The sequence below is a fragment of the Leopardus geoffroyi genome, chromosome B2 (assembly GCF_018350155.1).
Source record: "Leopardus geoffroyi isolate Oge1 chromosome B2, O.geoffroyi_Oge1_pat1.0, whole genome shotgun sequence".
NCBI classification, from domain to species: Eukaryota; Metazoa; Chordata; class Mammalia; order Carnivora; family Felidae; genus Leopardus; species Leopardus geoffroyi.
The window spans coordinates 101319519-101391607 of NC_059332.1; the positions used below are offsets into that span (position 1 = coordinate 101319519).

General features: G+C 41.6%; 1 protein-coding gene and 2 long non-coding RNA genes across 3 annotated transcripts; all 3 read left to right on the forward strand.

The window, feature by feature from the left end:
- Positions 1-2338: 2338 nt before the first annotated feature.
- LOC123608877 lies at positions 2339-5793 on the forward strand. The gene is made up of 3 exons (XR_006717487.1): positions 2339-3993; positions 4993-5673; positions 5751-5793. It is a non-coding gene; the product is annotated as an uncharacterized LOC123608877 (long non-coding RNA).
- Positions 5794-5902: 109 nt separating this feature from the next.
- Positions 5903-34594, forward strand: LOC123608879. The gene is made up of 4 exons (XR_006717489.1): positions 5903-5952; positions 11042-11158; positions 16526-16612; positions 33354-34594. It is a non-coding gene; the product is annotated as an uncharacterized LOC123608879 (long non-coding RNA).
- Positions 34595-39091: 4497 nt separating this feature from the next.
- Positions 39092-41066, forward strand: RFPL4B (ret finger protein like 4B). Its single transcript, XM_045500872.1, has 2 exons — positions 39092-39323; positions 39521-41066. Exon 2 carries the CDS (start codon positions 39636-39638, stop codon positions 40446-40448), a length of 813 nt encoding a protein of 270 aa, XP_045356828.1. The 5' UTR covers positions 39092-39323; positions 39521-39635; the 3' UTR covers positions 40449-41066.
- The last annotated feature ends 31023 nt before the right edge of the window (positions 41067-72089 follow it).

A 72089-nucleotide genomic window follows, 5' to 3' on the forward strand; every position in this document is an offset into this window, starting at 1 on the left:
TGGCTGGCTGTCAGCCAGGGGCTTCTTTTAGCTCCCAGAGACTACTCGAGTTTTTTGTTTTATGTCCCTCTCAAAGGACCTTTGACAGCATGGCAGTTTATTATTATTTTTTTTTTTTAGCAGTTTAATGGGTACATTTTAGAGTCTTCCATTTTGTGTGGAATTAGATTCTCCCCTTCAAATGCTGTAGTTGGGGGCTCCTGGGTGGTTCATTTGGTTAAGCATCTGACTTCGGCTCAGGCCATGATCTCGCAGCTCATGGGTTCAAGCCCCGTGTCGGGCTCTGTGCTGACAGTTCAGAGCCTGCAGCCTGCTTCAGATTCTGTGTCTCCCTCTCTCTCTCTGTCCCTCCCCCACTTGTGTTCTTTCTCTCCTTCAAAAATACATAAACATTAAAAAACTAAAAAAAACAAAAAACCCAAGTGCTGTAATTATCATCGCTTCAAGTAAAACTTGAATATTGAAACCTCAAAAAAAAAAAAAACCAACAAAAACATAAGTTAACTCTCTCTATCCAGTTTGCAAAGAGAGTCTTATATGATGTAATGAATGTAATGATGGGGGTGGGACTATCCCATCATCTTTGCTTAATCCAGGGAGTGACGTTCCAACGCTTTGCCACACAAAGTCGCATCATCAGGAGAATTGCCATCTAATCCCCTTTGCCATATTCTGTCAGCGAGAAGCAAATCACAGGTTCTGCCCACATTCAATGGGAGGTGGGTGTATAGATTGTGACTCACTGGAGGTCACTTCGGGTAGTGTCTGCCTTACCGCTATATGTTCTACATCTGAGCTGAGTTCTACAGACTTTTAACCCACTGTCAGAAGGGAGCACAATTTCCTCTCAACCCAGACTCAGCTTTCTCTTTATCTTGCCACCAAAGCAGGCTGCTGGCCTCTCCTTCCCATTTCTCCTGTGTTCCACTGGAGGGAAGATGGGTGTACCCCTCTAATGGTCACTTTGAAGCCCATTGTCTTTGGACTTGAAATATTTTAAAGCCAGACACAGATATCAGAACAATGTCCATTGCTTGGATTACGTACGATTCCATTTTCTCCTAAGTATCAGTTTTCCTGAAGCCGGCAAGCACATATTTGAAAACAAAATGCTTGAGGGAATGATACTACATTAATCTCACCCTGGAGTTTGATGTTTCAGTGGACCAAGGGGGAACATACATTTTGCTGTGTTACTTCATTCTTTTTTTTAATTTCTGAAATAAACTGGGCAGACTGCATGCTGCTTCCAAACTATTGGAAGCTCTTCATCCTGTCTCAGTGGCATTAGCTGAAAACTGATGTCTTATATGGGGCATTAGTGCGAACACAATGCCATCTTTCAAGTAGAGGCAGGTGCTTTATTTCATGGCTCTATACTCCCAGGTTAGCTCTAAAGGAAGAAATTAGTCTCTCTCTCTCTCTCTCTCTCTCTCTCTTCCCCACATTTCCTCCCTCCCCTCCCTTCCTCTCACCTCTATTTCTCCTTTCTTGCTGTCTTCTCACTTCTATTTCCTGCATTGTTATTTTGATCTTTTCTAATAAGATAATGGATTGCTTGGTTCTTTGTATTAAATAAGACCGAGAGACTTGTAAAAGAAACTTAGTTAAATTTCCATTATTCCACGTCATAAGAAAGCTCTTCTAGGTGCAGTAACTTCTACAGTTTCTGCTTCATGTTTTAAATGTTATAAATCTGCAGGTTATCCCTGCCAATAACGTTGTGTCTGGATGGCTCCACCCCTCTGTGGAGTCTTTTCTTGGTGGCCTTGTGTCCTTTCACCAGGTGTCATGGATTATTTAAGTCCTGTGGGCAGGCATTTAAACACTCAGGTTGCCTTCAGACATTTATTTTTTTTCTTTAATTCAACCATGTGCTGATCACCTCTTATCAAGGGGAAGAAGATACACATATAAATGGGGGATGCATCATCGAACGATGGTGACATAATTAATAATGACACTTGAACAGTAATTCTTGAACATGTCCCTAGAACGCCTTCCCCACAAAATTGAATATCGGGAGAATGGCATGTTAATTCCCCTTCAAAAAGCCACGAATGGAGACTACAATCTTAGGGGCTAAAATTAACTTTATCTTGTCTGCCTCCCTTCCTCTCTTGCTCCCTTCTTCTCTTCCTTCTTTTTTTTTTAACGTTTATTTATTTTTGAGACAGAGAGAGACAGAGCATGAATGGGGGAGGGACAGAGAGAGAGGGAGACACAGAATCTGAAGCAGGCTCCAGGCTCTGAGCCATCAGCCCAAAGCCCGACGTGGGGCTTGAACTCACGGACCGCGAGATCGTGACCTGAGCTGAAGTCGGACGCTTAACCGACTGAGCCACCCAGGCGCCCCCTCTCTTCCTTCTTTAAAAAAATCTGGACTGGGATCTCAGCTGACAGCTCAATTAAGTGAAGTGAGCAAAGATTTCCCAGCTGTTGCCAGCTCAAAGGGCGTTACGTCCATAAAGAAAAAGCAGTCTTTCTAACCAGAAAGCACCAAAGATCTTGATCGTAGGCAGCACGGATCAGTGCAATCACGGGCATGGACAAGGAGTCAAGAATTTCTCTACATTGAATCTCTCTGTACAGAATATCTCTACATTGTGCCTTTAGAAAAAAATGGAAAGAAAATATCTGGCTCGCAGAGAACTTGTACTGAGTAATGAACTATAACAGTGCTCAGCACAGAGCAGGTGCTCAGTAAATACTTGTTTGCTGAAGTAACGTTTGATTTGAATGGACTCTAAAATGCCTTCATCTGACTAAGTGCCGTCTTACATCAGCTTTCTCAGAGTAGTGTTTCCATACAGGCAAACCTTCTAATCCCCAGTAAAAGAAAAGATTACATAAATATTCAGTAACTTGAAGTTTTAAGTAAATGCCCAGTGTCCTACCTCTAAACATGTCTGCAGATGATCTTGGTTTGCTCCCTGGAGAAGAACCAAATACTTTAGATAAGGGGGGAATATCCTCTCTCTCTGCTTGTATAGACTTGGCCTAACTTAAAAATAAATGTTTAGTTAAGATGATCTCCGGCTTGACCTTTCTGAAGGCACGGGAAGCTGGCTTGAGCATAGCTGTCCATGGCTATAGATTGGAATGTCTCAGTGTAGGTGGAACAGTGTTCTCAAGGGAAGCCCTTCCTCATTTACTAGCTGGGTATGTTAATACCCTTTGGTATTTACCTCAGTCTTCAACAAGTCAAAATCTGTGGGGTAATATATACAGTCGATAATTCTTAAACCAACATAATACACTGAGATGCTTGTAACTGATGAGTGAGTTAGGCTCAGCCTTCAGCACTATGATTAATCATATAAATTTGTAAAAGGTGCATAATCATAGCTAGTGGGAGAGACTGCTAACTGTGCTTACAGAATGTGCCTATTCCCTCCTATTTTCCTGGAGTCTTCTAGCTCAAAAGCTTTTGGGTTATGGATAGGTAAGTTGCATTTATCAACAACCAGTGGAAGAAGTATGATGTTGGTATTTAAATCTCATCTCTCATTTAATATTGGGCAAACATCTGCCCTTCTCTGAGAATTAATTTCTTTATCTTCTACCAGTGCAACATCAGGGGCTGAGTGAGATTTTTCATGTTGTCTCAGAACCATCAAAGACTCAAAGCTGGGAATATGTACCCCAAATTCTAAGCCCCAGGAACCACAGCTACTGAGACCTGCTATCTCTTTGCAGGGCTTGATAAGGATTATCCAGCAGACCTGGGGTTACTACTCCATTGTCTTTCACCTCCTCCTGATATTTAAAAACAACAACAACAACAACAACAACAACTGAGAAGAGGAGTCTTTTGAAGGAACAAAGTGTTCACTTTCTCTCTTCATCTCCTCCATTGAAGGAAAGAGAGGGAGGTCCAAGAGAATCGTTCATAAACTTGGGAGTGGCTAAGGAAAGGCAGACTGACACTTTATTCCCTGGTTGAATATCTGCTTATATAGCAGAGCTGATGAACTACCTCTGAGCTGTCAGGTGTGTAGGTAGGGCGTTTATAGAGGTGATGTACGTGCACTTGCATGTTGGGGAGGGGAATGTCAGGTGGAGATGTCATAAGATTCCTCATCACTCCCCCAGTTGACACGCGCCCCTTTCCAAGATATACTGAGATGGTTCCACATGTACTTGTTGCAAGCCTGGGAACTGACCAAGAAAATTAGACTGAGTTTGGGGATAACTGTCTCTAGAGGAATCCCACAGTGAAGGACAAAAGCATGTGACATGACAATGCTAGCTGGGGTCAGCCAAAGATGTGGACAAAATTAATTAGGAACTTCCAGTGCCCAGAGTTGTGGGTTGGAGGGGGCATACTGGAGAGCATGAAGCACATTGGAACCACAGGTAAGCAGGGAGGTATGCAGCCTTACTCTGCCCTGCTCCACCTCTAGAGGAGATAGTTCTGGAAAGAGGAGAAAGAGGGAAACTGATAAAGACCGTGCCCCTGGCTGGGGGAAGGGAGAAGAACATGATGAATTAGATGTAACATTAAGACTTAACCAAATAAACCCATGGACTAGGGCTAAGATGTGTGTGTGTGTGTGTGTGTGTGTGTGTGTGTGTGTGTGTGTGTGTGTTGTGTGTGTGTGTGTGTGGCGGGGGTGGAGGGGTCGGTCTAGCACAGATGGGGACAGTTATTGGAAGAAAATAAAATGGTTTCATATTTATAGTCTAATGAGTTTAGACTTTTCAATACCCCCATTTGCCTTCTTGTCCACGGTTCATGCTGCGAATCTCAAAATATAGTCTCTCTCACAGTCCAGTACTGTTTGTAACATATTTAATATGTGATTCCACCTCCCCCTCACATCTCAGTTACATAGATCCTTGAGATTTGTGTCAAATCCTACCTCTTTCCAGAAGTCTTCCTTAATAACCCCAGGTCCATTTTCCACCCTACCTCTTCTCCGTTGCCCTCTGTCATTTTGGCATTTTCTTTTGGATCCACCCTTGCGTTTTTCATTCTTTTCATTCCAGTGGACCACACACTACTTCGGGACCTCATGTAAACTCACCTTCAAAGTATTGCCACATGTTGCCAGGGACAACTGGTTGAGCCATTGCCGCATTTGGCGAGCCATGCGGTCTAAAACTTGACAACAGCAGCCCATGGGAGTATGTGTTTCTAAATTGCACAAGGACTCTGTCAGCTCACCAGGCGTGTGCCTGTGAGGTGATGAATGCTCAATGCTCAGCAGGAGCATCTTTTCCTAAGTTGTATAAAGGTGACCCTGCACTTTTTAACTGTCCCTTGCCCCCACCCTAGTCTCTCTTAATTTCAAATTCTTTTGTACCTGGCTGACAAATCAATTTCTCTTTTTTTACCTGAAGGAAATTTCTTTTTGTACATAAAAAAAGACACCCTTAAGGGCACCAGCAACATCACATATATTGGGTGTTGCTATAGAGGGGCTGAGCAGAGACTCAGCCTGGACATACAGTGAAATAAAATCTTCCTAGCACCGTGATTCTCAAACTTTAATGTGTACACAAATCACTATCAGATCTCATTAAAAGGCAGATTCTGTTTTGGAAGATCTGGGTGGAGTGTGAAATTCGGCATTTCTAACAAGTGCTTACGTGGTGCTAATGATGCTAGTCTGAGGACCACACTTTAGCAAGCAAATTTCATTGAATTCTCACAAAGATCCCTATGAGGTAGGTTTTATTCTTTTTAAAAAAATTTTTTTAAAGTTTGTTTATGTATTTATTTATGTATGCATTTATTTCTTTAGAGAACAAGCAGGGGAGGGGCAGAGAGAGAGAGAGAGAGAGAGAGAGAGAGACAGAGAGACAGAATCTGAAGCAGGCTCCAGGCTCTGAGCTGTCAGCACAGAGCCCAACAACGTAGGGCTGGAGCTCACAGACTGCGACATCATGACCTGCGAGATCATGAAGTTGGACACTCAACCGACTGAGCCACACAGGTGTACTGAGGTAGGTTTTATTCTTAATCCTGCTTTATGAATGACCAAACTAATAGTTGAACTGATTAAACGATTTGTTCAAGCTTGCATATCTTATAAATAAAGGAATAGGGACTCAAATTCAGTCCTGATTCAAGCAATAGCTCTCTCTCCCTTTTTTGTTTATTTATTTCCGAGAGACAGAGAGAGAGAGGGAACGAGAGGGGCAGAGAGAGAATCCCAAGGAGGCTCTGCTGTCAGCACAGAGCCTGACACGGGGCTCAAACCCACAAACCGTGAGATCATGACCCCAGCCGAAGTCGGACGCTCAGCTGGCCGAGCCACCCAGGCACCCCAAGCAACCTCTTTTAAATCACCATGGTGTATTCCCTCTAGAAGGGTCAGGACAGAAGAGAATTAACTTCAGGAAGGAGTTCTGTTCAGAAAGTAAGACAGGCAAACTTGGTAGTGGATTGGCCTTGAACTTCTCGGTTGAGTTGGTCAGGGACTCCTGCGCTGCAAGAAATGGAGTATGGGGCAGCAGGAACAAGAGGTTTGGGAGTTTGAAGGGTTGAGGGCAGCTGCAATGGGCCATGTGCTGGGGAATCAGCAGGAGGGAAGTTGAGTGGATTGAATTTGCCAAAGTACCAAATCAGTTGTTGCTAAACTCCATATTAGAATCACCTACGCATGTTTTTTTTAAAGCTTTCAAAGCTGAGGGCATACCCCAGACCAGTTAAATCAGTCTCTGGGGCTGGGACACAAACATCAATATTTTCTGAAGCTACCCAGGTAATTGCAAAGTACAGAATTTTGGAGAACCACTGCTGTTGACTATTTGCTTCTAATATGAAAGGGCACAGTCTTTAATTATTCATAAAGAGCCCAAGCAACACTGAAGAATGGTTTTGGGTTTTGGCATGGTTCAGGGTTTGGCAAACTTTTTCTGTATGGAGCCAGATAGTAAACAAAATGTTTTAGGCTTTGTAGGCCAAGAGGCAAATTTGAGGATATTATGTAAGCGCTTATGAAACAAGAGAGAAAACAGATTTCCACAAATTTTCTGATGAAATTCAAAATTTTACGGATGCTAAACTTGGAATTTCATATAATTTCTATGTGTGATGAACCATTATAGTTCTTTTGATTTTTCTAACCATTAAAAATTTAAAAAATTATTCTTAGCTTGAGGGCTGTACAGAAACAGGCAGCAGGCTGGATTTGGCCCCTGAGTTGAAGGGTTGAAATTTGCTGCCTCATGGTATAGTTAACGATGTAGCTTGATGAATCCAAGGAAGTCCTCAGACATGTGTATTTAAACAAAAACATCAGTATTCAAATGAGTGCTGTACCTGACTAGCAGTAAAACTAGCTTTTGGAAAATCATTATCCTTTCTGGGGACAGTGTACAAATCAAATGGCAACATTTTGAGACAAAGTCTACTTTATCCACATTTTTCATCATCATAAATTAAAATTAACTGGTTGAAAATATGGCTACACTATAGTCTACTGCATACAATAATATGCTTTGTAAATGATTCCAATACTTTATTTCTAAAATATCTTATGAAAAATGTAAATAGGATTTCAATTTGACTTAAAAACAGCTTGCGTTTAATCTAATGCCCACTCTTTCCAGGCCCTGATTTGCTAAAGAGCCCTGGTTGCAGAGTATAGCCCTCCTGGGTTTCTATTCTGTGTGTTTGGATGTAGGGATTATAGGTCAAAATTGCCATTTTATGGAAATGCTGTCCGTGTCATTAGGTAGATAGTCTGAAATGCATTAGAGGGTTATAAAAATCACTTTTTTTTTTTTTTACCCCTAAGTGAATTTCAAGGATTACTTAACTCCTCCAAAGTCACACATCTGGTAATGATCAGGGAGAAACTTGAACCCACATCATCTGACTCAGACTGCAGATGTTTATGCTTAGTCCATTGCACCACTCACACTTCACAATATTCTGCAAAAGGAAAAGCTGAGCCCTGCAGACACCATGTGTTAGAAGGTGTTGTGCATCTGGTCTGTTTGCTCCAGGCACCAGAATTTTTCACTGGTGTCAGGGGTACTAACTGGCTTAAATAGAGCACGCGTGCTCCCTCTCTCTCTTTAATGGCCCGATGCATCCATTTCTTTATTTTTATTATTTACTTATTTTTTACAATCTGATATCTCTTTTTCATAATGGCTACTGTTTCTATTAATTCTGAATAGTAAAACAAAAAATATGATGAAGTAAAAGAATAATTATATTTATACTTCAGAATGTGCTATGTCCATTTTCCCAGTTAAATGTAAATACGTATAAACAAATTTAAAAGCAATATAAAAACACACAGATATAGATATGACTATAGTGTGCTTACGATGTTCATTAATCAAACCCTACTTGTGTCTCCTTACATGTTTTCTGTGCTATTCGTGGGCTGTTTCCCATGAGTCACTATCAGTTGTCCTTCAAGGGCAGCAATGTGGTTAAAAATGGTCCTTTTGTTGCCACACCAAGGTCTTGTAGTTTAACAGTGTCATTTCCACTTAAGTAGAAGTTATGTGTAAATTGGCTAGGTTACTTATTTCATACTCCCTTGTTTTTCTTAAAGTTTTTTTTTATCTTAAAAACTACTATCCTGAGGAGTTAAGTCACAATACGAAAAAATGATTTTAAGTGAAAAGATATTATACTTACATAAAAAGAACACTGGGAATGTGTTTAAATTTGGTTAAGTACCTATATTGGTTAAGTACCTCTTAGGACATATACTCATATTACTGAGTATTATGTAATTATTAAGAGTTATGTATATAAATGAATTTATAATGGACTATGAAATGTTTTGTTAAAATGTGGATTATTTAAGCAAGATGAAAATGATAAATCCTACACATAATACAGTCATCAATCTGACTGTATATATTAACATGGAAACAAACTTATACACAAAAGAGACTGAAAAAAAAATAAACTAAAATGTTAACTAAGGATATATCTGAGGGCTAAGCTTACTGTTTTTTATCTTCTATTTTTACTTATTTCCCATGTGGAGCATGTATCACTATTCTAGAAATCTTTACATTCATTTTAAAAGAAATCCTATTGACTGATTCATTATCATAATTACCAAATATTTTATTATTCTGGGTTGTAACTGCCGTTACTCTATTATCTCGAGGCATTTTATAACTAGACCGCCCTGAATTATTGCATTAATAACTTCAGATAGTTTCTCATTAGCAAAAAAAATACAGTTAAAAATTTTAAAGAAAGGAATCTTAGGACCTGAAGTTCTAAAAATTATGCTTGTAATACATTTAGTTTAGTTTAGTTTAGTTCATTTATTTAGTTGGGTTTTTCCCCCCATATGTATGAAAATGTTCAATGCTGGTAGAAGTTACCAGAAAATAGAAAAAAACTCCTTCCCTTGAGTTTGTCTGCCTTGAGTATTTGCCAGGCGTTGAAGGGAGCCCTCTGCTGTTAGCTATATTTATTACAGTAAACTTTGATTTATATTGTTTTATGTCCTTCCTTGAACCTACTCAGGTTTTTAATGTTTCTGTTATGACTGTACATTTCACACAACAAAGAAAACATAAATTCCATGATGCCAGCTGGCACAGTTAATAATCCGTCAATTCTGTCCTTTTTGAACTATACCACAGCATCGGAACATCTGGCAGTTTCCAATTTCCATGTTAGAGTGGGGTTTTGACCTCTATTTCACTTTCAAATGGGTCTCTTCGGCAGAATAACTCTGCTTTCTCCATTAACTTCACCGCTCACACCCTTGACAGTGCATGTGAGGCTTTACACCTAGTGCTTTAGAAGGTGCTGTGCACTTGTCAGAGGAAGCTACCGTTCTGCTCTGCTCCCTTAATCGCCTTTGTTCATTGCTCCTATCCATTAACTACCAGCGCTCCTCGAATCTCCCTCTTTGGGCCTTTGGTTTTTAAAAATATCTTCCTCTGTTGCGTCTGAAGGCTCATCCACTTCCACAAGCCTAGTTATCAGTCTGAACTAATTGCTTCAGCTCTGTCCTCTCCAGGGCCCTGGAAGAGAAGCAGGCAACAAGGGGCCTTTGGGTGCCTGGTGCATGAGCACAGTGGTGTGTGTGTGTGTGTGTGTGTGTGTGTGTGTGTGTGTACACATAAAATACGGATAAAAAAGATAGAAAAATATATCTCCTTGCCTGTCTCCCTTCACTGGCATCAGGTATTCTCCACTCTCTGGGACTGAACTCTTGGGAAGACGTTTCTTCAGCACCTATGATTCTGAGTTTGCCCCTCTGCTTTTCTTTTTTTCTAGCCTCTCTCACTGTTTCCTTCCCTCTGCTCTGCATGTTCTTATCGCACGAGTCTTCCTAAGACACGCATCTTTAACCATTTCCCTCTCCTTTGAACATATCTTCCGTGCTTCTCTGTTGCTGAAAAGTTCAGTTTCAAATGTTTCACCCTGATATTCTAGGCCCTTTAAATTTTGACTTTCCTCTCCAGCCGAATATCTTGCTCCTAACAAGGCTATTCCGGCAGGCCGGCTTCCTGCCTCCCGCATTCTCCGTCCAGGTCTTCCGTTCTTACGCTAGTGTGGTCTCTTTTCAGTCCTGTTGAAAATGCTTTCTTTCAATGTACTTGTCCAAATCCAACTCCCATTTGAAAGACTCATATTTCTATCAACTTTTTCTCGAATAATCAGGCAACATGGATATAATCTTTTCTCAGCTACCTGTTCAGCATTTATTATGAGTTCCATGCATTAGAGTATTTTGTGGTTGTGGCATTTAATCTGATGCTAGTGTGTATTCTCTTGGGTGCTCTTAATTGTTCCTTTTATATCTTGTCTTACTCACAAGACTATATCTGTGCATATGAGGATAAGAATATAGTCAGGTATTTCACAGAGCGGTACCATGCTGGGCTTTATCAATGGCTTAAACTCTGGGCAATTCATTTCCTTCTTCTGTAAAATGGAAATAATGATGCTTCTGTACCTATCCCTTTTTGACACTTGAAGCTAAAATGAAATAAAGTGGGCAAAGGCTTCAAAGCTTTCACACTCAAGTATTACCACAATTATCACGATGCATAACCTCTCTTTTTCCCCCTGAAATACCACCTATTATAGGGTCATGGAATTTCCTTCTGAGGATAGAGTTAACCACCAAAAAGGGTCACAGCCATCATGAGGAACAGACACCGTCTCTCTGAAGGCGCATCAGATCTGCCAGAGTAAAAGACCAAGGTCAGTATCTTCAACTCAGGTCTTCATTTTTCTCATCCATAGATGTTGATAGTGTCTATTCACATTCACATCAAGGCTCTTGTAATATTAGTCTGCATTTACTGTTTATACTCCAGCAATCTTGGGTCAAAACTCACAAGTATACAGAAATTTCTTTCTAAAAGTGACCAAGGACGTCCTAATTATTTAATGGAATAGCTGCTCTTCATCCTTACCTCCTAGGCCTTTCTGTCACATTAGATGCCATTAAGTATAGTTGTAAAATAAGGTTTGAAGAAACGGAGATGTTCCAATACAAGAGATCATGAAGGAGAAGACATATTTGACTGCATTAGAGTGGAAGACATGTCTACATCAATAATTTAAAAAAACAAATGAAAAGGCAAACAAAAAACTTGGAAAATATTTGCGTTGTCTTTGACAATCCTATTAATATCCTCAGATTAAAACCTTAAATAACATGGGAAAAGATAAACACTGTAATAGGAAAATGGGCAAATGTTACAAACATACAAATCACAGAAGAGAAAATATAAATATCACATGTATAATGCTCAACTTCACTAATAACGTCAATGGCTAGTTTTAGGTCCCATTTTTTTTCCTCTTTGAAATGTTGCAAAGTATATTAAACTTCTTTTGAACAGGTTCTGTAAAAAATTCTGATTAACCTGCCCAGAGTCCTTCATGTTGGACCCAGAATGGTGGACCTCGTCTGCATTGTACTTGCCTGAGAGAATCAGCTGGGCACAAGTTTTCCTTTTTTCCCAGAATGCAATGGGGCATGTGCATCCTAACACCAATCTTGAAAATAGCATTAGCTTCCAAAGGCATGTCTATATCAACTTATGCCTTTAATAAAGTGTATCTGCCATCTCTCCTCCAATAAAGAATAAAATCTGAGAATGACTGATAAAATCGTGCCCGGTCTTGTTGAGAGAATGAGTGATGGGTTGTTTAAGAAGGCAAAAAACAAAAAAGGAAATTTCATTTCCATCTAAACACTGCTTTGTGTCTACACTGTAGGTTTGTATCCTTGGTTCAAGGTTACAGATCTTCCCAATGATACATTAGCTGTCAAATATAAAGTCTTAGGCCATGTTGCCAAGAGCATTCTTATTGCCTTGAACATTCTTTTTTTCCCCCTACTATATTAAAAAATGCCCTTTGGGACATGGGTCTGGAAAAGTATTCCTTTTTTTAGAGTTACTAATTTCAAATGGAACTGACATTGCAAAGATCCTACAAATATTCTCTTCTGTTCTCATAAATTAGGCACCATTATCGAGTATAATGTGCCAGACATTTTATATACACAATTCATTTAATATTATGATAATGCTAGATAGAATAGGGTGTTTTTGTTTTTGTTTTTTGTTTTTGCCTTTTTAAAAATTATCTATCTATCTATCTATCTATCTATCTATTTATTTACATTTCACAGAAGAAATGTAAATTCAATGTAGAATCCATGTCTCAGATAAAATAAATCACTTAAAAGTTTAAGCTACTGAGACGCCTCCTCTCAGGTAAGCTCAAGTTTGTCTGGCTCCAGAGTCCACATTTTTCTACCTAACCTCATTTTTTGCTGTTTCTTTTCAATTCTGTAACTTTCATACTATGTTTAGCTTAAAATCAACACAAAGCTTATCATGTATCCTCAGCGGTAATTGATAAGGTGCTTTGGAATTCTGTAGATTGTGGGGGTCTTTTCTGATGGTTTCCACTGACCCTATAAAATGATGTACCTACTGCATTTGGAAACATCTGGAAGCTCTTATCAATCATGAAAAAGTTGAAGAACTCCCATTCTGAAAAGAAGAATAAAATTGAGCATCTGCAGCATCTCAGAAAGCAGTGTGATTTTAGGCCGGTTATGGTCACAGCAAGATCACTGTTATGAAATTTATTTTTATCTTCTGAGTTCTCAGGGGTATTTATGGCAGGCTTGGACAGAAGTCTTATTAAGGAAGATTCCTGTCTGGCCATCCATGCAATTTATTTTGAATGCTCTGGCTTGACTCTCCCTTGGGAGTTCTCTTTAGTGTAGAGATTCTAGTATTATTTGATTTAATGATGTTTGGACATGGTGGGCTGCCTAATCAGTACCAGATAGAATACAAGGAAAATTTTCTTCTTTTTACAGAGCTCACAGTTATGGCAGGGGATATGCCTCTGCTGGGTTCAAGTTTTGGCTTTGCTACTTGATAGCTACGTGACCTTGGCAAGTCAGTTGACATCTCTGAGCCTCAGTTCTCTTATCTTGTATAATAATAATAATACCCATAGCATTGTTGTACAAGATGTAAAATAATAAACATAAAAGCATTTTTTTAAACTTTAAAACTACTGTACCCAGGGGTGCCTGGGTGGCTCACTTGGTTAAGCATCTAACTCTTTCGGCTCAGGTCATGATCTCGCGGTTCGTGATTTCAAGACCCGCATTGGTCTCTGTCCTGGCAGTGTGGAGCCTGCTTGGAATCCTCCTCTCTCTCCCTCTCTCTCTGCCCCTCCCCTACACTCTGTCTCTCAATAAATAAATAAGCTTTAAAAAATAAAAGTATCGTACACAAAGATAAATAACTCACTTTAAAAATGGACAAGTGATCTGAATAGATGTTTCATTAAAGAATACCTACAAATGGCCAATAACTACATGAAAAGACGCTCAACATCATTAGTCGTCAAACCCACAAGGAGATACCACTTTACACTTATGAATAAAATAGCTATAATAAAAAAGCCAGATGAGAATAAGTGTTGTTGAGGATGTGGAGAAATAGGGATCCTCACACATTGCTGGTGGGAATGCAAAATGGTACAGATTCTTGGTAGAACGGCCTGGAAGTTTCTTTTAGTTTAACATAGTGGCCACATGATTCAGCAATTTTATTTCTGGTTATATACCCCAAAGAAATAAAAGTACATGTCCACAAAAAAAAAAAAAAAAAAAAAAAACCTGTACATGAATGTTCATGGGCATTATACTTAATATCCAAAGGTGGAAACAGCTCAAATATCTATCAGCAGATGAATAGATAAATAAAATGTGGTATATTCATAGAATAGAATATTACTTGGCAATAAAAACTAATGAAGTATTGCTATGTGCTATTACTTGGACAGACTTTGAAAGCATGCTAAGTGGAAGAAGCCAGTCACAGCGAATCACATATTGTATGATTCAACTTAGATAAAATGCCCAGAGTAGACAAATCTGTAGGTACAGGAAGTAGGTTGGTGTTTGCCTATGGTTGAGGGGTTGGGGGCAAATGAAAAGTGACAACTCATGGATATGGGTTTTCCTCGTTAGGGTGATGAAAATATTCTAAAACTGATTTGTGTAATAGTTGTACAACTTTGTGACTATGCTAACAACGATTGTAAATTTCAAATGGGAGAAATGTGTCCTAGGTATGTGAGCTATAGCTGAATAAAGCTGTTATTATAAAAGTACCACACTGTATAAGTCTATATTACCATTTGTTCTATTTTTATATTTGTCCTTTATCACAGCCATAATAGACTGGCATTCTCAGCTTTTGGCTCTAAGCTAGAGACAAAGTACACTATCCATTTCTTGTGAACTCTCATATCAGAAGGTTTTCTCAGGTACGGTAGTTCAAAAAGGAATGCCACCAGCTTAGCTTTACTGCAAGAAGTCCCAGGAACACCTGTTCCAGGTCAGCTTCTCACCTGGTTAGTCCACATCGATTATCATCCCATGGAATTGGTTCAATCAGGAGAAAATGGCATCAAGGTGAACCCTTCCCGATTTTCCATTTCTCTAAAATAATTTCCCATGGTTCCTGGGGAATCGATCTATTTTATGTTCAGCATTTTGCTCTTAGAAACTATTTTGTTTGTAGGCTTCTAATTGAAACCAAGTCATCCTCCCCAAAATCACAAAAAACAACTCTGGCCCACAGCAATTGGTTCGGTAGATTATAATACACTTTTATTTATCTTTTCTCAGTACATTGCATGGTCTGCAAGGATAAGAAGTTCTGTTTTATTTAATTTTGTATTCCGTGGGCTTGACACATAGTCAGGGCTCAGCAAGTGGTTCACTGAATGATGAATCAATAAATGAATGCAGAAAACAAGGTGAGCAGAAATAGTGACACTTACCTGACACATGGGCCACAAAGACAGCCATGCCAATTTGGGTGAATATTGCTCAGGAAGTGATATTCTCAGGCGGAACATGGAGGGTTTTGTTATTCACGAGTTAGCTTTTCAGACCACGGAAAGTAGAAATTTGTAGTCAATTTGAACTTCACAGGCTTTGACAAAGGTGGGATTGTAGGAGCAATTTCTTAGTGAGTGAGTGAGCCTAACTGGCCCCCATCGAGGGCATTTAAAGTTAGTGTGCAAGCATCTACTTAGCTTCTCATCAGAGAAAGGGAGGGGAAATAATTACTTGTTGTATTCCAGAATCCTGGAGATTCTGGAAGGCCTTCAGGAGCATCCCCTGAGAAATGTCCATGACCTATACGGCCAAAAATAATATTGAAAGAATAGCTAATGGAGGGTAGATACAAAATTGGGATTGTGCTAGAATTGAGTGGATTAGGAGGAAACTATCTGGGCAGGTTGCTATGAGGCAGTGTGCTGGGGCCTCAGGAGAAGCCACCGGCACTTTGGGTCACTGCATTTACTTGGGCTCACCCAGCTGCGTCACACGCCCCGGGGCCATTGTCTGCTGTGTCAACTCCAATCCACCACCACCTGGAAAGTGTGAAACTTGGTCCACAGAAGACCACTGAAAAGGGTTAAATCCTAAAGGCACATGCGTCTGGCAGCAAAAGGGCAATTTGTAAAGGAACTCAGTTCACAGGCGTTGACCCCTGCCTCTCTCCTCATTTTCACACCTCAGACTGCAGGATGATGTGTGAGGATTCCTTTCTCTTTAGTTTCCCTCCTCCAGAAAGAGTAAACCTTTATCTTTCATCCTGTATTACCTGGCCAGCTATTTACAGATAAGGCCAGTGTCTCCTTCCCGGATCTGCAGAGCAGACCCTGATAGGCTGATTGTTTCCTCACTGTACATACTCACGGATGGTAGGGAAATTGTATCATTTTCCGCTAACACATCTGAGTCCGATCGTACCTACTGACGTAGTAACTTATTTACCTTTTGGCATAATGAGGAATTTGAGTTTCCATTATAGTTTATTTTATTCCATTATAAATGCCTAAATTTTCCTGGGATATATGCTAAGCAGCCTAATTCTTTGATCATTCCTTTCTTATTTTATTCCATTTTATTCCATTATAAATGCCTAAATTTTCCTGGGATATATGCTAAGCAGCCTAATTCTTTGATCATTCCTTTCTTATTCAAAGCTGCTTCTCTCTGAGCAGGGAAGCTCCAGGAACAAACTGGAAATCAGGACGTGTTTGGATGGAAGAGAAGCAGAGTGCAACCGTCCGTCTGCCTCATTCTCTGATGTAAGTGAAGATACCTCGGTTCCATTAGCTGAAGTGTCCATTAGCTAATCAAGAATTTAAGCTGAGTGTTCCAAAGAGTGGAAACATGAGGCACGGCTGGGGCAGGACCTGGTCACTCAACAAATATTTGTTATCTGCCTAAGCACTGGGAATACCAATAAGAGTGAGATGAATTTTTTGCCCTCAAGTCATTCATGATGTATTGGGGAAGACAGACAAAAATCAATGAGGGTGCCAGGTGCTATGAAAGAGGCAAGCCATAAGCACTAATGGGGGCAGGGGCGGTCTGGAGGCACCTCACATTCCAAATCCCGGAGACCCGAGACTCAAAGCGGGGACAAAGGCAAATTCAAAAAGCACCCCCCCCGCCCCCCCCCCCCCCCCCCCCCGCCACCATCTGGTGGTTAAGATGCAAATCAAACATCTTTAATTTAAACTTTAGCATTTGGAGATATGTCCTTGAGGCTCAAATGTAAAGAATATGTGCTCACAGATGAAGCTTTCCCTGCTGATTCAAAGGAAGCCAACTTGAGCCCCGTGAAGCCTTTTGATGTGGGGAGTAATCACTGTTTGTTTTCTCTGTGACCACAGAGAATTCAAGCAAAGCCTTTTTTGGAGCAATAACAATAGCTATTCTTTTAAATACTCCCTGCATTTCCTATTCTGTTAGGTACTTGGCATATGATTTCTATAGAAATCCCGTAAAATAGTATTAGTTTACCTACTTGGCAGAAAAGAAAACAGAAAGAGAGAGAGGTTAATTTAGTAATTTAGTTGCTCAGATAGTTTTGGAGCAAGGGTTTTAGTCCATGATGCACTGCCTCTAGAAATCCCTGCTTTTAGTTATATCAAACCTGCAAATTATAATCTTAATCTAATTTGTCAGTGCCTGCAAATACTTCCTGAACAATGTCTCTAAAATGCTTTAAAATGCTTACTTTTAAGTTTTAAAAAAAATTTTTAATGTTTATTTACTTGAGAGAGAGAGGGGGGAGGGGAGGGGCAGAGAGAGAGAGAGGGAGACACAGCATGTGAAGCAGGCTCCAGGCTCTGAGCTGTCAGCACAGAAGTTGGACACTTCTGAGCCGAAGTCGGACACTTAGCCGACTGAGCCACCCAGGCGCCCCATCTTTTTTTTTTTTTTTTCAGGCAAAGGCATGTGACATTTCTGCCACTGACGTGAACCAAGGGAGGGCTTGTTATGTTAGAGCGATTGTCAAAATTGGATACATTCTTAGCGGTGACAGTCAGGGGGAGAAATTCTTCTGGAGACCACACTACAAATATTGTTTTGAATTTAGAGTCATTGCCGTCCATTTTCTCTGCAGGGTGTGTAGGGGTTAGTGCACATTTCTTGGTTTCTGATGTTTTTCTGTAAGGTTCTGATTTAAAAGTTCATTTCCTTACACACCAGGAGCAGTGTTTGTAGGTCAAGCTCCCAAAGTGTGAAATACTTGAACTCTCTAGGAAATATCCTGGGCATATGATTTAACTTTTGGCTGACTAGGTCTTGACTGGGGACATTGGAAAATATGAAACAGGGAGAAAGGACCTCCAACCACTGGTGCAGGGACCTCATTTTGTATCTGGCCTGAATGGCATAATTAAGAATCTTAATAGCTTTTTGGCAGTCATCTTACTTCTTGATTACTGCATCCTCTCACTGCTTCTGCACGAAGCTGAATCCAGAGTGTATCTGCCTTCTCTGTTCCCATGCTCAGGAGAATAAACACTCTGGATGAAAAGCCACACCACCTGCAGATCAGGGACACTGCAGACACTTGGTCTCCAGTCTCGGCTCGGTCCTCAGAAATTCTTGTCAGTGCTTATACTTGTTCAGAGTGTCCAGGTCCCTCAAAGATTCCCCACACTCACCGAAGTCCTTCTGACCCCCTTTAGTGCCCTCTTCTTCTGTCTCAGCAGATGACCTTGCTGCCCAGACACCGTGGACATTTAGGTCTCAGGTAAGCCCATCATCAGCCACCAGTTGAGTACCTAATGCTTCCTTCTGTCGACACCCACGCATGTTCCAAGATCTGTCTTCTGGTCTCAGAGAATGCCTCACTCCTTTCTCAAGTCCAAGTCCACTAGGACACGGACCTACGTCAACTGCCCCCAGGCCCCTCGGAACTCTATGGCATCTCATTCCTAGGTCATTGTCCCACTCTCCTGCCTCTCCAGCCTTGCCCTCCCCAAGGCTCCTAGAAAAATAAACTGGCCATTCCCTTTTCAGCTACCATCAAGGCTCTCTCTTCTTTGAGAATTCAGATGGTCAAGGGAGTGGGCTTAACCCCTAACTTTGCTTTCTTACTTCATACAGGTATCTGGCTTTTGTCCCCACCATTCCTTAACTTCTCTCACTATGGTCACCAAAAGCCCCTCATGGCCAAGATACAACTGACCTTTTTTGGTCCTCCTGGGTCTGTGTGTGGCACTTGGCTCAGTTGACCACTCCCTCTCTTTAAAAACATTCTGTGTATTTCCTTGGTTTCTCCAATACTCTGCCCTTCTGGTTTTCCCCATTCCAGCCTGGTTGTGCTTCCCTCCATCTTTCATCACTTAAAAGTTCACTGAAGGCAGCATTGGGTGGTACAAGAGTGAGAGTTTCTGAATTAGATCGTCTCTTACTATTTGTGCTTCCATAGATTCTTAACCCCTCCGTATCCCAATTTCCTCATCTTTTAGAACGAAATTAACAACGTTTCACATTGTTATGAGGATTGACTCAGATAAATGCCTGTAAAGTACTTTGTATGGATTTTTCATTTCAAAAGGAAAATTTAATTGCTAAGAGCTAACACAATCATATCAAGAAGCATTTCAAATAAAATATTATACTTTCCAATCTGCAATAGCAGCTCATCCAGATTCCACCATGCTTTAGATTTTTCCAACTGTAAATATCCTAAGAACTATTTGGACCACGAATTTGTTGTGACAGCGCCGGTTCAAATTTTTTACTTATAAAGAAACATTTAGCAGGATTTCTGAGCATCTAAGACTGTTATAAAATAACTGGACGTCTAGTTTGCGTGATTATCTGAAGCTTTTTTTTCTTTTAAACAAAGCTGTTATTACTAAACAGAAGATTCAAAACCACAAAAAATCTCAAAAGCCTTGTTTGGAATCACAAACAAATTTTGTTTAACTTGTTTTCATAATAAAAGCAAGCCATTATTAAATCTTTGGAAAAAATAGGTACATTGAACTTTTCTTTCCAATAAATTAATATAATTTCCGGAGATTTACTGGCTCTTAAATACAAATATGGTTGATTTCAAACCTATGTGTGGAGCTCATCATAAAGCACCACCACTAAAATGCTCCTAAAAATTGAGATACATGAGTAACAGAAAAATCTGTTAGTTCTGACCTGGTATTTCTTCTATTTCTTATTTGACTGTTTTAGAAAATTAAAAACCTATATCAACATTTCAGATTTCTGATGCACATTTTTTCCCTAAATCTCAACTTCACTATCTGTGGTCAAAGTTTACAGATTCTCCTGAAGGTGCATTAACCATTTAGAATGTTAAGACATTGTTTAGTGAATTTTTTAAATTCCCTAAATTGCAAGCATTTTGGTTCTCTGGATTCTTTGATCTTGGAACATCACATCAATGGGACGAGGCCAAGCGTTCCATGTTTTAGAGGCTATGCCCATTTTGGCCTTACTAGGATGACCTATTATCTTGATTTGCTCGGGGCAGTCCTGGTTTTGGCAGTGAAAATCCCTTGTGCTGAGAAATTCCCTGGTCCCGGGCAAACCAGGCCAATCGGCCACCCTAGGCTCAGCCAAATCCTCCGTGTGAACAGACCAAAATTTTCTCCTTGTTTCAAACAACAACAACAACAGCAGCAGCAACAGCAACAACAACAACAACAACAACAACAACGAAAACCACCACCACAAGACGAAACAAAAACAACCCCTCGTACTTTCAACTCACTGTCCCTAATTAGAAACTAAAGACATTGATTGCATGTTGCAAACAGCTCAGCCAGGTTTATTTATGTGCTTTATTTCGCGTTTCTTTTTCTTACAACCTGAAGCTGAATGTTACAAGTCAACATTCTCAGATCAAAGTGAATCAAGTTGGGCCTACCGTTTTTGAGCATCAGATGTCTGAACAGGTTCTATGTCTGTATCAACAGCACTTTCGTCTTTAACATCCACTCAGCACTTAGAAATTGGACTTCTGATTAAAACTGTAAGCATCCTTGCATCTGGTGATCTAAGACCACCAGTCATTATGAGTAGGTCCAACTCCTGACTTTTTGTGGGAAGAGTATTCACATTTTTGTTGATTTCACTTACAGTTTACTGACCACTGAAAGGTGCGTCTTTTACTCCCCCTGGAGGAGACCAAAAACTGCCTCAGTTTCTAGGACATCCCACATGGAGGAGACCCAGTGAAAGCTGGCAGAAAGTGGCAGGGCCATGGAGTGACTCCCCCCCGCGCCCCCCCCCCCCCCCCCCAGCCATCTCTGCTTCCCGGTGCAATTTAAGGTAGATGAATGGTTCACTCTGGGCTCCAGGCCAACGAACTGGCCCCGGGGGAAATCATTCTCACACCCACGCTTGATGCACATACACCCTGCAACTCTCCTTCCTGCCCAGCAGCCCCCCAGATGGAATCCTTATACTCGAGGAAGCAGTGGGTCTTTCATTGCCGTCTCTGGGCTACAAGAATCAAAGAGCAAAATGGATGTTTTCCTCTGAGAACTGGCACTGAACAGAAGGAAGGAAACGACTTCTCCAATTCAAGCATGTTTTAATCTCTGGAGAAGTGGGGACTGGGGAGGGGCAGAATTGGCTGAGGAATCAGTGGGAAAGTCATAAATTTTGTCTCTTATCCCGGTAACTAAGATTCTTCCTTTACAGTGCCGCCCACTCCTTCTTCTTTTTTCAAAGAGTTTGGATAATGAACAATCACTTTCTAAATTCTCAAGTTCAAAAATCTCTCAGTGGAGGAAAAACCGGGAGGTTTTGAGTAAATCTCCAAAGGCCGGACGGATCCTTTATAAACATGCTCGGAAATTTCAAGATTCACAAACACCTCATGAATATACTGCCCTAACCTGATCTAAAGACTCTGGCACCAAAACAGGCCAACAATTCTTTACTTGTTATCTTTAGTACTTTAAATATTTTAAAAGGTCAACTCATATTCTTTCGTTCTTTTTAAGACCATTGTTCAAAGATAGAGTGAACGGTAAATATCGTTGAGGTCCGCTTTTAAACACAATGGCTCAGCTTGCCCTGAACCTAATTCTGAGGACACAGTTAGCCAAATCCAGATGGACCAAGTGGCATGGACTTAATGTCAATGTCCTGAAAAAAAAAAAAAAAAAAAAAAGTGGTGCCGGTGGGCTATTCTGGAATAAAGGAGATTTAAGAGATATGACAAGCAAATGGAATATAGATTCCTGCACCTCGGTTTTTTTTCTTGTGATAATGATATTGTGATTATAAAGAATTCCTTCACTCTTAAGAATCACATGGGGCGCCTGGGTGGCTCAGTCGGTTAAGCGTCCAACTTCAGCTCAGGTCACGATCTCACGGTCCGTGAGTTCGAGCCCCGCGTCGGGCTCTGTGCTGACAGCTCAGAGCCTGGAGCCTGTTTCAGATTCTGTGTCTCCCTCTCTCTGCCCCTCCCCCGTTCATGCTCTGTCTCTCTCTGTCTCAAAAATAAATAAACGTTAAAAAAAATTAAAAAAAAAAAAAAGAATCACATGCTCAAGTATTTAGAGGCAAAATGTCTTGATAGCTCCAACTTATTTTTTTTTTTTTTAATCAGTAAAGATAGAGATAAAGAAGAAGGAGAGAGCGAGAGAGAGAGGGAAAAGGAGAGAGAGAGAGAGAATGTTAAACAAGCAAAGAAACTCCAGCACTCAGAAATTGGACTTCTGATTAAAGACTGTAAGCATCTTTGCCTCTGGTGATATAAGACCACCAGTCATATGAGAGTAGGTACAACTCTTGACTTCTTGTGGGAAGATTATTCACATTTTAGTTGATTTCACTTACAGCTTGACTGATTTGGAATTCACGTTGGAAAAACTCCCTATTGCTTATTGTTCAAGGCCAGGCACGTCCATAAGCTCACCATTTGGCTGCCGAGCCTCCACTATTCCTGTGTGTTCTAAAGATCTGCCTTGACTCCGGCTTCAATTCAAGCTCCATTCAAGCTAGCAGGAAGAGCTTTACTCTCTGAAAAGGTGTGTCAGAGCAGAAGAATTTTCTTACAGATGTCCCTTCTAGAAAGATCCCAAATTCGTTTCTCTCAATTGATTTTTCAATTTCTACACCCATCTCATTATATTTTTAATTTAATTTGCAAATAAAATGGCATTTGCATTTTCTTGAGTAACCTTGTCCCTTCAATTACCTCTCATTTCCATTTCTAGAATCTCAATTATGTTATGATATGACGTGCCACAATAATTGCATTGTAAAAAGTCATGAACCATGATAATAGGGAGGCTGTTCATGAAGATATTCCCTCAGTGTCTATTCACACTAAGGGCCTGATTCATAAATTTGAAAGAAAAATTCCATGATGATGTGAGCTCGTGGAGAATCTTTGTTTTAATAGGTCAAATAGCCCAGGGTACGGGGCATGTTCACATGTGGGAGTTTTTCAACATGGCTGTTAAAGCAAGCCTTTGGGGCTTCTTACTTTAAAAGAATATCAAAAGTAGTTCGATAAAAATTCGCTTTCTGGGGCGCCTGGGTGGCGCAGTCGGTTAAGCGTCCGACTTCAGCCAGGTCACGATCTCGCGGTCCGTGAGTTCGGGCCCCGCGTCGGGCTCTGGGCTGATGGCTCAGAGCCTGGAGCCTGTGTCCGATTCTGTGTCTCCCTCTCTCTCTGCCCCTCCCCCATTCATGCTCTGTCTCTCTCTGTCCCAAAAATAAATAAACGTTGAAAAAAAAAAATTAAAAAAAAAATTCGCTTTCTAAAAAACAAAGGACACTCAGTCCCAAATTTGACCATTCTATTCTTTTTCTGACTCATTGTTTTTGAGTACCTGACAGCACATGGGTCTATAAAGAATGATTTTCAGCAGCTCTTTGGCAAGGTGGACAATTTCAAAGTTTTGCTCCAACTCTTTAATATCTTTGAAAGACTCACCTCTTCATTGCTCAGTCTTTCACCGCTTGTGGTTGAAGCGCCAATATTCCTTTCTCAAAATCCATTCCGTAATTCAGTTAACTTCAATTGGAACTTTGGCATTGCTATGCTGGGCATCGTGTTGCACAAGGTAGGGGAAAGATGAAGGAGTACGATGTGCCCTCCTGGCTTCAAAGGAGAACATGACCATCAGGGAACGGAAGATACACGCACACACTATTCTTACCTTAGCTGTAGTAGGATATGTTGCATATGCGAATGATAAATGAAATCTCGTCCTGGTTTCTTTCATTACTCCAGCATAATTAAAGGCTTCTTCCTCATGATTCAAATGCTGTCCACCCTTCACCAAGAGTGGTGTACATTGTATGGTGGTTGGTTGGGTTACCAGCGTAAAATGTGAGTTCCATGACATTTCATTTAATACTTTAGCACCTCTCAAGCTTTGTGGTATACAGTAGGGCCTTGACAATTGTTGCATAAAGTGAATGGATGGATGGATAAGTGACGATCACCAAGAAAACCTGGATGCCTATAAATTCTTCCACGATCAGATCGATACAAGCTTCAGGGTTTGGAGGCTTTCAATTTCAATATGTTGCTGATATTGCTCTGTGAACCCAGGGATAAAATCCCTATGGTAAGGACAAGGAAAAGGAATTCAATAGTTTCCTCTCTCTCTCTCTCTTTTTTACTACTACTTTTCTTCATTTGTAACAAATTGAATACTACAACAAGTCTTCAACTCTACAATCACGATTTTAGAAATTAACTTCTATACCTCTACTCTGCACTTGTTTGGTGTCTGGTCCAGTTTTATAATTTTCTTACCAATTCCCCGTAGGACAAATCCTATCCTAGGTCAACAATTCAATTCCGGGACCACAGAGTTCTTCACTCATCTCTAGTCATTTGTAAGGAGATTGTAGCTCAGTACCCATTAGGAAGTAGAAATAAAGTCTAGATTCAACGGACATACTGTTTCCAGTGCTACAAAAGAAACATTGAAATGGTTTTTTGAATATAAAGACCTTTAGGTCCATCTGATTACTTGGACAGGAGAGGGAAAGATTAACTCACTTTCAAACTACTTGAGTTTAAAGTAATGCTGTTATAGAGAATAATGTGTAATATAGAGACGGCTTCAGTTAAGTATCAAGAAGTCAAAGCTATTAAATGGCTTGTAAATCTTGGTACTCAAAACAATGAATGAGTGGTAAAGAAAGCAAGAAAAATACACTTTTTCTTACTTGAGAAGACATTAAGGAAATGGCAACGAATCTATAAATGCCACTGGTGACTTCTGCCTCTTCTTGGTAGGCATTTAAATAGTTTGAGTGGCAATTAAAGGTGCTTTACACACATTATCTATAATTCTCCGCAGAACTGTGCATGAAGCTCTATTTCCCCTAGCTTACAGATAAACAAACTGAGTCTCAGAAAGGTTCAATAACTGGCTTTAGGGAGACACACCTAGAAATCAAACCCAGATCTATCGCTCTCCATGAATACAATATCTACATGAACTTAAGAAATTCATTAATAAAATGAATGTCTGACGTTGACCTAATTATAGCATTGAGCGGTATACCAAGCTTGAAAGATGGTAGTGTAGCTTCCACGTTAAAACCAGGTCTGACTTCAGCATTTCCAGCTTCAGGATGGTCTTCAGTATGAGAATGGGCCACCATTCTTCCTCAACAAGTCTTTCCATTCTTCCCATTCTTCCCATTCTTTCCACTCTTCCTCAACAAGTCTTGTCTTAATGCAAATCGCAAGATCAGATCTATGTCCCTGAGTGAACTTAAGTTTTGTTTGCTTTTTTGTTTTGTTTTAATCTCAGTAACGCTGGAAGTTTTAGCTTTCCTCTAACTGTTAGTAAAATGTTTTAGGCATGTTACAAGAATTTCCGATAGAAGTTACTAAGAGACGTATATATTTTGGAGATCCTTCCTACTGCACGTGAAATTCTCGAGGCTGTATCTTTTGTTGGATGTAGGGTCATTCGTGTATTAATTATTCGCTGTATAATTATTCATTGCAGATGTATTTATTACCTTCTGTATGTCAAATGTTACACCAGGATCAGGATAGGCCACATAATTTGCAGGTCTTAGTTCAAAATAAAAAAAAGTGTTCAAAAACGAAGAATTTTAAGATAGCAACAGCAGAACATTAAGTCAGGCATAAAGCCCTCCTCAGTCTTCCATACAATTGCATAGATCGGGCATCTCTAAAGCTGACCCTGGCTAGGTGCTCAGGATATAAAGGTGAGTAGAAACTGCTCTTGACCTCATGGAACTCATGGTCTACTAGGAGAGACAGATTAGAAGCAATCACATCAAATATTTTGATTATTTGGCAATAATAAAAACAGTATTAATAATAATTCCATATTAAGTACTCCAAAGGGGTGGGGGGGAAGATTCTACGAGATAGTTTATCCAAGGAATGGGACTTAGGCCTGGGTTCTGGGAAAGCTTTACAGAAGTTATGTTTAAAAGACAAGAGAAATAAACTAGGGATGAAGGGAAGGAGGAGTCCCTCAGGCAGAAAAAATATTTCATCAGTACTTGCTGAGGGGCTAGGGGGAGGGGCTTAGCCCATCCTAGAATTGGATGAAGGACCCTGTATATGGGGGGGAAAGGGAAAGGGTGGTGGGAGTTAAGACTGCAGAGGTAGATAGTTCCCAGACGCTGGCCAGTACCTGGCCTCGTAGGCCTGTGTAAGGATTTTGGTCTTTATCTTAGGGACAATGGGGATCCACTGAAGAGTTGTAACCAAGGGGCAGGCAGTGGTGGGTCTGAGTAACAGAAAGACTGGAAGGGGGATAGGATAGATACAGGGCAAGCAGTTAGGCTGTTGTGGTAGTTGGGGCCAGAGCAAGTGGTAGCTTAGCCTGGGATAAGGGCCGAGGTGGTGGGGAGATGTGGCTGGCCTTTAGCGATGAGGGCTTGGGGCAAGCACGTGCAGAAGGGAGGGTTTCGGCTGAACTTGCACGAGCATGATACCGGCAGATGTTTAAAATTAGGGGCCCAAATGACATTTTGCTTGGCCTTGCTCCTCCTAGAAACTATTCAGAAAAATGGGATAAATACATATTTGGAGCATGAGAAAGGATGAAAAACTTCCCTCTTCTACTAACCCGTCTCTCTGTGGGGGAGAGAAAAATCGGTGACTGTTTAGTCTCTTGAGTAGGGAGAGCAGTGGGTGGTCTAAGTTAGAGGTCCGAAGCCTCCCCTATGTCTCCAGAAGCGGGTTTGTCCCGCACTGTTGGATTAGTCCGGAGGGGGAACGGATGGCCCGAAGAGCTGAAGTGCAGAATTTTTGCTGTATTTTCCTTTATCGCCGCTACAGCAGTGCCTTCGCGACTCTCAGCTCTCCTTGCGAAGGGAGGTCTGGCCATTTCTGGAAGATCTGTAGAGATAGGAAGCCCCGAAAGCAGGTCTTTCTTGCAAAAGTTCTCTAATTACAACTGGCTGCCAAAACCTGGCACAGAGCAAAACAAGCCGTTTCTTTGATATAATGAATTTAAAAAAATCATAGTGGAGACCTCTCAGTCTTTTGGGCTGAGGAACAAGAGGGTGAGCATCATCACAGCAGGAGTCCCCTCTTTCCAATGCCTTTGCTCTCCTCCCGATTTAGCTGCTGTGATTCCTACTTCTTTTCAGATGCTCCTTTCCCGGGGCCGAATTCTCACCTACTCCAAGGATCATCCTAAAACGTTATTCTCCCCAGGGTAATTTTTACAAGCCCATGCTTGTTATAGCAGGAAAAAATGTATTTGGAATGGTGGCATTTCAAGCTCTCTGCCAAAGCACTGTGCCTTCAGCCGTTTGCCAAATCCTTGCAAAGCTGGTCCTACCGAGGGTCACTAGTTATCAGGTCACTAGTCGTGCGTCCATCACGTACTAAGTACAGACTATAATTACTCAGTAAATCCTATTAAAATGAAGCCCACCAGTATGCATGTGTAGTAATATCCGTGGTCTGGCGAACTACATCCATAATGAAATCCTATTTGAATTTCGCAATCTCTTTCCCCACTGACCTATCGGAATTGCTAACAAGCTCCAGTAACAAGCCCGTTAGTGACAGATCGGTGTTACGCATTATTTCCTTTCTTTTGGCCTCACTTGCAGAGAAATGAGCAGAAGTTAGATACCAAGAGGAAAAATAAGAGAGGATGGAGCAAATATAGGCTTGTTGATCTTCGAAACATTGATGCCTGGAAACATCGGAAGAGCAAGAAACTCAGACCTGCGTGAATATTTTCTTTTACGTAGACATCATTCGGTCCTCTTAATAAGAGTTGATGCTTTGGGATTTATTATAAAAAACACCAGAATGCTTGTTGTTAAGTTCTCTGTGATGCGGAGAAAAGTGATTATAAATTTTATAAACTGATTTCCCCTCAGCGAGGCAATGTCTTGGCTAATTTTACTCCACTGCTTCTAAAATCATCATGCTACAAATCTCGATGAATCTAACTGCGTGAGGGTGCAGATCTCATTTGCATTTATTGCTAATATTCATAAAACTTCCCACAAGCGCAAGGAAAGTGATGCCCATTGACTGGGTTCCTGCTGGCCATCATCAAGGCTAGGATCATGAATAATGAAGGCTGGGGCTGCAGTTCCCACAGAGACGCGGTAGATGGCAGTGTGCAACACAGATTCCTGAGCTTGTGACCTCCGTAGCCGGGCAGATGACTGGGAAGAGATTGCATCTCTGGACCTGAATGTTGTTTTTTTTCCAGCCCAGCCAGAGGAAGAGGTTGTCCTCCTAGGAAATGATGTCTCTGCATAAACTTGGTTTTGCTGAATCAGTAAACTGCAGTTCTTTTGAACTGCTCTGACCCCCAAGAATGTTAAGCTTCTTTAATTTAAGTCTGCAAAGAATCTGAACCTCAAAACTCTTCTTCAATGCATGGTGTAATCTTTCGGTTATACGATGTGCTGACCTTCCCATGCTTCATATTTTATTAATCCCTAAAACAAGATCATTCTGGGAAAGCTATAGATAAGCCCTCTGGACATTTCATAAGTACGTGCTGAGTACAGTAGGACTTTGTGGTTTGACTTTTCAGCATCACGAGGAGCCTAATTTGAGCAGTCAGCGTCGACTGTGTTTTCTTTGGTTATTTTTAAAGCATTTATATATTTTTGCATATTCCCCCCAATAGAATGCTCATTTTTCAGTAGTCCCGAAAAGTACTTAAGGCATGTAAAATTTCTGATTACAGAAGAGATAGGCATCGAGTTTTGTTGAAGATTTAGAAACTGCAAAGAAACCCTTTTTAATATGCTGCTCATTATTAAACACTAGCAAAGGAGACCTTAGTTGACATCAGTAAGAGATATTTTTAAAAAGGACATTTCCCTAGAACAGGAGCTCCTAGAGGAAAGGAGAAATGTTATATGTAAATCGTGTGCAGCACTTAATTACACTGAGATTTAATAATTTAAGCAGACATGCACCCATGCTCATGCTTTCCTAACCTTTCCTTCTGTCTGGATTTGTGTCCTGGGACTGGGGGCTTTGCTCCGACCTCTGTCTTGCAGCGTGTGTGGCCTGCCTGGCCTTTCCCACCTGGACAAATATGCTACATCATATTTATTTTTCCAGATCTCTTTGTCCATTTAGATTTCAGACCTCCGCAGTCTCCCGGAACACCTAGCTTTGGCTTTTCCTGGCTTGACTTCCTCTGCCGGCACACAGGGCCCAGTGAGGCTGAAATGCTGGGTATTCTCAGAGTTGCCCCAGTGCACCGAAGGCCTTTGGATTATGGGATTATGTTGCTGATTGCAGGGGTCTCTTTCCTCAGTGGCTCCGAAATGATCTCTTTTGCGGATTGCTCTTCCCCTTCCTCTAGATGCTGGTGTTTCTCAGAGTTCTGCCCCAGGCCCTCCTTCCCCATACCGTACGGCTGTCATGGGCAATGCCCCAGCTACCATTTACACGCACCGGTACACACAAATCCCTTCCACGCCCATGTCTGTAGCCCAGATCCTTCTCCTGAGCTTCAGAACTGTAGATGTCTCACATTTAGAGAGACACTTAAATGTCTTGCTATAGTAGGCGCATGGGGTAGAATAGTTAGTCCGTTATTTGGGGTAGGACAACATGAGTCAATCAATAAATTCACTATGAACTATCAGTCCACAATACTTGTTAGACACTTTTCTGTGGAGAGTCCTAAATAATTGGAAGTCTTTTAGGGTGAGAGGAGGGCTTGGTTAGAAAAGTAAAGCTACACGAATCACTTCCATGTGATTCACATAGGATAGATGAGTTGGCATTGCTTTCAAAGGTCTTTGGTTTTGGGGTGCCTGAGTGGCTCAGTCGGTTAAGTGTCGGACTTCAGCTCAGGTCATGATCTCACGGTTTGTGGGTTCAAGCCTCGCATCGGGCTCCGTGCTGGCAGCTCAGGGCCTGGAGCCTGCTTCGGGTTCTGTGTCTCCCCCTCTCTCTGCCCCTCCCCTGCTCATGTTCTGTCTCTCAAACATAAGTAAACGTAAAAAAATAAAATAAAACTTCAAAGGTCTTCGATTTTAAGAAATAAACATTAAATGGCATGAGGGTTCTGAAAAGAGGATGTCCAAAAACAGACCAAATCTGTTGTCCTCTGTCATCTATATGTAGACGTGGTTAAAAAAGTATATGGGTGACTAACAGCCCATTATACACCACAGAGTGCCTTGTTTACTTCTCGACCTTACTTACCTTTTCATGTATTTGTCTTACCTCCCTTCCTTATATTGTAACATATAAACTGTCAGCTGGGTCATTCCTGTGTTTTGCATCCCCTTAGTATTTAACAGAGTATCTTAAGCTAGTAGATACTCAATGGATGTTTGTGTGCAAGGCTTAAAGTGTTGCTGGCTCTTCTGAAGCAGGACAGTTGTCTTGCTTAGTTTATTTGGACCTACCTCATGACAATGGGCATCATGCTGCTAAGACACCGTGCTGTGTTTAAATGATAACGAATTGAACGATTGGACTGCATAATTCATCCCATGTTGTGTTTGCAGGACTGTGCTGACTTTGTTAATTAGTCATTACCATTTCTTGTCTGGCAATGATACCGTGCTGAAGAATTCACTAATAGAATTGTAGAAAACAAACAAACAAACAGACAGACAAAAACCTAAAAAGTTAATGCCCAGGCATTCAAGTAATAATAAGGACATTTAGAAATATGTGTCACACCTCTCTCTTTAGTTAGGTGATAAACTATCACTAAGATGCAAACAAATGGCAGAAAATATCGACAGGATCCAGAATTTTCAATCCCTAGATCAGATCTGATGAGTTACTATGACGATCAAGGCAGCACAGATTTATAGTTCCAGAAGCTAAAAGAATTAAGTTAGTGGCTATTTTAATCGGACTTCAATTGTATTGGATTGTATGCATAAAATAGAGACATCACAAGATACTGATCTGAGCAGGATAGATGTTGATTTCGGTCTCATGTGAAAGATGACTAGAGGTAGGCCACCAGGGAGGCTTCGTAACACAGTGAGGGCACTTGGCTTGATAAAGTCTTAAAGTCATCGTCTGTGAGCTTGAGATGATGACAGCACGTACCTTCCATAGAGCTACAAGAATTCCACGCTGGAAAACGGGTGAAGTCCTTAGAAAAATGCCTGTCAGAAAGCAAGTGCTCGGAGGGTGTGATTTATTCAGTGTGAGGGAACCGCAGATGAGTCAAGCGACCGCATGAATAAACGGAGAACCAGCACTGGGGTCACGCATAAGGAAGGATGCAGGAGGGTGGTACAGGAAGATATAACAGGGGCTTCCGCACTGGCCTCGACCACACTCCCCTCTAGAACTGACCCCCCGGCTGTGTCTGAATGATGGGTGAATAGGCGTTGTCAGGGTGGCTAGATGGGGCTGGTTCCAGTTAGAGGGAACCGACTGTTCTGAACTGTGGAGGAGCACAGGGAAGGAATGAAAGAAGGATTTATGTCGACATTCGAGAGGATGAGGCTGGAGAGAGGGGCAGAGGCCAGGAAGCCATGGTAGGGGCTTTGGCGTGTCTCTGAAGACGGATGGACAGCCACCAAAGAAGATGAACCGGTGGAGGAGGGCGTTACCAAGCCTGGATCGCTGCCTTGTTTCCTGGGCCGGACTGGTGGTCTCTGACCTCTGTGAGGCTGAGCAGCTGCAGGCAGGACTGCAGGCAGCTCGCCTTGGTGTACCTCTACTCCCAGGACGGGGGTGGGGGTGGGGGGGTGAAACACAACTTGTTGTGAGAGATCTGCAGGCTCTATTTGATAATACATCGAGCGTCAGCTAATTAGGTGGAGAGGAAATTTATTTTGACTCCGACTTCCTCACCTCCACAAAAATATTTTGACAGTCCGAATCCAGAGGAGAAAACATACGGGTAATCTGAAAACACTTCTAGTTGGCTCTGGAAACCCCGAGAGAGCAACAGCTCGAGGGGCAGGGTCACATGTGTGTGTGCGCTCCGGCACACTCACCGCTCACTCACATTCACACTGTCTCCCTCCAGCCTTTGCTCAGCATCTGGAACCTTCGAGCTGGGAGGAGGGTGGGCCCATTTGGGGTCACTAAGCGCTACTCCTTTTTTTTTTTTTTTTTTTTTGAGGGTGGGTGGCCTAAGGTCATTGACACATAGAGACCCAAGTTAGAGCTTGTTCTTTTCACAGGTAATTTGCCGCAGATAAAAACCTCTGTTGCCAGTTCTTATACAGAAAGGAACACACGTCGTGAATGAACCACATGAACATTCCCTTTTTTTCCTCCCAATTTTGGGCAAATAAATAAAAAAATAAATGAAAACCCTTCAAAGGAACAAAAAACAAGAGGCCCATTAATAGGATCAGAGTAGAGGTTACATATCAAATATATAACTATGGAGTCCAACGGTCCGTTTTTGTAGTCTGTTTTTGAAAATTAGGGACATTCTGCCCGCAGGTCTCCCCCTGCTTTAGGAAGGTTCATGTTACACCATTTTGCTTTTATAAAAGACCTACCTTAGTACCTGTCTTCGCTAACTGAAAGCAATGCAAAGAGAATTTGCACTTTGACACACACACACACACAAAAATGTGGAAGCGAAGATAGCATTCAGCGTTTGTTTGACAGGAACCATTATACAGGCAGCGCGCGCTGGGGCAGCGGAGTGGCGCCACCAAGCGCCTCACCCAGGAATTACACTCAGCATCTCAGCGTCCAGCTGCCAGAGCTTTGAAACAGTGTGGTCGCATCTGTGCTTTTTCTTGTTTTATTTTCTGCATCCATTGGCAACATGTATCCTAAGGTATCCGAAATGCCTAAGAGGTTATTAAATGTTGAGTCTGGGGACACTCAAAAAAATGTCCATCTAAATCAATGGGGATTGTTTCTTCGCTTTTACACCGTTTCAGCTTAGGGAAGTTTTCATAGGAACCTTCTACTTTTGGATGGTGGGGGAAACCTGTTCTCTAGAGTGCCACAAATATTTTCTTTATGGGGTTTGCCAGGTTTGTAATATAGGCTCCCTTTAAGAGGAGAGTGTGGGAACTCTATTAGCAAATTCTGGCGACATTACTAATTCAGAGATGTGCCCTCCACCTTCTCCCATTTAGACAGACGGGTCCACTTTAATGTGACCAGGCAGCCAAGAGCCAGGGAGGACGAGGTTTGGCGAAAAGAGGAGGCTGCAAACCAGAGAAAGCCCAGCGCCAGCGGAAGGAAGCTCTCTGTGAAAAGCCGCCCCACTGTAGCTGCTGCCTTTTGAAAAATACAAGCGGTGTTTGGAACGAATACCTCATCTCCTTGCAGGGATCTTAGACTCCTGATCGGGCTGACTGTGCCCGGCTCCCCCATCAATGGCTGTATCTTATCTAACTAGCAAGTGTGAAAGTCGATTTCTTTTTTAATCAGGGAGCTATGGAAACAAGCTTATTTTGTGATTTAGTCTTAACTCACGGAAGCACTAATGATCATTAAAAATGACGCTAAAGCTTAAAAAAATACACACATTTTTGATCTGTTGTCACGAGGATGCTAAGATATTACACACAAGTGACTGCAAGTATTTTCAGCACTTGAACATGAAAAATGACATTTCTTACTAAATTCAGCATTACAGTAGTTATGAGGAATCTGGGAATTAAAGTATTTCTGGGGAAGATATATTTCTCCCAGCAGATAAAGTCTCAGCAACAGCCACAATTAGAGCTGGCTGAAAAATATAAACTCAGTGAGCAGTGATGCTTTTTGTGACAAATGGTCTGCTGAGGGCCTGATAGATGTTAGTGATAGAAAACAAACAAACAAACAAACAAAAAAACCCGGTTTGGCATTGTTATTGCAGTTAAATAGTTTAAGAAGAAAAAAATGAAAAGAACCTTTCTATGATTGGGCAAGAAAGAAGAAAAACGTTTCATATTTAGCTACATCATATGAATTAGTTCTGAGACTACAGAAGCCACACGAAAAAGACCGTTGGGTTCATCGTTGGGGTCTTTGGTTGCCAAGAAACTAAGATTTGGAGCTGCCGCTTGGAGTTATGAAATTGGTTGAGAAGCAGTGGGCTTCCTTTTTCCAATTAAGTAGCTGTGGGAAGCCAAATATTCTTTACAGGGTTCCACCAAAACAACGTATCGCGACAGATCAAGCAGAAGCAGATGTGAGAAAGCAGCCGTATTTGTTGATTAGGAATTATAGAGGTTTTCAAACACGCAAAATAATGACACTCTTCCAACTTAATTGTATTTTTTTGGTTGTTTTGGAAACTACTTATTGTCTATAAAGCCATGTTATTTATGTTGCCATATAATAGTTTTGTTATTTTAAATGTGTTAAATAAATCTTTAGAAATGTTTGCAGTTTTCATGTGTAATACTGTAAACACGGAGAAGTATAATTTGTAACAGGAAGTTTTTGGGGATTTGCAGTTATGTTTAAGAGTGGAAAGGAGCTTATGATGAAACACTTTTAAAAATGTCAGACCCCCGCTATAGATATTTAACTCATGGAAATGGAGACAGAAACTGGGTAAAAAGAGAGAAAAAGCTGTTCAATTGGCTTTGCAGCAAGAGCAGGAACCCCGAGGAACGGGAGGTTATTCAGAACGTGTATATCTCAGGGAGAGGGTTTATTCTTACTTTCCCTCAACTACCGGAATTCATTGACCTTTCATCTCCCTTTTGTTTGATTATTGTGTCATAGTTCTCCTTCATTATGACTTTTACTGCTTCTTCTACTTTATTTTTTCTTTTAGAGAGTGTGAGTAGGAGAGATGGGCAGATGGAGAGAGGGAGAGAGAATATTTTTTTCTTTTTCCACGTTTATTTATTTATTTATTTATTTAATTTTGAAAATGAGAGAGAGAGAGACAGACAGAGCAAGAGAGCAAGGGAGCTTGTGAGTAGGGGAGGGGCAGAGAGAGAAGGAGACACAGAATCCTAAGCAGGCTCCAGGCTCTGAGCTGTCAGCACAGAGCTTGAGGCGGGGGAGGGGGAGGGGGCAGGGCTCGAACCCAGGGACCACCAAATCATGACCTGAGCCAAAGTGGGACGGCTTAACTGACTGAGCCACCCAGGCGCCCCAGAGAAAGAGTCTTAAGCAGACTCCATGCTCAGCGCAGAACACAATGGGGGTTGGGGGGAGGGGATGCATCCTACAGCCCTGGGATCATGACCTGAGCTGAAATCGACAGTCAGACGCTCAACAAACTGAGCCACCCACGCACGCTTCTACTTCTTACATAAACGCTATATAATTCATTGTTTAAACTGGGACAGATTTGAAAGTAAAAGGGGATGTTACTAATAATTATGGTGGGGTAACAGGCTTACCTGGTTGCTATCTCTCTCATCCTGTCCAATAACCATCCCCGAAGAGCAGAATCACCGAGTCCAAGGATATGGAAACTGTTCTAGAGCCTGTTCTCACTCAAAATAGTTTCAGAGATGATAACACCAATTATTACATTAGCCAAGACTTCATTAGATTTCAGCAGTGCGCTTCTGTGTTTGATCTCCAAAATATTTTGTTTTTTAAAGTTGAGCTCTGGGGGCGCCTGGGTGGCGCAGTCGGTTAGGCGTCCGACTTCAGCCAGGTCACGATCTCGCGGTCCGTGAGTTCGAGCCCCGCGTCAGGCTCTGGGCTGATGGCTCAGAGCCTGGAGCCTGTTTCTGATTCTGTGTCTCCCTCTCTCTCTGCCCCTCCCCCGTTCATGCTCTGTCTCTCTCTGTCCCAAAAATAAATAAATGTTGAAAAAAAAATTTAAAGTTGAGCTCTGAAATTAGAGAATCTCATTTGCATGGCAGGAGGTTTGTTAGTTTCACTCGGAGGATAACCGCTGGAAAATCTTGAATGCGACTTCAGGCCAACATCTTGCGCGAGGAGGAGGGTTGCTTGAGTTTACTTGGTCAGGTTGAGATAATCCAATCATTGGGGTGGAGACAATGATCCTGCGTGTGGGTGGAGACAATGTCATAGGAACTATATAAGGCCAGAATCTCTTGAGCTCAAACTCACTTTAAAGAGAAGCTAAGGCTAGGAGATGTGGAGGTGTAGACTTTGGACCTACGAGATGGCTGCAATTGTCTAAATCAGTGTAAGTAGTCTCTTCCCTCTGTGCTATTTCCACTGTCCTATTTCTCTCTCTTTCGCTACAAGTTATCTTTTAAATGCTTTTATCTTTAGATTTCTGGAGTCAGTCTTATCCTGTGTCAGGGAACTTTTTCCACCTTCTACTCTAATATTGTCAGTTAAATTTTTACATATTAACTTCAGGTGGTTTTTTTTTATGCATAGAAGTGTTTTTTATTATTATTATTTGAGTACATATATATATTCTTAAAATTTATTTATTTTGAGAGAGAGAGAGCACAAGCTGGGGAGGGGAAGAGACAGAGGGAGAGAGAGAATCCCAAGCAGGTTCTGCCCTATCGGCACGGAGCCCGATTCAGGGCTTGGACTGCAAACCTTGAGATCATGACCGGAGTTGCAGTCAGATGCTTAACCGACTGAGCCAGCCAGGTGCCCCCTGCATACATGTATTTTTATGTGTTTTCAATGACAAATGTATGTGTTTTAAAAGGGTTCCTTTTTATTTTCTAGCATTATTTCTTAAAGCTGTTTCTGGGTTTTTACTTAAATATATTTATCAATTGTTTTTTCTTTTTCCAAATGTTTATTTAAATTCCAGTTAACACACAGTGTCATTTTAGTTTCAGGTTAGAATTTAGTGATTCGTCCCTTACACACAACACTCAGTACTTATCACGAGTGCCTTCCTTAATCCCTATCACCTATTGAACCCATTCCCCTACCCACCTTCCCTCCAGCAACCCTCAGTTTGTTCTCTGTCACTGAGGGTCTGTTTCCTGGTTTGCCTCTCTCTCGTTTTACCCCTGTGTTCATTTGTTTTGTTGCCATTTGCAATGGCATGATGTGGATGAAGCTAGAGAGTATTACACTAAGGGGAATAAGTCAGAGAAAGACAAATGCCATAGGATTTCCTTCAAATGTGGAATTTAAGAATTGCTACTTTTAATAGCTGTATTATAATTAACAGAATTATTTCATTATCTTTATATGATTAGATTGTTTCTGATTGTTTGGAGTCATAGATAACACGGATAAGGACTTTTTACAAATGCAGTATTTTTTTTTTTTTCTTTTGTTAATTTTTTTCTTGCATATATTCCAAGGTGGGTTGGGCAAGCTCTTTTAGATTGTAAGCACCATATTCAATTTGCCTTAAAAAGTCAGGTTTTGGGGGGTTCCTGGGTGGCTCAGTTGGTCAAGCGTCCCACTTTGGCTCAGGTCATGATCTCACGGCCCGTGAGTTTGAGCCCCACGTCTGGCTCTGTGCTGACAGCTCAGAGCCTGGAGCCTGCTTCAGATTCTGTGCCTCTGTCTCTCTCTGCCCCTCTCCCGCTTGTGCTCTGTCTCTCAAAACTAAACATTAAGGAAAAAAATTCAGGTTTTTGGAAAGTGTGATGGGGATTTAAAGAAGAGGTGTATCTCTTTTTTTTTATTAAAAATTTTTTTAACATTACTTATTTTTGAGAGACAAAGAGAGGCAGAGCATGAGCAGGGCAGGGGGAGAGAGAGAGGGAGACACAGAATCTGAAGCAGGCTCCAGGCTCTGAGCTGTTTGTTAGCACAGAGCCTGACACGAGGCTCGAACTCTCGAACTTCGAGACCATGACCTGAGCTGAAGTCGGATGCTCAACCGGCTGAGCCACCCAGGTGTTCCCCCCGCGCCACCCACTCTTTTTAACATTTATTTATTTATTTTGAGAGAGAGAGAGTGTATGTGTGTCTGTGAGCGTGATAATGCATGAGTGGGTGAGGGGCAAAGAGAGAGAGGGAGAGAGAGAATCCCAAGCAGGGTTCTGTCAGCTCTGTTATTGCAGAGCCCGTCATGGGGCTTGAGATCATGACCTGAGCTGTGAGATCATGACCTGAGCTGAAGTCAAGAGTCAGATGCTTAACCATCTGAGCTACCCAGGTGCCTCAGGAAGGAGCGTATCTCTTGTCACCCAGCCAGGCCCAATCAGACTGGAATGCCATCCAGGAACTGGAAGACTTCCAAAGACTCCAAGTTCCTTGTGGGCAGATGTCCTGTCTATCGTTACACATGTCTGTATCCCCAAAGTCTAGTGAAAAGTGGGAGCATGGAAAGTTCCTAGTAAGTATTTGTTGGATGAAGATGAGAAAATGTGTTCCAGGATGTTCTAGCAACCGAGTTTTTCTGGGCTAGCCTCAGGAGTGCCCATTCCTTCCTACTCTGTCCCTCTGTGGTAACAATGGCGTGGCTCGTGTTTTTGTCTCTGATTCTGTTACTTCAGCCACGACTGAGCGTGTGGTTTGTGAATTCTCAGGAAGAAGTTCTGTTAGTTATTATTCAGTATAGGCCCTTTTTCAAGAAGAGTCCTCCGTTCACACCGTCTCACCGGCACTGACTAGCCTTAGCGGGGCTGTCTTTGGGTCAGGGGCCCAACTTGTTCCAAGCCCTCACTCAAAGTATGCAACCTTTGCAGGAAGGCCCAGGAGGTGTCTCTAGGAGTGAGCTCTGGGAGGAGTGAGCTCTGGGAGGAGCGAGAGGATGCTATAACTGGAGGGCATCTTCCTTGTCAGGAACACCTTTTTGGCTTGTGTTCAGACATTTATTTTAGAGAAGTTCGTGACAATGGTTATGTTTTTATTCATACTCAAGCCTTATGAGTTTTCTAAGAGTGCTTCAAAGCATTTCATCTGAATGATACTTCATCCTTAAAATTGATTCTGTAATGGGTATCTCAACCATTTTGCAGTGGTTTTCTCTAGTTTTTTACTTACATATGGTAGTTTTCTTTGAAATACTGAGGGCTTCTTAGAGCCACTTTTCTGTGACCGCTTAAGTCGGATTGGCTTTATTTTTATAGTTGGATTTGGATATGCAAATTATTTTTCTTGAACTGCAGGTGACCTACAGAGATTAGAGGCAGAAGCTGGGCTCCCAGATCCTGCTAAAGGCCTCATTGCACTCAGCTCCCACAGAGAGAAGCTGTGGTCAGAGCAGAGAAGACTTCGTCTGGGCGTCTCCACACAAGGTCAGCTGCCCCACCTGAAAAGATAATGTCCGCTGTCCTGTCTCTCTTTTGTGATCACCTAGCTTCTCTCAAAGATACATGGTTCCCTGTTTTTCTCACAGATAGTGCTTTTACTATGATTCTCTGGTGATTTAGTGCTGCTTTCCTGTATAAGCTGCAGGAAGATTTATACTATTTAATGTTTGTATTGGATTTAGGTACATCCTGATTATTGAAGAGCAGATTGTGTACTGAAGGCTCCCAATCGCTTTCAGAAGCTAATAAAGGGCAACTTCAGCTCAGTTCACTGCCAAGGAGTGACCTTCAGAGACCATGGCCCAGAGTCTGCAAGAGGAGGTGACCTGTCCGGTTTGTCTGGAAATTTTCTTAAGCCCCATTTTACTCCCCTGCGCACACATTTTCTGCTTTCATTGCGTGCAAAGATGGATGCTAGAACACAGGGATCTGAAATTGACCTGCCCCGTGTGTCGAGGGGTAAGTGACAGCCCCCCTTTGGAGGAATGGCAAATTGGAGCACTATCACTTCTGTTCACGCAGCACAGTGCCCTACTGGAGAAAAGTCTGCACGTAAGCAATGGGTTGTTGAGGTTCCGGGAGGATATGACCCTGGATACAGGCACCGCCCACTCCTTCCTCATCCTCTCTGATGACCTCAAGAATGTTCGGTGTGGGAAGATCTGCCGCAACCCAGCGGAAGATCCCCAGAGGTTCACCCACCTGGCCTGTGTCCTGGGCACCCCATGCTTCTCCTCCGGCTGCCATTACTGGGAGGTCGAAGTGGGACAGGCGGAGGAGTGGACCCTGGGGATCTGCCAGGAATCAGTCGACAGAAAGAGAAAGGCCGGTTTCTCCTCCGAGCATGGCTTCTGGTTTATCAGCATGAAGGCAGGGACCATCTATGCCAGCTCCTTCCCAGAAACCAGAATTCCTGCGAGCCCTGAACTTAGCCACGTGGGAATTTTTTTAGATGTTGAGATGGAAGAAATCAAGTTTTTTGATGTGAGAGGTAATGCCCTCATCTATACACACAGTCATCTCTCATGTGTGGAGCCTTTGCGTCCGTTCTTCTGTCCCGAGCTGCCTAGAGAAAGTGACAGTGGTGCCCCCCTGAAACTCTGCTCATGAGAAACTCAGCACTTCCTAGAAGATTTCTCAGAGGTGAATGAGACCTTTGACTCGAGAAAGGGCAGAATGACCTAGAGAGAGACCATGTGTGTAGTAGGAGGGTTGTGCCGATTTTTGAAATAGATTTTGTAGACTTTGCAGCTGAATAGTTTTTAGGGTGCATTTTGTAGACTTCGTAGCTAAAGAACTATGGGGTCTTAGGGGGCGTTAGTAAGCACTCTAAGCCCCAGTTTTCCTAGTCTTCAAGTGGGGATCATTATATCTCTCAGCCAAATAGCTGTGATGATCAGAGACGATGCTGTGCATTTATTTTGTACTAAATACAAATGGGCCATTTCAGATTGGAAGTTAAATAAAATATTTTGTGGGTAGAGACAATGCCTTTTTCATTATTTTATGCTTTTTCTGCAATTCCTGATAATGATAGCTGTCTGGGAAAGAAGAAGGAAACAGCCAGCATGAGATATTTTGACATGAAGTTTCAGTGAGAGACAAAAGTACTGGGAAAGAACTACGTTTCTCATTTTTGTTTTCTCCCAAACACAGCTGCCAAAGTTTTCCTGAAAGACAAAACTTTGAGGTGTCTCCAGTTAATGGTGATTCACGTTTGTTCTAATGGGAATTGTCCTTTGCCCATTTCAAGGATTGGCCTCCCATGTGGTTGTCAAAGGGGTATGGTCTTACGGCAGGCACAGAGGTGCCAACAGGCTCAGACAATGTCAAGCTGTTAAGATCCCGAACCTTCTGGAGTAATGAAGGAACGGGGAATGAGGGAAATGAGTAATGAGGGAAACGGCCCTTGAGAAGAGTGGACCCCTGGCCTTCCGCCCACCGGGTGCATTTGTGCATGGGAAACCCTTCCTTCTGAGAGGAAAGGACACCTCCCCACACGCCTGAACTTCAGGCCACTGCTGTTGCTGTGGGAATTCTTATCAACTACACTAAACTGCAGACAGATACTCACCAAAAACTGTTCTCCAGGTTGCTTCTGAATTCATTTTCTTAATATTAGAATTTTAGAGGTTTTGCAGTTAACTCTCTGAGACGTTTGATGTTGTCGTGTTTGGTCCTCTCCTGTTCGATCTGAAACTTGTGCCCCTCTCTCCAACACCGCATCCACACTGTCTCAGATGGCGGTTTCTCATACCGGACGCTCAAGTGCTCATGATGTCTCCTTTTCAAACCATTCAGGTCCTTTAGGGTTGTGGTTTTTTGTTTTTTGTTTTTTTTCTAATTTACTTGAGTCAGCCACTTCTGAGGTGACATCTGCTTTGGAAGAGTTGGGTTGGGACATGTTTCAGGAATCTGCTTTTGACCTCATTTCCAAAGAAACTGAGGATAGTCAGCTTCCTTCTCTTACCAACTCCACCAGAGTGGGAGGACAGTCCAGGTTTGGTATTTTCCCCTCTTATTTCCTTTTGATCCCTGTGATTTTATTAAGGGGTCTCCTTGCCCTTCTCTGACTCAGGGCCTGCATCCATCCTGATCCACCTTAACAGGTCCTGGTAATATGGAAACAAAAGTTTCCTGAAACGGTACTTATGAGCGATACACGATAATTTTCTCTTTTATTATATTTGCTTTGAAAAAAAAATTGCTGGGCTCACACACATTTGATTTCACAACTGGTCAACAGGTTGAGAGCTGTAGGTTGAAACCCCGGGATGGGCCCTAGGCTTCTAGTCCCTTCCTGTGTCCCAGAATGCCAAAGAAAGGGCAGCCCCAGTTTCCCTAAGACCTGAGGTGACAGCTTGTATTGTATTTGCCTATTTCAGGTTCTCTCAAAGACTGTTTGTTTTGAGGGACTTTCTGTCTCTTCCTCACAGAGGTTTAAGTTCCAAGTTCCCTTCATCCCAGCTGATGGACCTGAGTGATTTTTTTCTTCATCAATCATTAGGGGAAAATGCCAGTGGCCAATGATTGACCTGGTTCCTTTCTCCTGTCTGACAGAATATTGTGGCCGGGGGAAAACCTTGAGGGGAATGAGTCACAAGCTCATTCTGTTGTCAGTCAGTATTCACCCTTTGCAAAACATTTCACATATCCAACTTTTTTTTTTTAACGTTTATTTATTCTTGAGAGAGGGAGAGAGTGAGCGTGCGTGCGAGAAAACACAAGCAGGGGAGGGGCAGAGAGAGAGGGAGACACAATCTAAAGCAGGCTCCAGGCTCTGAGCTGGCAGCACAGAGCCCGTCACTGGGTTCAAACTCACGGACCTTGAGATCATGACCTGAGGTGAAGTCAGATGCTTAATTGACTGAGTCACCCAGGCACCCTGCATTTTGACTACTCTTAGTAATAAAATGATTGTTTGCTATTACTTAGGGGTCCATACAAGAAAGCATCATGGTGTGCCCATCCCCCTCACCCATCTGTGTAAGGTACTTTCCTCCTCTTCCCACTCCTCAGCCAACCTCCCCCCCCCCCCCCCCCGCCAACTCTTGAGAACTGTAGCATGGATACGAATGCATGTAGACAGTTTTTAAAGGTGCTGGTGTTAGAAGTGGTGTCACTTTGGGGAAAAGAACTCTGGCTGCCTCAAAAAGCAGTAGCAGTATGGGAATACGTTATAATTAGAAATCCTAATTAGCATAACAGGGTAGTATTAATTATGACCACCCTTCCCACCTCTCCTCCACAAATTTCAGGCCTTCTGAAGAGCTCTCCACAAATTTCAGGCCTTCTCAGGCCTCAACCCATCCTGTCCCCATCTCGGATTCCTTCAAATTTTTTTTTTTTAACGTCTATTTATTTTTGAGACAGAGACAGAGCATGAACGGGGGAGGGTCAGAGAGGGAGACACAGAATCTGAAACAGGCTCCGGGCTCTGAGCTGTCAGCACAGAGCCCAACGCGGGGCTTGAACTCACTGACCGCGAGATCATGACCTGAGCCGAAGTCGGCCGCTTAACCGACTGAGCCACCCAGGCGCCCCACAGGGTTCCTTTAAAAAGAGCTTCCCCACAGAAACGTTACTGGCATCATAACCCCTGCTCTTGTTCACGTCTGCCTCTGCCTCTCCCACAATATCCATATACAATGTTCTTTCCGCCACCGAAATCTTGGGTACGACTTGTTTGGGTCTGACTCGTTTGATATAACTGACCCGAACTCCAGGTTAGGTGGGAAAGGAGAACTAGAAAAACTGCGGAGATGCAAGAGGGAAGGTAGATGGGATCTGGGGGAGCTCCTCCCTCGGCTCATGGAGTCTGGGCAGCTCGGTCCTCCTGACCTGGGGTCAAAGGGAGCTTATGACGGGACAGAGGAAAAACGACTACTCTTGAAGTCTTTATTTGGGAAGGACATTTGTCCCCCACAACTCCTAGAATGCAGTTGCTTTGCGTGGCTTTATTTGGCCACAAAGGCCCAGGCGACTGAAGCTGGCCAGAGCCACAGTCCTCAGTCCTGTGTTCTCCTTACAGTCTGGAGAGGGACATTCAAAAATCTCCACGCCCGAGAACACATCCCAAACCAATCAAATCAGAGTCTCTGGGGATGGGGCTCAGCGGGACTTTCCCAAGTTTTCTCGGTGATTGTAACGTGCCGTCAGGGTGGGGGAGCGCTGGGCTAGAGCATCAGTTCCAAACCTTATCGTGAACCAGAGTCTCTCAGATGAATTCAGAAGGTCTGGGTGGAGCCCAAGAATTTGCATTTGTAATACATTCCCAAGTGATGTTGGTGGGGACCATCTTTGAAACCAGTGGTCGAGAGGACACAGTGCATTTTGATTTTAATCTCTGTGTTAAATGAATCATCCGACGAATTACCTTTCAATTAATGAATTCGTTTAAAATTCATTCCATTTAAATTTAAGTTTAATTTTAACTCCTGCCTTTAAACAAACAAACAACTGTAGAATAATGAAGGGAAGAGAGGGAGGTTGATGGTTTTAGCAGGGATTAGATTAGTGTATTAACAAAACTCCTACAGTGCTATGGACATTCTTGCCTAATACCCTCCCACCCTTCCCCACCCACATTTTTTACCACAAGATTTCTGTCATCAATTCTAATACCCTGACAATACCCAAAACTGTATGTAAAAATAACTGCTCACTACAGTGACCTAAGTCTGTGTTCCTTTTTTTTTAAAAAAATTTTTAAATGTTTATTTTTTATTTTTGAGAGACAGAGAGACAGAACATGAGTGGGGAAGGGGCAGGGAGAGAGGGAGACCCAGAATCTGAAGCAGGCTCCAGGCTCTGAGCTACCAGCACAGAACCCGACTTGGGGTTGAACTCACGAGCCTTGAGATTATGACCTGAGCCCAAGTCAGATGTTTAACTGACTGAGCCACCCAGGCGCCCCCTAAGTCTGTGTTCTTAATATTTGGTTTTGGAACCCTTGGTAAGGAAAAGGCTCTCTTTAAAGCCTTTCTGGGCTAGTTCCCCGAGCCCCGCCCTCCCCTGCCCCCCCACTCCCCCCCGCCCATAAAAAGCATCCAGGAAAAAAATGGTATAATCTTCTGCTTCTTACGAGGTTACTGTCTTCGGACAACCTATAAATACTGGCTTGGAGTTTGGCAAAAGCTGGGCTTGTTTTTCCTAGGTGACAGATTCTGCTGTGGTGCTACAATATGCATATAGCTGCCGCATGCAGCCTGGTTTCAGACTTCCTTGTGACAAGCTTCTAAGAACCTTCCCTAAGAGCCAGCCTCTCTGCCCACTTTTCGGGCTCTTCCTCCATCCTCTTGCTTCAAGTGCAGAGGCTACTCTCCTGGACCACAAGACTAAGGGGCAGCTTCAGCACCCGTGAAGCCTGGACCTCAGAAGGCTGCAGAGACAGTCTGCTGGCCTTGGAACACGTAACCCCGACATCATCGGTGTGATGCAAACATAAACAGCTTTCTGTGTTAAGCCACTGTTGTTTTTCTGTGTTCTCCTTGCAGTTGGACTTATTCCTGACTCATTTTCTAGCGTGCCAACATTGCTGTGACATGGGGTTGATTCTTGGGTGTTTTCTAGAGGACGCCCTTCCCCACATGCCTTTCTGGAGACCCATAGAGCAGCCCCACAGTTTCCCTTTATTTTGTCTCGTGTTCCCTGGCTCCAGCCATTAGAACTTCGGTGAATCTTCCAGGATTTTGTATGCTCACAGCCTGCCCTCAGCTTCCTTCTCCTTCCCTTCTACGACCAATTTCAAAAACTAAAAGATGATGTGCAAAGTGTGCCTCAGCTTTCCCATTTAATAGAAAATTCCAAACATGCACAAAAACAGAGAAGAGTATAATGTACCCTCATTGGGTTTCAACAATTATCAACAAATGCCAGGCCTCCCCGTTGGATTATTATTATTTTTTTAATTTTTTAATGTTTATTTTTGAGAGAGACAGAGCGTGAATGGGGGAGGAGCAGGGAGAGAGGGAGACACAGAATCAGAAGCAGGCTCCAGGCTTCAAGCTGTCAGCACAGAGCCCAATGTGGGGCTCGAACTCACGAGCCGTGAGATCATGACCTGAGCCGAAGTCGGACACCCAACCGACTGAGCCACCCAAGTGCCCCTCCATTGGATTATTTAAGAGCAAATCTCACATATCATTTCATCCATAATTGCTCAATAAATATCTCTACGAGAGTTTCACTTCAAGTAGCCCCTGTTATCCTGGTCCAAGATTTATTTGCCAACATTTGGAGTCCCTGTGCTTTCTGTATCAAAATTTCCAACCTCAAAACAGGCAGGCACTTTTTTTCCCAGTCATTTTGTTAGGTGCTTAGGCAAGCAGGGCCTTCCTCCCCTCCAGCCCCCCAGCCCCAGCCACTATACCACTCCAATGCCTGTGTGGGGCACCTGTGAGCTGCCACTGTCACTAACATGTGGCTTGTTTTTAGGGGGACCAATGATCTTAAAGTTCCAACTGCCATCAGAGATATTTTTCCCATCCTGCTACTTGTTTTATATATATATATATATATATATATGTATATGGTATATGTTATATATATGTTGTATATGTTATATATATGATATATGTTATATATGTTATATATATGATATGTGTTATATATATGATATATGCTATGTATGTCATATATGTGTATAACATGTATATATGTACAGACGTATATATGTATATATAACATATGTGTATGTGTTATACATATATGTATGTATTTTTAAATAAATGCACATGGTGCAATATTCAAAAAGGCACATAATGAAACTGTCTCATGGCATTCTTGTCCCCATTCACCTCATTCTCCTCTAAAACAACTCATGTTGCCAGTTGCTTAGGGATTCCTCCAGAGGTATTCTATATGTGTTATGTACATATTTTATCTAAATGTTCATTTAGCATGTACGTTGTTTTGTTCCTTGCTTTTTTCCCCTTGAGAATATTTAAGGAGATTTATTTAAATGGTCTTTTCCCAGGACTCAGATAATGGGAGTTCCTGTGCTGTGCAGATCAACTTAATCAGTCAATTTTGTGAAAACAGTTCTCAATCAGGTTTCTAAGCCAAACGTTTCTTTACAGTTTTCCAGGAAATCGTTGGAGTTTCTCACTCCAAAATGCATGACACTATGACTGCCATCAAAGAACTGCTAGAATGGCTAACTACCACAAAAAAAAAAAACCCAAAAAACAAAACAACAACAATAACAACAACAAAAGCCAGTAAAAACAGACTGACCTCATGCCCTGAATCTTTCAAGTAAGAAATAATTTTATTTTTCAAGTAGAGGTTGCTGAGTATGGTAAACAAAGCAAGAAGGTGGTAATAGCTTCTTAGCGAAAAAAGATGCTTCCCTGTACCAGGCTCAGAAAATCCAAATTGTTGTCAGAGCAGAAAGCCTAGATGGCACTGAGGATCCTGAGCGAGGCTTGTAAGCATAACAGGGTGCAAGTTTATCCTAAAAGATGTTGATATTTTTATTTTAAAAAAGTTTTATGCAAGTATAATTAGCACACAGTGTTGTATTAGTTTCAGGTGGTTAATATAATGATTCATCAGTTCTGTACATTACTCAGTATCCATCACAATTAAGTGGACTCTTAATCCCCTTTATCTATTTCACCCATCACTCCACCCACCTCCCCTCTGGCAACCACCATAAAAGATGTTGATGTTTTTATTTATTTATGTATGTATTTATGTGTGTATTTATGTATGTATTTATTTATGTATTCTAAGTTTATTTATTTATTTTTGGAGAGAGAGAGTGCGTGCCTACAGATGCATAAGTGGGAGAGGGACAGAGAGAAAGAGAGAGAGAGAGGCAGAACCCCGAGCAGGCTCCATGTCATTGCCTCAGAGCATGACACGGGACTCGAACTCACAAACCATGAGATCATGACCTGAGCTGAGATCAAGAGTCAGATGCATAATTGACTAAGCTATCCAGGGGCCCCAAGATGTTGATATTTTTAAAACCTGGCCTGACTGGAGGATCCTCAAAAGAAGGCAGAAGAGGTGGGGGCTTTTGGCTTGTTAATAGTTAGTCTAGGCTCACATACGGATACTCCAGACAGCTTGAGAAGAGGAATTTTGAACTGATTTATACAGATCATTTTCAAGGTGTGTCTGACCACTGTTTCTGTCAGCAAAGATTTAATCAAGATGATGAACCAAAAGAATAGAACGGAGATCTTTCTTGCTCCCGATTAAAATGGACCAGTCCATTAAAATGGACTACAAGCTGTTCTGGAAGCTCTTGACTGTTATTACTAAAACAGTTTATTTACTTATTCATACATTTTATTGTGCATGAAAATTAGAATTTTTTTCTTCAGAAATAGCACTGAATAAGTCCAATTATTCTTGAGAAAAAAATTTAATACAGGTTTTAGAAATCACAAATGGATTTTGCCATATATTCTACTCAAGAGTACAAACACTTCTCACGAAGATTTTTTTTTTAAAGAATGTTTATTTATTTTTGAGAGAAAAAGAGAGAGAGAGAGAATGTGAACGGGCGGGAGGGTCAGAGAGAGAGGGAGACACAGAATCCCAAACAGGCTCTAGGTTCTGAGCTGTCAGAACAGAGCCCAACATGGGGCTCGAACTCACGAACTGTGAGATCATGACCTGAGCTGAAGTCAGACGTTTAACCGACTGAACCACCCAGGCACCCTTCATTAAGACTTTTTAAATTCAAAGTAAGTTATATCTCAATGTGACAAATCGAGGAAGACTAAGTACCTAAACCCTGCCCAATGATTGCCATATATTTTTAAAACAGATTTACTTATGCTTCTCATAATGACTGGAGGTCCATTTGAGCTTATGTTCTTTGTTTTGTTTTGTTTTGTTTTGCTTTGTTTTGTGAAAGATGGCAGAGATGATGGACCAATGACACCTGAGCTTCACAAAGTATGGCACTTTAAAAACTAGAGTGACTTGTCCCATATGTTTAGGTTATTTTACAAGCACCCATATTCTCTCAGGCGAGCGCAATTTTTTTAACTTTTATTTATTTATATTTTTTCCTAGAGAGGCAGAGTGTGAGCAGGGGAGGGTCAGAGAGAGGGGGAGACACAGAATCTGAAGCAGGCTCCAGGCTCCAAGCTGTCAGCACAGAGCCCATTGTAGGACTCAAACTCACAAATCGTGAGATCATGAACTGAGCCAAAGTTGGTTGCTTCACCGGCTGAGCCACCCAGGTTCCCATGATTTAGTTTTTTTTTTTTTTTTTTTTTTTTTTTTTTTTTTTTTTTTTTTTTTTTTTTCAACGTTTATTTATTTTTGGGACAGAGAGAGACAGAGCATGAACGGGGGAGGGGCAGAGAGAGAGGGAGACACAGAATCGGAAACAGGCTCCAGGCTCTGAGCCATCAGCCCAGAGCCTGACGCGGGGCTCGAACTCCCGGACCGCGAGATCGTGACCTGGCTGAAGTCGGACGCTTAACCGACTGCGCCACCCAGGCGCCCCCGCCATGATTTAGTTTTAAGTGCACTATGGAGTAGTTGGGATAACAGAAAGCGATGGAATTTTCCTGTTGAGTGACAAATTTAGGAAGGTGGTATTTCTCATCAGATGGCACAGTTGTCTCGTAGAGCGGAGTCTGCATATGTCTCACTAACTCCAGTGGTTCTCAGTGATGTGACCTTCACTGTTCCCACCTCTACCTCCCTCCTTTTCCTCTCCAATGATCTAAATCTATCAAACCCAATGACTTTAAAATATTCACCCACATGTCCTGTGTCCTGGGGGTCCCTGCCTCACCTCTGGCCTTTGCTGGCAGGTAGAAGAGAGGAATGGGTTCCAGGGCTCTCCTGGACCTCTGTTCACAGAATCCTTCAGAACACCGGCTCCTCTCTATAGACCAGAATTTCTGCCAGCCCTCCCCTCCAGTGTGTGGGAACATTCCTAGATGCTGAGTTTTCTGGTTGATGATGGTCTCTTCACTGTACTGACAGTTCCTCTGCTTGGAGCCTGTGTGTCTGTTCTGCCCTGATCAGCCAGGAGAAGTCAACTTAGAAACCCTATTGGGCACGTTCACTTCTCTCTCTAAAGTACTCTGAACCCAATGTTACGAGCAAGGCAGGTCTTCAGTTTTTAGGGTGATGAGATGTGCCTCGTGACTCATACAGCCGAATCCTGGATATTAGGTAGGTTTTGTAAAACCCTCATAACCATTCCAGCTGACCTTGATTCCAGATCACGGTCCCCATCCTGTAGCCATTGCTTTTGCCCCAGCCGCCTCCCTGCCCATCCAGACAGACAGCTGGCCTTGCTTCCTGGGTAGCTTTCAGGAAATTCAGAAAGCTCAACGTGCAGGAAACTCAAATTCTTACATTTTATGCTGAGCAAATTAGGTGTCTTTGTCTCTTCTTTTTGGGGTGGGGGGAAGGAGAAGATTCTTCAGCCAATTGTGGTTTCAAATAACAACCCCCCCACCCCCACCTCCAGTAATATTCTAAGGGCTCAAGTTTTTGTTTTCTGTTTGTTTTCTTACATTTTTTCCTCTATCATAAGTTGAGGCAGAATGCTTTGATCAAGGTGGCATTTTGTGTTGACTGCAAGGGTGCTTCTGAGGAGGGCTAGAGCCAGGGGCTGTGCAGGAGCCTAGTGGGGGTGCGGCCAGGTGGAGATCTGCTGAGGGGTAGTGGGCCTTACGCGGGGGAGTGTGCCTGGGCTGGAGGAAGGCCAGGCTTTATGGAGAAAGGGAACCTGAAGTAGGTGCGGAAGGTGGTATTTATTGGCTTACGCTAATTCGTTGAAAGTCCTGTCTGTAATCCATAAGAAAAACCAAACAAGAGGCACAGAAAAGACAAAAGATAAAATTTAACAGCCATTCTTTCTTTTTCTTTTTTTTTTAATTTTTTTTTTTTTTTTTTTTTTTTTACGTTTATTTATTTTTGAGACACAGAGAGAACAGGAATGGGGGAGGGTCAGAGAGAGAGGGAGACACAGAATCTGAAACAGGCTCCAGGCTCTGAGCTGTCAGCCCAGAGCCCAACGCGGGGCTTGAATGCACGGACCGCGAGATCATGACCCGAGCCGAAGTTGGACACTTAACCGACTGAGCCACCCAGGCGCCCCCATTCTTTATTTTTCAAAAAGAACTTAGAAAACAAGGACGAGAAAGACTATTTAAAAATGTAGTGTGAACCATATTAAACAATACTCTGGTTAACATAGCATTAAGGAGAAAAAGACAAGTAATTAAAATGATGCTAAAACATTTAGTGCACCCTTACTGTGTGCCAGGCACTGAACTCTTTGTATCACATGAATTATTTTAGTTAATCCTTATAAAAGTCATATGAAGCGCGTATACTAATACCCCTATTTTAATAATTAGGAAACTCAGGGGTGCCTGAGGGGCTCAGCCAGTTAAACGTCCGACTTAAGCTCAGGTCATGATCTCACAGTTGGTGAGTTCGAGCCCCGTGTCGGGCTCTGTGCCGACAGCTCAGAGCCTGGAGCCTGCTTCAGATTCTGTGTCTCCCTCTGTCTACCCCTCCGCTTTTTGCACTCTGTCTCTCGAATTGTCTCAAAATAAATAAACATTAAAATTTTTTTTTTAATAATTAGGAAACTGGGGGGGGGGGGCGCCTGGGTGGCGCAGTCGGTTAAGCGTCCGACTTCAGCCAGGTCACGATCTCGCGGTCCGGGAGTTCGAGCCCGGCATCAGGCTCTGGGCTGATGGCTCAGAGCCTGGAGCCTGTTTCCGATTCTGTGTCTCCCTCTCTCTCTGCCCCTCCCCCGTTCATGCTCTGTCTCTCTCTGTCCCAAAAATAAATAAACGTTGAAAAAAAAATGCTATAAAAAAAAATAATTAGGAAACTGGGGCAAAAGGAGGTTAAATAAGTAATGTAATTATTAAGTTGCCTTTCTCCATAAGTGCGTATCGTCAAAGAAGGGAAAGATAGACTCTGGGTCCAAACGGTTGGATTCAGAGACCATAGTCTTAACTGACAGAGGTGAGGCATGGCCATTTCCTCCCCCCTAGTCCGTGGCCACATCTCTAACTGATGGTGACACTCCCTCTAAGTCTAGACATGGAGTTCCCCAGGCCCACTCATATTTAATTAAACATAGCACTAGGTATGCAAGCTATTTGCCACTGGATTCTAAAGCATCAGGATCAAGAAGAGGCTGCTGACTGCCATTTTACATTGTTATCTAAATAGAGGTCACATAAATAAATTATAAGCAGTGCTGTGCTGAGTGCTGCTTGTGAGGGCTCTGGAGAGCAGATTATATGTATCTGTTCCTAACTGTGGCTTCGGTGATGTCACATTGGTAGCTTTAAATGGGCCACAGTGACAGTATTTATACTGGCAACCTGGTAAATATTACAACAGTTACCTTTTCTTTCTTTTTGCTTTCTTTTTTGAAAATCGGTTGTTAAACATCTATCAGCGAAGCACTGATGTACAAGCTAGTAATAAAGCTAACTACTGGAAAGGGAAGATAACCCTGTCGTTGCCTCGAGAGAATATGATTTCATACATTGAAACCTTTAGGGGGAAGGGGCGACCCTCTCGGAGTTAAGGAGATGTTTAAAAACTCGAGACCACACTGCCGATCGAGGCTTTGGAGACAGACCATGCCTCCTTTCGTGTTGATTCAATTTGCAAATAGTAAAGTTTGGAACAGAAAGCACGTGTGATTTTCGTCTTGTGGAGAAGACTGGCCGGCAACAAGAGATAAACCACGTCAGTATTTAGTGGGAGCCAGAGGTGGAAGGTGGTAATACTCCCCGTTCCAGACCCAGCCTCTTACAGGTCCCCGGGGCCCAAACGTCACCACCTGGACCCCAAGATCTGACCTTTACTGTTCGCCTGCTTGTATCCAACGACCTTTGTCCCACATTTTTTTCTTAAGCTCTTCTTTCTGGCTTGTCTCTCAATTCCGGCAAAAGACCTGAGTGTAGCATCTGTGATGGAAACTGAATCTACCCCTCAAGCAATAACGTCTGCCTGGATGAAGAGCTCCGGCAGCAAAGACCACTCGGACCAGTTTGAGCGTAACCCCTGACTCGTGCCTGCGCAGATGGACCATGGAGTGACCCACGGAGTGACTGACAGTTAACTTTGCCTCACTATGATGCTACGTTCTCTGCCCAAGGAGGAGCTCAAGCCTCATTTACATAACATACAGTGTATGTACAGGCATGTTTCCTTAAAGCTCACATGCCGCCTTATGCCTGCTTCTACTTCTGATGACAGGGCTCCCCTATGTAAATATTCATCCCTTTACCTGATAAAGTGTTAGTATCCAAAGTCTATAAAGAGCTTACCAAACTTTATACCCCAAAACAAAACAATCCAGGGAAGAAATGGGCAGAAAACATGAACAGACACTTTTCCAAAGAAGACACCCAGATGTCTAACAAACAGAGGAAAAGATGCTCAATATCACTCGTCATCAGGGAAATACAAATCAAAACTACAATGAGATATCACCTCACACTGGTCAGAGTGGCTAAAATTAACTCAGGAAACAACAGATGTTGGTGAGGATGTGGAAAAGGGGAATGCTTTTGCACTGCTGGTGGGAATGCAAACTGGTACAGCCACTCTGGGAAAGAGTGTGGAGGTTCCTCAGAAAGTTAAAAATAGAACTACCCTACGACCCAGCAATTGCACTACTAGGTATTTATCTAAAGGATACACAAATGCTGATTCAAAGGGCCACATGCACCCCAATGTCTACAGCCTCACGATCAACAATAGCGAAATTATGGAAAGAGCCCAAATGCCCATTGGATGATGAATGGATAAAGAAAGATGTGGTAGATATATTCAATGGAATATTACTCTGTGATAAAAAAGAATGAAATCTTGCCATTTGCAACAATGTGGATTGAACTAGAGTGTATTATGCTCAGCAAAATAAGTCAGAGAAAGATAAATATATGATTTCATTCATATGTGGAATTTGAGAAGCTCAACAGATGAACACAGGGGAAAGGTAGGAAAAATAAGATAAAAACAGAGAGGGAGGCAAACCATAAGAGACTCTTAAAGACTGAGAACAAGCTGAGGGTTGCTGGAGGGGAGATGGGTGGGGGAATGGGCTAACTGGGTGATGGGCATTAAGGAACGCACTTGTTGGGGTGAACACTAGGTGTTACATGTAAGTGATGAATCACCAAATTCTATTCCTGGAATCATTATTACATTATATGTTAACTAACTTGGATTAAATAAATTAATTAAAAAAATATTCATCCCGGGGCGCCTGGGTGGCTCAGTCGGTTAAGCGTCCGACTTCAGCTCAGGTCACGATCTCACAGTCTGTGAGTTCGAGCCCTGCGTCGGGCTCTGGGCTGATGGCCCAGAGCCTGGAGCCTGCTTCCGATTCTGTGTCTCCCTCTCTCTCTGCTCCTCCCCCGTTCATGCTCTGTCTCTCTCTGTCTCAAAAATAAATAAACGTTAAAAAAAAAATATTAAAAAAAAAATATTCATCCCAACCCTAAATACAAGGAACCCACTCATCTTTGCTCTGGGAGTCACAGCTTTGGAAATTATTCCCTGTGATCTCCTTATTGGCTGCCAAACAGTTTCCTTTGTGTGACAACTCACCTGGTATAGATTCTGTGACTCACCAAGCAGCGAACTCGTGTTAGCTCAGTTACACAAACACTTTGGGGCTTTGCTCACTCCTGGGTTCTGCCATGAGACACCATCATGTCCTTTCTCTAAACTCCATTTTTTGCCTAAGCCAGTTCAATTTGGGATTTCTTTCATTTGACCAAAGCTAGAATACCGAACAAAATCATGCATTTCTCCCTTATAGAATCTATACAGGAAAACCTCTAACCTCCTTCCTGCCTCTGACACTCTCTTGCAGAGACATTAATGCGTTGCATGAGGGGACTTGATCTTTCTTGGATCGCCAGTGCCCTTCTTGTAACACCTTCACTGCAAACTGCTTACTTTCCCAAGTTTTCGGGCCTTGTATATCTGAATGCCACAGAAAGACAGTTATTGCTTTGTGGCGATAAGTGCAATCAGTGACGTTGGAGAACTATACTTTGGTGTTACAAAAAGGGACCTGATTTTAAAAATACGGATCTCTGGAATGATGATAAATGATTGGCTAGTGGTTGGCTGCTAGCTGATCACTGCTTTTCTTTAGCACTGTGCTGAAAATTTTGAGATTCTTTCTTCTTGGTTCTCACTGCCTCATTGGTAATCACACCCTCCCACCACCCCTCTTCCTTCCTTCCCTGCCATCAGGGCATATCTATGACATCAAAGGATTCTCACTTCCCACCCATCAGCTACTTTGATGCTGCATCTAAATCTATCTCAGGTGCGTACAAAGGTCCAAGTTCATGGGCCCAGAGAAAGAAGTATCAAGAGGTCGAATTTGTTAGGATTTTGAGAACGGGAAGCTGGAAATATGTTATATGGATTTGATAAAACATCTGGGCTTTTTTTTTTTTTTTTTTTTTTTTATAAACAAAACACAACAGAAAAAACCTCAACCTAGAAAACACATAAAAAATGCTCATTGGAGCTGGGAATCCAGAGCTTCAGAGATGCTCCAAGTTTAGAGAAAGCCAGTATGGAACGTGGGAGTTGAGATTGGGTGTAAATTAGAGTCCTTAATTCAAGACGTATTCACTTGATGGCTGCAAATTGCAGTCATCTGTTATCCCGCCAGGTTAGAAGTCAACAATTGCTTCTTAAAGCAAGTGGCTAGCTGGGGCTCCTGCAACAGGCTTTGGGCCAGATGGGAGAGCAGTAAATCTCACGGTAATTCCAGACATCCACAAAGGAGCTATGGGGGTGGGTGGGGTGGGATTAAAGGGTGAGCATTTCTTCCCAGGAGAGTAATACACTAAAGGGAGCATCCCTTGGCTTAATCTTATTTTTATTTGAAGGCTGGGTGTTGACTCACTTTATCTATGGACACTGACCCTTTAGCTCTCTTTTCTAATTAAAGAAGATTTGGGATAAACAGATCTACCAACAGCAGAGGAAATTCGTGTCAGATATATATAGTTATTAGCTCAGTTGTTAATTAATAATATGAGCGGACAACCAAAGGTCACCAGGCATTTTTGAGGAGGATTAACCTATGGGAAAAGAAGAACCATGATTATCAAACAAAAAATGACCCTTGAAATAATAGAAGTAATTCAGAAAATACGAATAACATGAAAATGAACGCTCTCTTTTTTTTCAACTTTTTTTTTTTTTTTTTTTTTTTTTTTTTTTTGAGGGAGAGTGTGTGCAGAGAGTGAGGGGGACAGAGGATCTGAAGCAGGCTCCATGCTGTCAGCACAAAGCCAAAGCCCGACACTCAGCCGACTGAGCCACCCAGGTACCCCAGCACTCTCTTTTTTAAATCAACTTTTCATTATGTAAAGTTTCAAACATACATAAAATGAACCCAGTGCACCTACCAACCAAGTTCAATAATTACAAATATGTGGCCTCAAGATTATTTTGAAACACATCTGAGGTACTGTCATTACATATATAAAAATTTCACTGTATCATCTTTAAAATATAAGAACCCTTAAAATAAGTGCAATACTATTATTACGCCTAAAAATTCCTTACTGATATCAAATATCCAATATTCATATTTTCTTCCATTATTTTTTCAGTCTCTCTGTTTGAATTGCGATCCAAATAAGGTCCAAACATCACTATTGGTTGATACATTTCTAAAGTTCCCCCTCTACCTTTTTCCCTTGAGATTTCTTTTGTTGAAGAAACTGGGGTGAAGAAATCTTAGTGGTAGGAGTGTGCTAAGCATATCACTATAGCTCAAATATATTAAATAAAATTATAAAGGTTACAGATAAAAGGACGTTGATGTCTAAGATAGATATCATTTTGGTGCCTTCTCATCAGGTTTGCTTTTTGGGAAGGTGGTTCAGAAAGACAGCCATTTACAGGGATTTTCTCTCTTTGGACAGAACTGGGTAGAGCCTCCTTTTTGCACTGTTCTGAAAATTAAGTATTTTAGTTTCTAGTCTTTTAGGAAAGACAAGGGAAGAAGTAGTTTTGAGACCTTTTGAGTATTAATCTCAATATTTGCAGTAACAAAATCTATAACGTATCTGGGAATTAACTTAAATGAATCATACCTTTATGAGTAAAGCATATAAGAGAAACCTGAAAAAAATTTAGAGCTAAATCACATTCATAGATGACACAATTTAATATTTTAAATATTCAGGGAATTTATTTTGTGTGTGCATCTCTACAGGCTGATTCTCAAATTTATATAGATGAATAAAGACCTATAATTAGCTATGTTATTTTAGAAAATGAGGAACAGTAAGGGGGCAAAAAATCTTACTTGATATTAAGACATTGTTCAGAAGAGTAGAAATTACAATAGACACATAAGTAAACTTGGTATTTGATCTTTGGAAAACAGATGAATTATTCAATAAATAACGTTGGGAAAACTGGACAGAATGTGGAAGAGGTAGAATATAGAATAGGTCCAAAAATTAAGTTGCTTCAACGGATAGGCTACAAAATTAAACATGGAAGGCAAAGCTGTAAAGCTAGTTGAAGAAAATCTGAGAAGGCTTCTTTGTGATTGGGGTGTAGAAATATTTAAAAAAAAATTTTTTTTTAATGTTTGTTTATTTTTGAGAGAGACGGAGACAGGATGCGAGTGGGTTAGGGGCAGAGAGAGAGGGAGACACAGAATCCGAAGCAGGCTCCAGGCTCTGAGCTGTCAGCACAGAGAATGACATGGGTCTCGAACTCACGAGCTGTGAGATCGTGACCTGAGCTCAAGTCGGACGCTCAACCGACTGAGCCACCCAGGCGCCCTGGGATGTAGAATTATTTTAAAATAAATCCTTTGAGACATAAAGTATAAAGGAAAAGGTGAATATAATTTATTATATCAAAATTAATTGTTATCTGGCCACTCCCAGCTGCAGTGGCTTCTGAGAAAGTGTGTACTTCAGTTTTCAGCCAGTGCTTAATGAAGGACAGTAAAGGATATCACAGACAAAATTTAGGGCTAAGTGATAGTCTGGGAGAAGAATGATAGAGTATTTTGGACCAAGAGAGAATTAATATCTAGAGTAACAAATAAATTCTGACTAATAAGAAAAAGAAACAATAGAAAAATAGAAAGGTTATTAAGAGGTATTCTAATGATTAAGAAATACAGAAATGAGATGGTCAACCTTACAATAATCAATGAAATACAAATTAAAATCTGAGATATTGTTTCTAGAAGAGCAAAAATTTATAAAGTTGGACATCAAACGCTGGTGGGGTATGGAGACGTGGGAACCTCACGCCCTGCTGGTGGGGATGTAGACTGCTATGGTCGCTTTGGAAGGCAATAAAGCAATACTCAGTGGAATTAAGTAATTACTATATAGACCATTAACAACAGGGAGGTTCTCACAAGGATGTACCAGGAGGTATTTACGAATACGTTTATTACAGCATTATTTGCGATAGCAAAGAACCAGGGAATAATTAGGTTAAATGTAGACTATACAGCAATCACAGGGAATGAACTAAGTAGACATGGATAGATCTTTAAAATGTAATTTTTATGCTCCCACACTATTTATGTAAATTAAACATATACAAACAGTAATATCCATATTTTAAAGACATTATCACAAATACACATATAAATAAGAACCGATAGAAATATTGCTTTGAAAGTACAAATATTGGGGCGCCTGGGTGGCGCAGTCGGTTAAGCGTCCGACTTCAGCCAGGTCACGATCTCGCGGTCCGTGAGTTCGAGCCCCGCGTCAGGCTCTGGGCTGATGGCTCAGAGCCTGGAGCCTGTTTCCGATTCTGTGTCTCCCTCTCTCTCTGCCCCTCCCCCGTTCATGCTCTGTCTCTCTCTGTCCCGAAAATAAATAAACGTTGAAAAAAAAAAAAAAAAAAGAAAGTACAAATATTAAATACTTGAGGTTGGGAGCCTATGGAGGGAGAGAGACATTGGGTTATATAGGATGAAGGGAATAAAACTCCAAATAAAATAAAGAACAAATGAAGATCACGTGTCCTGAGCTGGTGGCAAGATCAGTCCCATTCTGCTCATCTGACATCTCTACAATAAACATACTTATAAAAACCCAGTTTCTCTTGAGACATAGGTAGATTTGACAACCTAAGGTCTGGCTTAGTGGGTGCTAGGAGGGTAGATGTGGACCAATCTCCCACCACTTACCTCACCCTGCTGTCTTTCAGCAGTCAGAACTACCCATTTATATTGTTATAATGGAGATATAACATTATGGAGATTGTTATAATGGAGATGGAGATGCCCATCTCCAATACAGGTATCTGTATTAAGGCATCTGCTCTACAGAATTGTTTTCCAGGTGGTAGGGGCAGGGGGCCTCAGGAGCAGACACTTTATGGGCTTGAGCCAGGTTCATAGACCCAACAGGGTGAGATAAACTATCCTAAAAGCGGTTGCTGTGCTGATAAACTACTTGGGCTAAGAATCCCAAAAGACAAAGCAGCTCAGAAGATTTTACATGCCCTGGAGTCGATACTCACCCTAGGCAGGATCCCTCAGAAGATCCAAATAGAGAAATGATTCTAAATAAAGCCCATAAGGAAACTTTTATGAGTGTAGTATCTTCTCCCATCATTAATAATTCAGTTAAGAGCTCGATGAAGAGCGCAGCTGAGGTGAATATCTTCTCACCTTTGACTTTTCTACCCTTTGGGAATGGTCACACTTTCAGTCCCTGATTAAAGGTTTCAATTTACTCTGCTGAAAATGTGCCAATGAATTCTGACTCCTGTAGACTTTTGTCAGAAAATAGTAGCTTTTCCAATTGTGACCTTTTTTAATTAAAATGCTAAGGATGTTCCATTCCAGAATAGCCAGTGACTTGAGACCACCTTTAAAAATTAAGACCTTTTGGTAGGAAGGAACAGAAATGGACTCAAAAGCTTAATTTAAAAAAGATATTCTTTATAAAGATTTTGTCTGCAACCTATGGTTGAAATAACAAAAATTTAATGACTACACCCCTAACTGATATGCAATAGGTAGAAAAAATTAAGACAGCTGCAATAACATGTCCTATTTAGGACAAAGTAAAAGTCAAAGGAAATCCAGGACTTTTCTACACATTGGTGACTAGTACATACTAGATATTACATCCCAAACTGTAGTACTAGTAAGAACAGTGAAATGAATGAACTTCATTTTTATTATACCCCTTCTTTCTTAACTGGGACTGAGAGAGTCAAGGGACACTTGGCCAAGGAGTGTTAACAAAATTTTCCATGCTTTACTCAGTAATGCAGGAAAAATCAACCAGAAATGGACCTGTATTTTGTTATGTGTAGGTTTGGACACATTATGGGTTTCTACCATATTAGAGAACCAGTTTTTATATTTTAATTCACTCCGCTACCACCAGGAGAGTACCCCCACTGGAGATCAACATGCATTGCAGTAAATACCCACTGTTGTAACAATCCTGATGAATGCCAGTTAGTTCACCCATATAGCTGAAGAACTGATTTTGAAAGTCCACGCTTATGTTACTGAAATCACTTACGCAGCTTCTAACATTAGATGGTTTATGGTGGTATGAATAATGTAAAGGATGGTATGAATAATATAGAATGCAGACTAGGAGCCAGATTCCAGGACTTTGTAGTATCTTTCTCTGAAATGAACTATGTCTCTGTTGAGTGTAGCTACTGCTAAACTTAGGGCAGGGAGCATAAGAGAGGTCTGGAACATCTTAGTTGATGGGTAATAATGATAGCTTTAGAGATTTCTGGAGTAGTATCAAGAGAAGAAAATTGGCTAGCCCTAGCAGTGAACAGGTGGCGACCAACAAAGTCCATTACTATCATAGAGTTAAATACTGCAAGCTTTTACAGGAATTTTAGTTTCGTAATAATACTTAAAACAACAGATGACGCGATGTATGCTCACCGACACACTCCGTGGAAAGACAATTGCATGAAACACACGAATTAAGGTTGAAGAAGAGATAATATACTGAATGAATGATATTGTGAGCATTACATTATAATTGCTATTGAGAAAAGAATTTCCTTAATAATATCAATAATCTCGGCAGTGGAGATGAGAAGTTTGCCCCTCCCCAGCCCTTCTTACGGAAGGTCCTATGGAGCACTAGGCTCACTGATCTCCTTGATGTTAATGCCTGTCTTCTGGTGACCATGTTGTCTGTCTAAATCACAGGACACACAGTTGAGAGCTTACCCTATTGACTCATCATTGACAAGTGAGCCTGCTTTTGAGTTAACAAACTCATGAAACAACTGAAAAAACTGCTGTGCTCTGACCCATAGCAGCAGAGAGACAAGGGTTGCTATTAAAAGTGCTGAGCTCTGTGGTCAAACAGGGCTGTTGCCCTTATATCTATCCTGTCTGGTTACTGATCTGAGATTCATCTCACTCCTTAATCTTTTCCTTGAGAACCTGGCGGGACGTGTGGACTGTGTATGTGTGTGTGGGGGTACGCAGGCAGCACAGATAGATCATAGTGCATACAGTGCCCACTGTGTTCATCCTGAGGTTAAGAATTGTTGGCTTAAGAAATTATCCTGCCGTTAGACTAAGGTAGGTACTTCTTGCTACTTCAAGTTGGCCACTCGACCCATTAAATGTGACTCTTCTGTTTTGTTTGGCTTTTGATATCCCTGAGGTTGAGTGCTTTATTTAGGTGGAATATTTGGGTGGATTAAGAGGGTTGGAATAGATTGCCATTAATTATTAATTTGGGTCACCCTCAAAAAGTTAGAAAGAAATAGTGCACCCTCTAGTGGACATTTTAAGCACTGGTATAGACTTGGATAAAACAGACTGCTGGGATCGGGTCAGTTCAGGGGTGGTGACACTACTCACTTTTGGCACCCTTTAATCTGTAGGTTAGCGATCACTCCTTTCTGGTAACACAAAGAATCTGAAAGGTTAACCATAGGACTGGAAAAGGGCAATGGCTGGTAAAGGTGTGAGTGTGTGTGTGTGTGTGTGTGTGTGTGTACAGGGTGTGGTGCAGTGCTTGTTTTTAGCTTCACTCTACTGTCCTTTGTAAAATGTTAGGGAAGTGGAGAAAGTTCGGGAGACACTCCTCACAGAAAAGAGAGTCGGGGTGTCTGATATCATAGTATGGAAATATAACAATGAGGGCGCCTGGGTGGCTCAGTTGGTTGAGCATCCAATTCTTGGTTTCCGCTCAGGTCAGGTCCTTGAGTTTCCTGGGTTTGAACCTCACATTGGGCTCTGTGCTGACAGCAGGGAGCCTGCTTGGGATTCTCTCTCTCCCTCTGTCTCTGCCCCTCCACCGCTTGCACTCACAGACACACTCTCTCTCTCTGTCTCTCTCTCAAAATAAATAAACATTAAAAAGAAAGAAATATAACAATGAAAAGCTGATTGCGAAGTTAGAAAAATTCTAATTTTCATTAGACTAAAATCACTTGATGCATAGAGAATTGCTCAGGTTTTGAAAAACAAGCCGGAAATTCTTTATTTAATACTATGATTCTGTCACTATTGATCCAATCTCAATTAACTTCTGGAGTACTGTGGAATGAAAGAATATTTCCATGCAATGTAATAGGAGGTATGACCAATAGATAAGAGTGACAGTGTGGCTAAATAATGTGCACAAAAAGAGCACTATCAGAAATGGGTTCCTTTCTTTAAAAGAATTTTTGATGCTTTTTCTCTTGAAAATGTGCATGTGTCAAATTTCATTTTTTTTTTCAGATAGAAGTGGTATATGTTAATATGTGGTATATGTTAATATGTGGTATATGTCAATTAAAATTACTTGAGTGGAAAAAAAAGTGTTCCAAAGGCACCGAAATAGTATCAGTTGTTAGAAATAATACCAACCCACACAATTGAATTGCTTCATTTAGGGGTGCCTGGGTGGCTCAGTTGGTTGAGCCTGCAACTTCAGCTCAGGTTGGGATCTTGCAGGTTGTGAGTTCGAGCCCCGCATCTGGCTCTCTGCTGTCAGTATGGAGCCCGCTTCAGATCTTTTGTTCCCCTCTCTCTCTGCCCCTCCCCTGCTCACGCTCTCTTTCTCTCTCTCTCTCTCTCTCTCTCTCTCAAAAATAAGATAAAAACACTTAAAAAATAAAGTGCTTCATTTAAATTCAATTATGTTTTGACATTAGGAGGGGCGTTTTTTTTTTTTTTTTTTTTTTTTTTCCAACGTTTATTCATTTTTGGGACAGAGAGAGACAGAGCATGAACGGGGGAGGGGCAGAGAGAGAGGGAGACACAGAATCAGAAACAGGCTCCAGGCTCTGAGCCATCAGCCCAGAGCCTGACGCGGGGCTCGAACTCCCGGACCGCGAGATCGTGACCTGGCTGAAGCCGGACGCTTAACCGACTGCGCCACCCAGGCGCCCCAAGGAGGGGCGTTTTTTTCTTCATGCTTGTATAAAATTTCTGACCGACCTGCAAGCAATTCTGTTATTTTTGAAATCGCGAAACTCATGCGTACTTACTCCAAGCCTCTAAACCAAGGTCTGTGTGAATTCGGTTTAGTAGGAAAAATTTTAACTACGTACATTTTGTAATTTATTTGGTTTGCTTTTAAAGAAAAATGCAAGATTAAACAGCGTTCTATGCTCTAAGATGAAACATATTATAATTAGACAGTATTTCTAAACTACCAAGTTCTTTATGTAAATCAGAGGTAATAATTTTTAAAGGAACATTAGTCTGAGAGTGATTTTCTATGGTGATTTTCTATGGTTTTGCTGGGTATGCACAGGCAATGTCAGGTGCCGAAGGGGTGGCATGCCAGGAATTGAGATAGCCTGAGCTGCTGCTTTTTTTTTTTTTAATTTTTTTTAATGTTTATTTTTGAGGGAGAGAGAGACAGAGTGTGAGCAGGGGAGGGGCAGAGAGAGAAGGAGACACAGAATCTGAAGCAGGTTCCAGGCTCTGAGCTGTCAGCACAGAGCCCGACACGGGGCTAGAACTCACGAGCTCTGAGATCATGACCTGAGCCGCCGAAGTCGGTCACTTAACTGACTGAGCCACCCAGGCGCCCCAGCCTGAGTTCCTTTCTTTCCTTTCTTTTCTTTTCTTTCTCTTTCTTTTCTTTTTTTTCCTTTCTTTCTCTTTCTTTTCTTTCTTTTCTTTTTTCCTTTCTTTTTTCTTTCTTTCTTTTCTTTTTTTCCCTTTCTTTCTCTTTCTTTTCTTTCTTTCTTTCTTTCTCTCTCTTTCCTTCCTTCCTTCCTTCCTTCCTTCCTTCCTTCCTTCCTTCCTTCTTTTGTTACAATTGCATATTTTATTTATTTATTTATTTTTAATATAGTTTATTGTCAAATTGGCTAACATACAACACCCAGAGCTCATCCCAACAAGTGCCCTCCTCAGTGCCCATCACCCATTTCCCCCTCTCTCCCACCACCCGCCCCCACCCTCAGTTTGTTCTCTGTATTTAAGAGTCTCTTGTGGTCTGCCTCCCTCCCACTCTGTTTGTAACGATTTTTTCCCCTTCCCCTCCCTCATGGTTTTCCGTTAAGTTTCTCAAGATCCACACATGAGTGAGAACATATGATATCTCTCTTTCTCTGACTGACTTATTTCACTTAGCATAATACCCTCCAGTTCCATCCATGTTGCTGCAAATGGCATATTGTTTGGCAATGAGAAAGCCTGAGTTTTCTTTGTAATCAAAGCTTCTTAGAAGCTCCTTAGCAGCCCCAGAGACATAGAAAGAAGTGGAGACCTTGTTCATCTATATTAAAAGTTGGCTCAAGGGGTGCCTGCATGGCTCAGTTGGTTGGTTTTGGCTCAGGTCATTACCTCACGGTTTGTGAGCCTGAGCCCTGCATCAGCCTCTGCACTGACAGTGAGGAGCCTGCTTTGGATTCTCTCTCTCTCCCTCTCTCTCTGTACCTCTCGTGCTCATACGCGTGCTTTCTCTCTTTCAAAACAAACAAACAAAAAGTCACCTCAAATCCTCTCCTAGGTTGAGAGGGAGAAACACACACTGAGGAGTGGCTAAAAATGTTGATAAAGTCCCAAATGGGATTTAAAAAAAATTGACCCTTTTTAATCATAATTTTTAAGTAAATCATGCATTTTGTTTCTCTTTGGATATTTCCATACTGATTTGTTGCTTTTTAGGTAAATAGGGTTTTTTGGGGGGAGGGGGAAGTGAATTTGAAAATTACTGAGAAGTTGAATATGGTCGCTGGAATGCTAAATGAGGAATGCAGACATGCAGGTATAGCCTTGTGATTCTTAGATTTAGTGTGTGCAAATATTACATGGCAACACACACACTCCAGGGGTTCTGACCAGTAATTCTATGGGGAGATGGAGAAGATGAGACTGTAACATCTTAAATAAGAACCCCGAGCGACTGAAGCAAGTAGCCCAGGGATTATCACTCAGAGAAAGCCCATCTGAGTTTAGGCAGGTAATGTAGGTGCTGGCAACTATGTGTAAATGAGTTCACTGAGAAAAATTAGGCCATGGTCATTTTCTTAATGTTTATTTATTTATTTTTTTTGAGAGAGAGAAAGAGAGAGTGAGCACGAGTGGGGGAGGGGCAGAGAGAGAGGGAGACGCAGAATCCGGAGCAGGCTCCAGGCTCTGAGCTATCAGCACAGAGCCCGACGCGGGGCTCGAACTCACGAGCCATGATCCCATGGCCTGAGCTGAAGTCAGACGCCTAACCCACTGAGCCACCCAGGTGCCCCAGGACAATGGTCATTTTCAATTGTGGAGTGTGTGTGGGTGTGAGGGTGCTGGGAGGTGCAGCAAAGGTGACTGAAATGTATCTCACTCCTGTTATGAAACTCTGAAAGGACTCTGACGTGCAGCTTCTGCAAGGGCACGTGCAGGAGCCAGGGTGGGAGCCCTCAAACCCACTCTGTGTCCTCACGCGGGGCTGCCCTCCCTGCCCTTCTGTGTGCTGGGGTGCCCCTTCCCTACATTTCTCTTTCATCCTTCATACCACCCTCACGCCCTTCCTCAGGCGTCTTCCGTGACAACCTGCCAACAACAAACGTCCCTCCTTGTCACCTCCCCTTCCTTGCTTTGTTTTCCTTTATGGCACTTAAAATTTGCCGAAGTGACATTTATTATTTACTTCTTCACTTGTTGAGGGCCTCTTCCTTGAGATTGTAAGCTCCAGGAAGGAAGAGCTTTCCTTTTGTTCAGAGCTGTATTCCCAGCACCTACCACTTGTTAGTCAATAAATAAATCGACCCTTTGAAACTGCCTTCAGAAATTCAGTTTCCAGTTGGAACGTGACTGGCTCTGTGATTCCAGGGATTTATACGCCAGTGTGGAAGAATGCACTGATTCCCTGAAAGTGTCTGCTTTTGAACTGTGAGCAGAGGAACACAGTGTTAGGCTCATTTGGCCTACTGACTGAGACACCCGATTTGATCTCTGGCATTCTTGATGGCTATCATTTTTCCTTTGAAAATATGAGGTTGGTAATGGGCAGTGAGTACTAGTGTTTCTTATAGTCTTTCAAATCTGTAGTTAGGTTAAAGAGCAGTGAATGAATATGGAATTCCCTGAAGTGTGTGTGTGTGTGTGTGTGTGTGTGTGTGTGTGTGTTTGCCATTAGTTTGATCTAAGCTTTTTGAGTGTCTTCATGTAGTGTTGGAGGATGGATGGGTTAGGAAGATATATATGTTTCATTCATAAACAAAGTTTGTGCCAAGTAGCTCTCCTGAATCGTCTTTCTCAGAAAGCTCCATAGGATGGCCATTGGTCTCTGGACAGATGATTCTCTGAACTGAATGTGGATACCTTGGTTTTCATCTGTGTGCTCTGGCATAGAATTCCAGGAAAACAGGACAGGTTCACCTAGTATTTCAAAACAAACCAAGTTATATACAAAGTGGAACATTTTTCAGCCATTAATCTATATTTCCAAGTAATTATTTAATTCGTTAACTTAAGTATTTAACAACTATGTATTGAGCACTTCCTGTTGCCAAGGACTTGGCTGGTCATTGAAGACAAAATTGAACAATGCATGATCGCCACCTTAAAGAGCTTGCAGTTTAATGGATAAATAACAGGCGCTGATTATGGAACATCTATTCAAGTCCAGATGGTTTGTCAACTTGGTTTATAGTTATGCTGCAGTGGGTATTATTATCACCAATATGCCGGTAAGGAAATGGTATAGCTCATATAGTTTAGATAACTAGATCAAGACAGCTCAGACATTAGAAGCCACAACTAAGCTCTGGTCCCGGGTCTACCATTAAATCTTATTTCCTCAGGGGCCTCTGCTTTCCTCAGAGCCAAATTTCTCACCCCCTACATCTCTCTCTCTCTCTCTTTTGCCAGTCGTTCACCTGCACTGACCAATGGCAAGGGCACGTTGCCCCACAGCCCATGTTGCTGCACTCAGCCAGGGTCAAACACTCAACTCAAGGCACTCAAGGCAGCATTCCCATGAGAATATGGAGTGGAAGCTAGGGGTTCAGAGGATTCTCTTGCTTTTCAGAAAGCTCCAGAAACTTAGTGATAATCAGGGTTCACAACTTAGTTTTACTTACTTTAGGGAAAGGTTTAGGAAAGCTTGTAGAATGGAGGTGACTAATGGTTTGAATATCTCAGCGAAAAATGAACAGTAGCTTAATTGCTTTGCTCCTGTGGACAGGAAATAGCCAAGTCATAGCTAAGACTCTTGGATGTGAAAAAACAAAGGTTAAGTTTTCTAGATTTAAAAATTGTATCAACTTTAAAAAATATATTTGATTTTTATAAACTCATATCCTAAAATGGCTTTCCAATTCTTATTTGCAGTTTAACTCAATTTCAGGTCAAGAACAGGTGACACAAAGTAAAAAAAAAAAAAAAAAAAAGGTTTAACTCAACACAATTAGGCTTCCAACTCTTCAGATACCAGGAAAGTGGTTAAAATATTTTAAATATGTGATTCAGAGGGGCGCCTGGGTGGCGCAGTCGGTTGAGCGTCCGACTTCAGCCAGGTCACGATCTCGCGGTCCGTGAGTTCGAGCCCCGCATCAGGCTCTGGGCTGATGGCTCAGAGCCTGGAGCCTGTTTCGGATTCTGTGTCTCCCTCTCTCTCTGCCCCTCCCCCGTTCATGCTCTGTCTCTCTCTGTCCCAAAAATAAACAAACAAAACAAAACAAAAAAAAAATAAATAAATAAATATGTGATTCAGCTGAATTAGCATTGCTGAGCACAATGGCTCTTTTCTGGTCATGCTGAGGCCCATAGAAAGGCAACTCCCTACTCAAACATACACTGAGGTACACACACACACATACACACACACACACAAACACTCAACTTTTCTGTTAGAGATGATGTCATACAACTCAGCAAAGTGTTATAATATTCTGCTAAGAATATAGACTTTCTACACATGAGATTTTTTTTTTTTAATGTTAAGTTGAGCCTCATACACATGCAAAGTTTGACGACTTTTTTTCCAAAATGAACTCATTCATGTAAACTAACATCCAGATAGGAAACAATCAAGAACTTGATATAAATGAAATCAGTATTTGCTCTTTTGTATCTGGCTTCCCTCACTTGGAATTGTATTTGAGATTTTTCTATATTGTCGTATGTGGTTTTTTTCTGAATATTATTAATAAAGACTATAACTAAATAGTGTTCCATTATATGAATAGACCATGATTTAATTTTCATTCCATTCTTGATGGGCACTCGGGTAATCCCCAATTTTTGGTTGTTAGGAAAAGTGCTGCTATGGATGTTCTTTTTGTGGGTTTTTTTTTTTTTTTGGTGATATATATATATATATATATATATATATATATATATGTCTCTTTTGTGTATACAGGATCTTAAAATAGGCATATTTTATACATTTGATACTACCAGATAATTTTCCAAGATGTTTGTATCAATTTATACTCCTGCCATCAGTGTAAGAGAGTTTTGGTTGCTCTACATCCTTGCCAACATTAGATATTTTCTTTGAGGGTACATAGTGATATTACACTTGCTTTTATTTTGTTTAATCATGATTATTATTTTTTTTATTTTTATTTTTTTTCAATATATGAAGTTTATTGTCAAATTGGTTTCCATACAACACCCAGTGCTCATCCCAAAAGGTGCCCTCCTCAATACCCATCACCCACCCCCCATCAACCCTCAGTTTGTTCTCAGTTGTTTTTTTTTTTTTTTTTTTTTAATTTTTTTTTCAATGTTTATTTATTTTTGGGACAGAGAGAGACAGAGCATGAACGGGGGAGGGGCAGAGAGAGAGGGAGACACAGAATCGGAAACAGGCTCCAGGCTCTGAGCCATCAGCCCAGAGCCCGACGCGGGGCTCGAACTCACGGACCGCGAGATCGTGACCTGGCTGAAGTCGGACGCTTAACCGACTGCGCCACCCAGGCGCCCCTGTTCTCAGTTTTTAAGAGTCTCTTATGCTTTGGCTCTCTTCCACTCTGACCTCTTTTTTTTTTTTTCCTTCCCCTCCCCCATGGGTTTCTGTTAAGTTTCTCAGGATCCACATAAGAGTGAAACCATATGGTATCTGTCTTTCTCTGTATGGCTTATTATGCTAAGTGAAATAATCATGATGTTTAATCAAGCTGTCCGCTTTAAGTGTTTAAGTCATTTCTTCCATTTTTGATTTGTCTTTTTTCTTATTGATTTACACTTCTTTATATATTTGATATATTGGGTAAATGTATTACAAATATCTTCCATGCTATGGGCTGCTTTTTTACTTTCTTACTAGTTAGTGTCTTTTGATGAACAAGAGCCTCCGTTTTGCTATAGTCTAATTTATAATCTTTTCTTTGTTATTAACGCTATTTGGAAATTTTTACCTAATCCAAGGTCATGAAGACCTTCCCCTATGTTTTCTTCTAAGTTTTATTAACTTTTACAGTTAGATCTGCAATCTACCTCAAACTGATTTTTTTTATGGCTTGAGAAACGTACATCTTATTTTCCACATGGATATCCAATGAGCCAAACCTAGTAGCACAATTCAGAAAAAGATTTAATGCTGTTTAATTTGAATAATGGTGGTATGGTTACGTGGAATGAATTGTATCTCCAATCATTCTGTAAGTTTAAGTAGCTAATGTTAATATTCATGCCATGAATATTTCTTTCTAATATGCTTTCATATTATCAAATCCTATGAAAGAAACTGAACCTTGGGTGATAATGGCATTAGAATTTTCTCGAATCGGTTGCTAATATGTTGAGTATATTAGAGATATTACATTTAAAACCTTAAACATGTAAGCATAAATTAATATATGTTCATTATTTGCTACAACACTTTATAGGAAAATGCAGAAAAACATGTAAAGAAATTTGAAGAAAATAATTTATATCTATTATATTAGAAAAAAAAAGAAAATTCAGGTTGGTCAGATTGAGTACTTTTTTGTTTTCATACCAAAAAGGGGGAAGGGAATAGTGACAGCCATAAGTGTTAAATGGAAAACATGTGCATGAACTCATGTTTTTGAAAAATTCTTATTCAGTAGCAAAAATAACCTTTGCTATTTCTGCTAATGCTCTATCTACTTCCCTATTAACAGCAGCCCTGAGAAGTTTCAAAATAATTTTTTATTTTAAGTAAAAGCAAAATAAGAGTGAAAATGAATGTTTGGGTTTGAATATTGAGTACATTTTGATTTAGGACTTTCTGTTTTGAGCACATAAAGATAATTTTGTATCGATCAGTGTAACTGAGCCACTGAAATATTTTTAATTCTAGCACTAAAGTAGAACTTAATCTCTGTTTCTCTAAGATAAAGAACTGGGCTTTTGATAATTAAACCATTACTTCTTGGAAGAGTAAATATGCCAAGGAGAAGTAACCCCCATGCCAGCTCTAAGGACCTTAGCTTGTGGAATATCGAGGGGAGGCAGGCGTGGCTGGTTGCACAGGAGGGAGTCTTAGTCACAAGGACCAAAGCTGTCCTTAACCTACGACCAGGGCTGTCTGTAAAATTTGTGTGGCCCCATGCAAAATAAAAAAGTGGGGTCCATTGTTCAAAAAGCAGGAAGAAAGTGTCATTAAACGTACTAAAATAGAAAGTTTTTCTCTATATTCCATAGTCTCTCCCAAATTGTCATGGGGTTTTCAGTTTGCTATTTAATGTTTTTGAAAGTAAAAAAAAAAAAAAGTACAATGTTAAATTATTAGTGTGAATTTTATTCATCTTTAGAGTCTAAACATAAATGTAACAGCACTCAGCTTGTATGCAGAATCACTGAAATTATATAATTTGTATTTTGTTCATGTACACGTATTTCGTTCTTACTGGAAGACCTGAAAAGCTGCATGAAACTGATTTGACTGTTTTTACTTCACTTCTTGATATATGCAAAATAGTTTACTCTCTCTTTCCCCTTTCCTTTAATGTCATCATTTTTAGTGTAAGTGTTTAGTTACTAGAGGGAATAATGCAAATACTAAGGATACGATTAGTCTCGAATGTTTCTCAGACCACCATTGCCTTTTGCCTGATAGAATGCACACTGTGGCGTTTTGGGACTGTCTGTGCCTCCACTTATTCAGACATAATATAACATGCATCTCCTGTATTTTTTGAGTCTCGCTGGACTCTCACCATTGTGGGTCCACCAGAATTTTTCACTCATGGGGCAGTGAGAATGCTGTATGTGAAAAGGGCCGCAAGAAACGGTTGATGTGCAGACGACGCGGTCTTCTCTGCTCACGCTCCATCGTCCTATCAGACTTCACTTACAAAACAGAAGTTCGAAGGCAGTATTTTTTTTTTTTAATTTTTTTTTTCAACGTTTATTTATTTTTGGGACAGAGAGAGACAGAGCATGAACGGGGGAGGGGCAGAGAGAGAGGGAGACACAGAATCAGAAACAGGCTCCAGGCTCTGAGCCATCAGCCCAGAGCCCGATGCGGGGCTCGAACTCACGGACCGCGAGATCGTGACCTGGCTGAAGTCGGACGCCCAACCGACTGCGCCACCCAGGCGCCCCTCGAAGGCAGTATTTTTAAGAATTTAAAGATGGTGACAACAGAGCATTAAACCAAATGCAGGGCCCTTCTCGGTATGGTATTCTGAGAGCCAGCACTGGTTACACACTCATGAAACCAGCCTACAACAGACAAGTTGTTCAGATGATACCCTGAGATTTATACTGTTTCCCCTTAGAGTGGCAGGCCTTCCAGGGCATGGGCTCCGTCGAAGGAAGCCTGGGAGGAAATATTAATACCACATTTCGCATTAGCTTCTTTTTTCCAATGGCGAGAATTCCTAGAC

Excerpts from the sequence above, each read along its gene's own strand:
- RFPL4B (XM_045500872.1), top strand. The coding sequence starts at position 39,636 with ATGGCCCAGAGTCTGCAAGAGGAGGTGACCTGTCCGGTTTGTCTGGAA.